The 70,726-nt window shown below is 45.5% G+C and overlaps 8 protein-coding genes across 10 annotated transcripts in view; 4 read left to right on the top strand and 4 right to left on the bottom strand.

Moving 5' to 3' along the window:
* The window catches only part of LOC128299116 (extended synaptotagmin-2), a 22,353-nt gene extending 9,388 nt beyond the window's left edge, over positions 1-12,965 (bottom strand). Inside the window, exons 1-5 of one of the 2 annotated variants that reach the window (XM_053034987.1) lie at positions 12,320-12,965; positions 4,348-4,765; positions 444-485; positions 184-324; positions 1-72 (exon numbers count right to left, since the gene is read on the bottom strand). The exon at positions 1-72 is cut by the window's left edge and continues 339 nt beyond it. In XM_053034987.1, the coding sequence (XP_052890947.1) occupies positions 1-72; positions 184-324; positions 444-485; positions 4,348-4,668 (576 nt within the window). In that variant the 5' untranslated portion in view covers positions 4,669-4,765; positions 12,320-12,965. Of the gene's footprint in view, positions 73-183; positions 325-443; positions 486-4,347; positions 4,766-5,234; positions 5,736-12,319 lie in introns of those variants that run through there. The other variant, XM_053034986.1, reaches the window with a different exon arrangement.
* A 1,734-nt stretch (positions 12,966-14,699) lies between these two features.
* On the top strand, positions 14,700-25,180 carry LOC128310473 (uncharacterized). Its single transcript, XM_053047120.1, has 7 exons — positions 14,700-15,237; positions 15,314-16,222; positions 16,287-17,558; positions 17,625-18,594; positions 18,685-23,277; positions 23,359-23,857; positions 23,939-25,180. The coding sequence occupies exons 1-7, from the start codon at positions 14,747-14,749 to the stop codon at positions 24,607-24,609; spliced, it is 9,405 nt and encodes a 3,134-aa protein (XP_052903080.1). The 5' UTR covers positions 14,700-14,746; the 3' UTR covers positions 24,610-25,180.
* Positions 25,181-26,447: 1,267 nt separating this feature from the next.
* Positions 26,448-35,223, top strand: LOC128299242 (mucin-2-like). The gene is made up of 5 exons (XM_053035145.1): positions 26,448-26,485; positions 26,824-27,456; positions 29,455-30,269; positions 32,102-32,233; positions 34,649-35,223. Exons 1-5 carry the CDS (start codon positions 26,448-26,450, stop codon positions 35,221-35,223), a joined length of 2,193 nt encoding a protein of 730 aa, XP_052891105.1.
* Positions 35,224-37,579: 2,356 nt separating this feature from the next.
* Positions 37,580-41,714, bottom strand: LOC128299236 (uncharacterized). The gene is made up of 5 exons (XM_053035135.1): positions 41,643-41,714; positions 41,396-41,544; positions 38,623-41,173; positions 38,386-38,489; positions 37,580-38,306 (listed from the first exon to the last, which is right to left on the bottom strand). The coding sequence occupies exons 1-5, from the start codon at positions 41,712-41,714 to the stop codon at positions 37,667-37,669; spliced, it is 3,516 nt and encodes a 1,171-aa protein (XP_052891095.1). The 3' UTR covers positions 37,580-37,666.
* A 2,503-nt stretch (positions 41,715-44,217) lies between these two features.
* LOC128298013 (L-dopachrome tautomerase yellow-f2-like) lies at positions 44,218-45,795 on the top strand. Its single transcript, XM_053033741.1, has 4 exons — positions 44,218-44,359; positions 44,445-44,680; positions 44,751-45,527; positions 45,655-45,795. The coding sequence occupies exons 1-4, from the start codon at positions 44,224-44,226 to the stop codon at positions 45,793-45,795; spliced, it is 1,290 nt and encodes a 429-aa protein (XP_052889701.1). The 5' UTR covers positions 44,218-44,223.
* A 219-nt stretch (positions 45,796-46,014) lies between these two features.
* On the bottom strand, positions 46,015-64,236 carry LOC128309607 (mucin-5AC). Its single transcript, XM_053046040.1, has 7 exons — positions 64,027-64,236; positions 55,327-56,581; positions 52,776-52,950; positions 48,076-49,843; positions 47,844-48,002; positions 47,632-47,766; positions 46,015-47,562 (listed from the first exon to the last, which is right to left on the bottom strand). Exons 1-7 carry the CDS (start codon positions 64,234-64,236, stop codon positions 47,482-47,484), a joined length of 3,783 nt encoding a protein of 1,260 aa, XP_052902000.1. The 3' UTR covers positions 46,015-47,481.
* A 1,267-nt stretch (positions 64,237-65,503) lies between these two features.
* LOC128299874 (protein penguin) lies at positions 65,504-67,837 on the top strand. Its single transcript, XM_053035999.1, has 3 exons — positions 65,504-67,085; positions 67,154-67,365; positions 67,487-67,837. Exons 1-3 carry the CDS (start codon positions 65,609-65,611, stop codon positions 67,835-67,837), a joined length of 2,040 nt encoding a protein of 679 aa, XP_052891959.1. The 5' UTR covers positions 65,504-65,608.
* A 65-nt stretch (positions 67,838-67,902) lies between these two features.
* LOC128299875 (putative peptidyl-prolyl cis-trans isomerase dodo) lies at positions 67,903-68,861 on the bottom strand. Of its 2 annotated transcripts, none has more exons than XM_053036001.1 (3): positions 68,583-68,861; positions 68,417-68,520; positions 67,903-68,365 (listed from the first exon to the last, which is right to left on the bottom strand). In XM_053036001.1, the coding sequence occupies exons 1-3, from the start codon at positions 68,641-68,643 to the stop codon at positions 68,024-68,026; spliced, it is 507 nt and encodes a 168-aa protein (XP_052891961.1). In that variant the 5' UTR covers positions 68,644-68,861; the 3' UTR covers positions 67,903-68,023. The 2 variants fall into 2 exon arrangements, with proteins under 2 accessions (XP_052891961.1, XP_052891962.1); XM_053036002.1 differs by having other exon boundaries at positions 68,438-68,520; positions 68,583-68,858.
* Between the last annotated feature and the right edge of the window lie 1,865 nt (positions 68,862-70,726).

Genomic DNA, 70,726 nt, shown 5'->3' with positions numbered 1-70,726 from the left:
ATCCAGATCCATGATGATTTCGTTGCGCGACACATTCTTATCGTACACCTTAACGCCTCCGATCCGAGGAGGCTTTTGCAAGAGAGAACAGCAGCACGGAAGAACGATATCATTAAAACAGGGTTACTTATGTGCGTTGAAAACTCAGTGTTCCTCAGGAGAGCAAAGGTGAAAGACACTCACAATCGTTCCCAGGATCATTCGGTCGAATTTGAATCCGTTCAGCTTGTAAGCTGCCATGGCTTGTTGGATGTTCGGTTCAATCGATTCCTTGATGAGATTTTTCGCATAATAGTTTGCATTTGGCCACACTTGCTTCAGGATCTGTGCCGCAAGAGAGAAGATATCACAAGCAGAAGTAATTAAAGTACATTAGTCATCGATCGGCTGTGGTGAAAATAGCCACCACAGGAAACCAATAGGAAACTTTGGTCAGTATTTACCCTGTTGAGCCACTCGCAACGCTCCACGTCCGGAAAGAAGACCTAATGGGGGAGAGGAAAAAATGATGCCAATAGAAAGTTTTCTTTTTGTCATTACACACACATTTATTCTTATCGATATGAATTTTATGAAATAAAATATTATACTCAAGTTCTATTTGCAATTAAATTAATCAATAATACGAAGTTCGCTCTTATTGGAACAAAGTTATAACATAAATCCATTACTATTATTCTTATCTCAAGAAGAAGTATTCGGACATCTTGACTCGTTTATTCTGGGCCAGAACTCATTTCCAATTCAAAGAACATTATCACAAGTACTGCAACAATAGGCTTTTTTCTATCTCTCTTTTTCAAAACAAGCTTCAAAATTCCCTCACCTTAATCAACTAACATACACCGCTAATGAATTCCAATTTCCCCAAAGCGTCAGTTCATTTAGGTTCAAATAAAGATGAACAGTGTTCGATGAATCTTAATCAGAAAGATAAATTCTACTGCATTTACATATCTCTTGCTGCACAGTAGAAAAAAACGAAAATGGTAACCTTGCCGGAAAAGCTTCACGAAATTGCAGTTTTTTTTCTTGTTACCGCCCGGTCCTCCAACATCCTTTGATCATCGTTTGAAGTGCAGCGTGAATCGTGCGCTAGAATCATGAAACGCGCGAGCTAACTGTGCCGTCCGCTCGTTTCTCCAGCCCCAAACGAAGGCGAGTCGTACGAAGACAGGATAACACCACTTACCGGCACCAGTCGAGTGGAAAACGTTTACCACCAGCGTTCGGTGGCCCTGGTCCCGGTGGTACCTCTTTTTGCCACCCGCAAAACAAACAGTCACCTTCGACAAAAGTACATGCGTGGCATCCATTAGCTACCAACGCCAGTCATGGTTTTAAAACCATCGAAATAACACTCCACCTTGTACCAGCGAATTTGTACCAGTGGCGCTTCTTTACACCCCAAAACAACCCAGGCAGATCGTTTAGTATCGCACGTGGGAATCATTTCATGGAAAATCGTCGCAATACGCCTTCCTGGCCCATGCTGGTGATCGATAACGGCTCATGGCCGTACCGGGTACGTGTGCTCAAGTACACTCTGCAGCTTATTTGATGGAAAAAGGCGGAGGAAAGCAATATCGGGCCCAAATTTAAGCATATTTTGCATACCTATGTACCACCCACAGCCAGACGTGTCCGGTGGCCAGAGTACACGTGCAAGAAACCCGCAACATACGCTAATGATGTGGACCTAGTTTCGAGCGCCAAAGGGTATCTTGCAATGTTTTATTCTTTCGCAAAAATTCGTTAGTGTAGTGTTAAGTACTTTAGCAAGCCAAACATGATGCTGTTAGCAGCAAGCACAATTTTCCTATATCAAGACTTTCCTGTGCTTTCGGTAGTGTAACCAGTCGGTACGTTATAATTGGAGCAGCATCCTTCACGGCACCATAGCGAATCGGGGAAAAAAATAGCCGTGAAAGCGAAATTCATCCGAGATCGTTGATGTTTTTGCACAGCACACGGCTTTTGATAATGTTGTGTGATATGATGTTCCTCGTATCGCTGGCCCGCAGTAAAATTTGCTGCAAATTACTGTCGGAGCAAAATTCCACGATATCGTTTACTTATATCGCCCTCATCTTGCGCGCTTACAGTAAGCTTAACTTAATGGTTAATTTGAGGTGCTCCGGGTGTTTTCTAACTCATGAACCAACATCGTGATTACATTGAAGATGCACAAATAGTATCAATAAGTTGTGATAAAGAGATAAAGACCTCAAATTGTAGAGGTTATTAAATATTGTACGTCATTTTGTTTGGAGATCGATATATCGAAAATTAGTCCAAAAAGCTTCAAGAAAACCATCACATGCCAGAGTATCCAACGAAGAATCACAGGGGTTTCGAGTGATAAATTTAAACCCATTATTGATTTAAACTTGAAAGTCCAGCTAAATAAAAATGGAATGTTTTCTGCCTAAAGCTCTCTAAACCAACACTTCTTTCAAGTCGGAAAACTTTTCTAATGTGTGTGTTAAATAAACAACTTATCGTAGAATTTAATTTAATTTACAAAAGCTAAATAAAAATGGAAATGTTCTACAAAAACATTCAGAAACGGTTCTAACTCTACCAATTCTGTACAAAACCACTGTAAATCATTGATGAATCAGCAACATTGTAGCCTGTCAAATTAGCCACCGCAAATATTAAACAGTGCGTTATAAAAACTGAACACAGTTCCAACAAATGAATTATGAAGGTTTGCATTATTCGAGAGACAATATTACACACAGCGGAGTAGTTGTGCCGCAAGCACAATCTTTGCTTCGAGGTTTTCCAGCTCGCAGCTAACCAACCCGATCGCTCGTTCACAGACCTGTTTGTTTACCTTGTTTAGGTTTAAGATAATTAAGACATCACCTGGTATAACCTTTTCGCCCGGCAAGCACGCTAGCGAGAAGTTTACGGGCATTAAAGATTCAAAGATAAACCGCCCCGTTACGTTAGCCGCACGCACATACCAGCCTACATTCGACTGATGATGGCACACCTCAACCTGATCGTATTTTCCCACCTTCCGTTAGAAGGAAGCATCCAGTGTGCGATTCAGTACATCCGTGCAAGCACCGTGTGCGATGGGTATTGTTGTCAAACAAAACGTTTACACTCGCGGGGACACTTACCCTGGTAATGATCTTGCTTTTTTAAAAATAAACTCTGGCACAAGTACAAGAGGATCGGGGTTCATTAAAAATTTGTCTAAGGAAGCAGTAACCATTGCCCTCAACAAGATTCTTTTGCTAGCCAGCCTGATTTATCGCACGACACTACTCACTGTACGCAACTTTGTTGAAGCGTATTTGATGCAGTCCCTTTTTAGTTGTATCATAGGTAAATCTGGACGCTATAAATGCACTTATCGCTCATCAAGCATATACAAAGCGATGTACAATGAATATTTCTTCACCTACCCGAGAGAACCAGAAGCGTTAATTTTTGCTCTTACAACACTCATGAATGTTTTAGGTACGATTCTGCACCAGCTCTATTTGCCCGCTGGTTGGTTGATGATGCCATCACTGAACTGCGTCAGTTTATTATTAATGAGCTTGCTGGCGCTAAAATAAATGATGACCCATTTGCCAACCCGTGTTTGTACAGTGATTTGATCTGGAGCTGCATATGGAATTCAGTTTTCTCAGTTAAGGATAATCTTTTCATATTATTTTCTCATGCGATAACGAATAAACGAGAAGAACTAGTAGAAAATTCGAAATCAGGTGACATTTGAATGACACATTGCATACATTTAGGCGTATACATTGCATACATTTAGGCGTATCTATCAAATTCATTATTCACTCGATTGATAAGCGTGCTTCCAAAAACCACCCTCCGTTTGTAATTATATAAAACGTGACGCGTAAAATAATATGTCTCTTGCATCGTTTCCTATTATCATTTCCTCTCGAACATTCCTATTTAATGATGGATTAAGCATCACTGATTCATAATATCACAACAGCGGGTGTGATTCATGTCCACTTGCATATGGATACAAGCAGAAAGCTCATGCAAACACACCTGCCACTACTGCTTATTCGAGCAAACTCATCAACCGCGCGCTTTCTCGCGTGTCAAGCTTTCTTTTTTTGCGTCCAACGCGGTTAGGATTTATCACGATCGTGCTGTCACGATTGTGCCGGCAAAATATAGTCCCACCCGGGCGGATACCACAAGCCGGCATTTGTGATTGTGTAATACTATCTGGCGGTGACGGAAAATTATCCTTACCAGTTCCCCGTTGCTCTACTCCAAACTAATCACGTACACATCACAGAACGAACTTTACGAGCACGTCCCTCTGGTGGGACGCACGGAGATCACACTTACCCATGCCGGCAGATCATGCAGACGGGCCAGGATGACGTCCTTATCGTTCGCGAGTGCCGATGCCTTCGCCACGCTGCGCCGTGTGTCGTTCGTTTTGCGCCAGGATTCGCGCGCCACCGAGAGGATGACGGGTGTGATGAGCCACGCCACCGACCATCCCATGTAGCCGACGAAGTAGATGATACCGACCGTAACCACCTTCTTCGCGAACGAGTACAGCAGCGACATGATGCTATCGTCCTTGGTTTTTGCCACCTCGGACGCATCCGGCGGTGCGGCGGATTGCTTTTCCGGGCTTAATTCCTTGCTAGCGCCGGTCATGGTGGTCTCGGTTTCGTCCGATTGCTGTAGCAGGCTGTCAACCTCACTGCTGGAAGGTGGATCCGGTGATTGATGTTGGTCGGCGAGTGATGAGTCACTAGATGGATGCCAAAATGGGAGAGACACCAAACGGGGAGCGATGAGTGAACATTAGTATAAGCTGAGGACGTTGTACAGGCTGACATCATATAATGCGAATGTGGCACTTGAAAGAACGTGTTGATAATTAAATTTACAACTGTTTTTTTTTTTCTCCTCTAGCAAACACCGATGCTGTCATCGTGAGCGATGAACTAAGCTTTTCGTTTATCATTGAAAAAGAGTTTCCGAAGGTATTGAGTAACATCTACCAATGAAAAAGAGCAATTTTGAATTCTGTATTTGATCTTTCAAAAGGAATCGATCGAAGTTTAGAGAAGATGTTCGAGACAGCCTTAAGCTTAAATTGTTATGCCTGAATTCTGAATCTCCAGTTTACTGGATTGAATATCGATGCACAAAATCCTGAGGTCACTGTTAGAATTCTGGCAGTGTCTCAAATAATACATAATAGCAATCAAACAAACCTCATTTTGTTGCTGCTCTTTGAACTCGGCACAGTTTAATACCTCCAGCCTTTCCACCTCTTAAACTCCACACGAAATTTCACTCCAAATTCTTGATTGTGTTGCTATAACTTAGTGTATAGTATTTGCTTGCACTTCACTCGTCCAACATGAACATAATTTATTTTTATCACACACACACAAAAATGAACGTGACCTTATGGTAGAACGAAAACCGCCATTAATACTCTGCTACACGCCATATATTTCCAAATTTTGTATGCTTTTTTCGCTCCAAAGCAACGTTCCACCCACCAATCCGGTTTCGATTAAAGAAATGCGCGACAAAGTGCCAATGCGTGGTACCAAAATTAACTCCCTGGTTCCCGGATTTTGGTAACGCTTTGGCGATAACCTCGACCGTGCGCTGCACCGTTCTGAAATGTGACCACCTTCTACGGGAACGTTCCCTACACACACTGGCCACACGCACCCAACTGATGATGTTGAACCGACAACCGGCACCAACGATCGACGAATGAGATCGCCACTGTTCGCAACGCAACCGACAAACACCACTGACCCGCTGGACATGGTGTTGGTGAGCGGTACGACAAAACGACTCGCGCTGGCATAATGTATGCGGGCGCGAATGATATCGCGAATGATTATTGCGCTTGTTCGCGCAGCGGAATGAAAACACAACATCACGGATGCGGATGACTTCACCCGTGGCCGCATGCTATACGCACACTCACAAACGAGCAACACGGAGAGGATCCGGCTGCGTGGCCGAGGTGATCTGCGAACTCCGAACACATTTTAAGCTGACCGTGCACGCAGAAGTCGGAGGGCAGAAACATGTGTTTACGGTGCACAGCGATCTTAATCCTTCTGGGAACCAAGATGAAGGTAGAATTTCGAAACATAAAATTTTCTGGATGTTTTCCCTCTATGTTATTGAAATTCCTTAAAAACTTCATGAAAAATTTGTTAACCAACGAACGGAAAAATAATATTTTATGATTGTGCAATAAAACGTTCCACAAAACCCATGTCCATCACGAGGTTTACTGTTTAACAATTTAACGAAACGGACGTGTGGTGTCGTCGTTCCGGATGAAAGCGTACGGTGGATGGATGTAATGCTAAATAATTTATTTCTTATACTCCATTCGGACACATTACGATCAATTGTTTCGATCGCGAACAGAAGAATAACAGGAGAATCGAATAACGATGTAGCATCCATTCTACCAAAGCACTCAACGGATAGCCATCCGCAGTACGAATATTGTACAAGGTCTGTACGAACACCATGTGCGCGCTGCAGTTGCGCTGATCGTGCTCGCTAAAAATAAACCATGACCAGAATTCCTCTACGCCATGGTCCGAAACCCCATTTCCACGAGTTATGGCAGATTTGGATGCAAACGGTTAAAACAAAAATTAGACACCGAACGTAATTAGCGCTATTAGAAGGTGACGGAAGTGTCGTGTGATTACTCGAGACGCATCGTACTAAAGGTTTCAATCATCGCCAACAGAGGATCGTACATGATTAATTGAGCTACAATTTTTGGGACAACGGGTGACACATTGGTTTTCACAGCCATGCTAACGGCCGGTTGACAATCGGATTATGTTTCCAATTATAAATTACCGAAGGTTAATTGCTAAAAACAACAAAAACTAAAAAGCGCCTAAATGTATGCAATCCGCATTACAAGTTCTGATTTTTTGTACTTTGTCAGCTCCCATCGTCTGTTCTTTGCATTTCCTTCGTTCCTAGCTGTTGCATTCGTATCATTCGATCGATTGTTTATTGATTGTCCACAATTGAACAACAATTATACTCTTTTCCGACCCATCAAAATCGTGACAAATTGGCTGAGTGTAATCATTATCTCTTCCTCTAAACAATTACTCAAATCTTGAGCACATAAATCATTCATAAAGCTCTTCATCAACCACACAGCCCACAAAACCGCGTATCGCTCAATTATTAGGCTTAGCAAACACTTCCAACGGGGCACTTGTTCTACCGGCACTTGTCACTAATCTGTTGGTTTAGCAGCACACAGTCACCGTTCCGTCCACGCGGCAAACGGTAGTTAATCTTGTCTTGTGGAAAAACAAGAAAAAGTTACAATACTCTCTTCTCGAGCAGACAGTTTGCCGTGTTTTTTCCGCCCCTATACTTGTCCCGGTTTTTTCCTCTGTCTGGATGGCGCCGAGCGGCTTGTCTGGCTGGAATCTAATCGATTTTCCACCAAACAGAGTGGTAGAGTGAGAGAAAGAACACATACACACTGGTGCTGTATGGCATCTTGTTGATGACATTTTTTTTTTGTTGTGTTCTGTATTGATCGTAGTACTTTGTCGACCGATGGAAATATAAACTTTTCGAGCGATAACCGGAGTCGAACGACCGAAAGTAATTGGAAAACGCTAATGAAAGCTACAGAAGGAACGATTCCGCGCATGAGGATGGTTGACGTGTTTATTGATAAACTTTACCGTGGCCAACACTTTATTAAATGAGTGAGTTTTTGGTACAGCAAATGGTAAAGGTGCTCTGTAGGAATTCCTTCATGCTGAGTACGCTAATGCGGCTGAATGGCTCAACGCAATGCACAATCGAACGCGTAAAACCAGACAAATCAATAAATAATTTAATTCATTTTGACACGCTACGGCTTCACACTTTTGTTTTGGTTTGTGTTCCATAAGGTTAGCAACCATTCTACTCTATCGTTGGATGAAACCTATACGATCCGGTCACTAAACAACGGCGTCATTGTCGCTGATAATACTTTTCCCAATCCACGTAAGAACATCCAGCACGAGGTGTTTTGCAGATGTTATAAAATCGAGAAACTGATAAATGAATGTATTGTTGCCATAAAATGAGTCACCTGCTATATACAATCAACGGATAATCATTGTTTAAAACCTCTAAATTCACACTTTTTTCTCGATCGACTTCTCGACGAGAAAGGTTGTGAGTCATACAAGTGTAATCGCATGGCATTCTTTATCAACCAACTTGCTCCATATCGGACCGAAGTTCGATGAGATCACAACGTACATTACTTCCTCAACCGATCCCATTCCAATCTCAGAATTTTATGGCTTCTTTATTTGACCTTCGTTAGCAGCCGGAGTTCGGGTCTACCGTCTACTGCGTGGTTTCACAATACAGCCAAATTTGGACCTAACTTAACCATAGCATTACACATTCTACACGTCGTCGTCGTCGTCATCGTCGGTGTCGAACTTTTCCACTTCAAAAACCTTCACTTTGCGACCGATTTGTTGACGGGTTCTCGCATTCTTCACGTTTTACACCACGATCGTTTGCGAAGGCAAATTCTCCGCAGCGTGTCGTACACGACGCCAAACAAGACACAAGCTCGGATCGGCAACAGAACATCACAACGACCGGTTCCACTTGTGTACCATCAACAACATTAAACTTTCACGAAATGAAACAAAACGAATTAGATGACCACCCCTGGGGTGGTTCCACCCTTTTTTTTCTAAAACCCTACCATCAACGACGGTAAACAGTTTAAACGTTACTTCGGTTCCAAAGACAAATCTCGCGAGATGGCGACGCAACCACCGCAGTTGACTACGTTTTTGTGACTGCGAATAAGGTCCCCATCAAACTCATATTTCGTACCAATGTCAGCACGTTTTATGCTTTACCTCTTCCAAAGCATCCCCCAATCTTCGTGGAGTCGAATGGACACGCATACAACCGTGTTTTCGTACCGTGGTGTCTTCCAATACGGGCGGAAACCCGTGTTCTCTCTCCGGGTTTAATCGATTGTTTTGCGACTTTTGCGGTACTGTGTTGCATTATGTCATCTTACTAAACAGACGAAATACAAAAAAAAACCACCCTTCCTTCAGTTCCGGAAGGCCACAAGGCTTCTTCGCAGCCACAGTAATAATACGCAACAACCTTCGCCTGTTTACGTCTTCGGCTGGGCACACTCTATCGAACCGTCAGTCCACGTTCGCCCAACGATTCCAGCTGCTGCTGACCTTCCCGGGTGGGGTGGATTTTGTCTGTGTTGGTGTGATCGCCATGCTGTAATAATTCGCGTTCCTGTGCACTTGTCTCACCCGGCAGTGTGGCAGCAAAAATGCATCGACAGCATCAGATCGGAGAGGGCGATGTATGATGTCATCGTGGAACACGACAGTGAACTTGACTTACATTTAAAGCCCGGCCTCAAACCCGGGGGGGTGGAATATTTGCTACTTCCCCCCGTCGAGTAATTATTCAGTTGCTTAGAGTTTTGTTTGGGGCATTGTAATGTGCTCAAAAATCCCTACTCAATTCAGTGAAATGCCACGGTAAGCACTCAAATGCCACGAATACCTTGCCACCGTAACTTTTGATTGAAATTGGTATGGCAAAAACTTAGAACCTTTGGGCATTTTATAACGAATCGGACCGGAACCTGATTCTCGAACCAATTTAATGAACTCTCGCCCAGATTTCCTTTCGTCCTTGGCGCCGTATTCAACGTGTCGTTCAAAGCAGGTTTCCACGCTGCTAGCGCTCTTCCAATGTGTTTCAAGCCTCCATTATTCATACACCGGTAAAAAAGTCACTCAAACGGACAATACAATTTCCGGACACAAAAAGAACAATCGCAAATTATGAGCCTTCGTACGCCGTTATTCGCTATGGCACGACCGAAACGTTATGTCAACCTGTCTTACTGGATGCAGCGTTGATGTTTCGTTAAAATCCTGTGCGTTTGAAAACCGAACCATGGTACAGTTTAATGTCACCATTAAGGCAACTTTCTTACAGTTTTTTTCTGCCTTTTCTTGTGAATGAATATTGCCAGGCACAATGCTGAACATTTCTTTCGGCGAAAGCAGCTTTACCTGTCGGAAGGCAGCATGTCTTTGGATGGGATTATAATGGTACATGTTCCGTGGAAACTTTTTATCTTTCAACCACAATTTTCCTGTAAGGTGAAGGTAAACTGTGCTATTTTTCAGCCCAATATTACATTTAAATTAAAGCCTAAGCTGTAATAAATTTGGAAAGTGTTCGCCAAAATGTTGAAGTACGAAACGATTATCTTACTTAGGGCTATAGTTTATCAATTTAGATAAGGTAAGAATAACTATAGATGCTTCAACATATTACAAACATGATTGAAATTATGTGTCAGTCCAAATGTTAGAAGATGTAGATAAACCAATTATGATGGCCCATTCTATTCCCGGTGGATAACAAATGCGAAAACATTTATCACCTACCACAACACCTTGTCCCGTGAGATTTCACTCACCGTAAGCCGATCATCAACAATGGCAGATGATGTTAGATTAACTATCTCCCACGCTTTCACGCACGCACGACCATTTGCTAAGGTCTGGCTGCAACGGTTTCCTGCGAGCAAAGCAACAAACGTCAGCAGTACCGAAACACGAAACTCAATTACTTCTATTTTCAATGGCCACAAAAGGTTTATAACAGATATACATAAAGGATTCATTTGACAAAAGTTGTTGAACAAATCATAATCCTATTTGCAGTGAAATTTTAAACAGATGTCCTGATGATGGCTTCCACAAGTATCGGAATCTACTTTTATGTGGATCCTTACAGCATTTGTACAAATACCAGAACTAGTAAAAAAAATCCAATGAATTTCGCATTTTCTCTAGCGTAAACCCCTGGAGAGTTAATTTTCTTGGTTTTCTCAGAGATGCAGATGAATTAGCTAACAGTACAAAGCTAAAGGAGAATTAGCTCATTCAAATTGGGGTTCAATGCCACAGCAGTAGGGAAATATTGAATACGCCTAAATGTATGCAATCCAGATGACAATTGCTCTTCGATAGTGAGGCAGTTGAGGTGGGCACTTTCACAGAATGATTCCCCATTTAACATTTACTTTCCAATCTGAATCAACACGTACATCGATCGAAAAAAAAATCCTAACTACGCTGATCCATTTCCTAAAGGAAAACAAATATCTAAAATTAACTACCCGCGAGGTTGCCTTGAGATGGATCAATGATTCTACCCGGCGGTCACAAACCAACCAAAACGAGTTCTCGGACGGATTGTCCCAAAACAAAAAATAAATAATGACACATTCTCACGGAACATACAAATATATATGGTCTTTGTTCGTCAAGTAAATGAACTCGAAGAATGAACGAATTAACTAATTGACTAATATTCCAGCCGATAAAAATACGCTCTGTTAGTTGAAGGTAAAGGTCAAACCAAACGTCACTGATGGACATCCTTCCAATAGAAATTGTCGTTTATTTAAGCCATTGGAAAGATGGCTGTTTTGTTACTGAAGCAACTCATTTCAACGCTACTGCCTATTCACTTGATTCCATTTGCTTTAAACATTAGCACTATTTCACATTAGCTGGATTCGAAACAAGTGCCAACTTACTCTCCAATATTGCCAGTCTGTGGTGTGCAGAGGTTTTTCACATATCTTTTACCCCATTTATCAGCAGGCAACGTGCAACACAGAAACTTTATCGGAATTTATCAGTAAGGGAAAGCGAAACGTTTATTTTAACCACGAAATCGGTAATGTTACAGATAACACATTATCATACATTGTTTTTTCTTTTTGATTAACTGCTCATACTTTAAAGGAATGGGTTCCAGACCGTATACATACATCAGAATCGGTTTTTAACCATGAATCAATAATAAATCAATACCATTAATATTCAATCAACACAGAACACGTGAGAAGAGTTCCGGAAAAGGATCTTTGCGTTACGTTACACCGATACCGTTCTTTACAGACTTGATGCGCAAAGCAGTACAATATTTCCAAGAAGAAAGTAATATCATTAGCAGTGTTCGTAACACAATATACGTTATTAACTTGGAGAAAATCAATTACATCAACCGTTCCAGCAGTGTGCCTTATCGATACCCGATCCAAGATTTGCCCTTGACACTTGCTTCACCACACCACTTGAGCACAAAATACAAACAGCCGAAGTTGGCATGATAAGCGTCGGTCGATCGTGGCAGCAGCTATTGGCAAAACTGTTATTACTTGATAAATGATGAATAATCTTACCTCGCTAGCAAAGGCTTCGTTTGTGGTAGCTTTTTCCTGTCGCACTTCTGATGGATCACACGTGCTGGTGTGCGTTCCCAGGGAATCTGTTCCGGGTTGCAACTTGTCAAACCGACCAAGGCACGCTTCACACTCTCACGCTTTAGCCCAGTGGCCTAACTTCACACTCTGGGCGACATACTTTTGCACTGTGACCTCTTCACTTTTGCTACGCCACCGGAAGCCGTTGCATCTTGATTCGAGCGTGATCCGGTGAACAATATTCTCACGTAGAAACTCGGCTTCACCACGCTACGCAATGCTAACACACTTGGCAAATAAACATTCCACCACACATTTACGCATACCCGCTCGGTACAGCCGAGTGTAATCGGGATGATTCGTAGAGTGGCGTAATCTAGGCGTAAATCTCAGCCCCACGGTAGCACTCTCGAATGGCACCACGAGCTAAACACCTGCACAATCGAAATGGACAGAACGAAAGGACACTTTTTGCCACTGCTAACCGTACCTGTATGTTGGTATCGAGCCCAGCTGGATAACACAGGCTCACACTGGATGGGGGTCCCCACCTGGGGATGATGTTATTATAGGCCGCTAGTACGACCTTCACTGCGAACGCACTGCTCACGCACGTCCAGCCGAAAACGCGTTTCGCTCGCGAATGCGGTTGTTGCCGAAGTCACGAGGGTACTCGTGCCTTTGCTTCACGATGGCACAATGGGCAAAACGGGTACAAATGGATTTAGATAGAAATCTGCATTTTCCATTTTCTTCCTTTAAGGAAAAGTTGAATGTTTTTTTGCCAATTTTTCTAAAGCATCATTATACCTAAGTTTGTAATGTCATATGAGTCAAGTCGCAAGATGAGTTAAGTTTTTCGTTTATTACATTTTGCATATTTTCGCGGATGTATATCTAGTTCTGGAATATTTTTTCAAATTTCGCACCCAACAAACTACAGTGGTGTGATGGCATGTAAAACGATTTAAATTGGAATAGATACAACATAGATGTATTACGTCATTCGTTACATAATGTAACTTCGCCGTGCTGTGTATTGAATGAACTTCGCCTAAATGTATGCAAACGTTCAAATTGGAAATCCATTCCACGGTTCACAGGGTGTACGCCACTACGTATTGGCAATGATAACGGATAGAACTTGGCAACACGTGAACTTAGAACGTTGCAACATATGTTCAATATTCTCCAAACTGATGAAGTTTAAATTCCTTCAATTTGAATATAGCTGTAACTTGATTTGTGTTACATAGAGTCTCTAAAATTCAAATCAAATACAGGAAATGGTTCATTCTGCTATTACATCAACAGATTATAAAATATGTTTTATAAGCTAGTTTAGCGAAACTCAAGAAATTAGCGTGTAAAGGTTTTTAAATTAAGTTTGAACTCCACCTCGGATCGGTTCTGGCATTTTCTGTGTGTACGTGTAACCGAAACTGCAGCAATGTCATGCAACTTGTCGGAACAATTGTACATCAAAGGCAACTTGCATGCAAGACTTACAAATTACATGATGAAAATAGATCTTTTTCTATTTACAACACAATACAACCCATTATTTAATGGTCTGTACTCTAGATTAATACGTGACCAGAATGCGTACATTTATTTCGATCGCATGGATGGTAAAAAAAAACATCAACATTTTCCGTATACATTTGGCATCAAGCAACCAGGTATTGTCAAAGCCCAACTTTTGCCGACATCAGTAATGTCTTTACGCCCATTGTACGTTTATCGACAAAAACACTCAAAAAACATGCAAAATGTTGCCACCAAACAAAACAAACGGTACGATTGCATTGTTCACCAATGTTTTGACAAATATTAAGCCAAATTTAATTCAAAATGCCTCCATTCCCAGCGTATCGTGCACGTAAACAATGCCACCTTATGCCAAATGATGAAATGTCAAACCGAGGTGCATTTCGCGACCTGGTCCCGCATAACAACCTTGCTTCTGAATACACGTTGTTTGCTGGTGATTTCGGATCAACTAACTTTACGCTACAATTGTCAGATTCAACCAAGCGGTGTTATTTTAAAGGCACTTGTTCCACATCTTTGCCTCGCCGGTTTCGGCAGGATTGAATAACCATCGCTCTGCCGGAATAGGGACGGAAAGTGGAGACCGTTTTCATTGACCGTTTGCGTTGGGACTGTACGCGACTTGAAGTGTAGGTGCGCACCTTCTTTTCCGATGTGAAAACTGTGTGTTTGTGCGTGCTTGTGCGTGTATGTGTGTATGTGTGCTATACACGGTAGCAGTTGGTGGGTATCGAAACAACACAACCTAGCTGTTCTGCACCGGGCAGCAACATTGAGGTGTGCAGTGCAACCGGAAGATTATAATAGGACGTGTTAATACGGGGAAAACGAACGGAGTGTGTGCGTCGCGAAATGTCCATCTTGCTGCAGGAAACGGGTGGTGGTAACAGTGGCAGTACGGTGACCGCCGCAGCGACAACTCCTAGCGAGGACGGAAACATCGGCTCGTCCCTTACCGTCGACAGTGTTCCGATGACGAAGGAAACCTGTACGGGAGATTGTCGTTATGGCCGCAGCTGGAAGGAGTATGTGGAGTTGCTGGCACAGATGAGAGTGGTCGATGTGGACGAGGGTGAAATGGAAAAACAGCAGGACGAGACGTGTCCGGAAAGTGACTGTGTCTGTACGGCGCAACCCATTTCGTCCGAATGCCATAAAGACGGTGCGGGCAATCAGCAAAAGCCACAGCACAGTGAGAATGTATTTCCGCTCGACTGCTGCTGTCGAATGTGCAACACGTCGCGGGAAGTGGTGATGAAACTGTACGCGGAGGATTGCCAGTACAACTCGCTGTGGGATCGCTTGCAGTTGCTGATGAAGCAGTACTACGATCTGATACCGGAGTAAGTGACGCTAATCCCGCGGTGGGTGAATCCGCATCTATTCGCTCTAACGCATATCATGTGTTTCTCTCCATAGGTCCGAGGATAACGCGCTGTTCAATCAGTACATGGAGCTGATGAGCAAATCGTCCCTGAAATGGTTAACGGATGTGCGCTTTAGCAGGAATAACATTATCCAGATTTCACTCGCATCCAATCTGCCGCTGTCGAACGAGATGGCCTTCGTGATGCTAACGAACGTCCTGAGCACCCGTGATCCGCACCAGCTCTTCGAGCTGCTCTGCTTTCAGCTCCGGTCGATCGTGCAGGTGTATTGCGTCGGTCTCGAGGACTTGGTCACCGAGAACCCGGAGGACGGTAGTCGCCAGTTTAACGCGACCGAGGTGTTGAATTATATCGTTAACGGATACAAGAAGCTGCGCCAGTCCGCGCGAACCGTCACCCCTTTGCTGAACGTCCTGGAGCAGTGTCATATGGTCAAGTTCGGGCTCACCTGGTGGTTGATCAATCAACGCATTTTCCAACGCTACTTTTACTACGAGGTGCAGAGCATAGTACCGGATTGTATGAAACAGATGCGAGGTACCCTACCGGAACGCGAGTATCAAGAGCTGGTTGCGCGGTTCTTAAAGTTTGACAAGGAAATGGCAGATATTGCGCTCATGTGGGTTGATGTGTGGCCACTGCTATATGAGTACCACCGTTCGACCGATGATTGTGAGCGGCGTCACCGCATCAAGACGGTGCACGCGCTGCTGCAGTCCATACGCGGTGCACGCTACATGCCGAAGTCGCCGGAACTGTTTGAAAAGCCCGAACGACCGATAGCGGAGTGGATGGAGCTGAAAAACAGGAAGCTGGCATGGGAGTACGTGGTGCACTGTCTGAAAACGAAATGGATACCCGGCATTAGTACGCGCCTGACGAACGCAGCCGATGTCGTTAAGTGTCCCGGGTGTGATCGTCCATTGAACACGCACAACATGTGAGCATATTACCTGCAGTGCGAAACAATTGTAGCGCAAATCGTTAAATTCGTTTCTTTTTAGGGTGTGTGCATGTCTATCTTGCATTATCGGTGGTGGGATTTTTCCATACCGGCCGAAGAAGGAAGTCAACGAACGGTACGGCATGTGTACGTGTGCGAACATGATCGAAATATTGCTCGAAAGTCAAGGCAAGACTGTACCCGGCTGCGATGACGATAATGCGGTGGTAAACGCACATCAACTTTTGTCCTCATCGATGTTGCTAACCGACGGTGATGCTGGAAAGCGAAATGGATGCGCAAACACAGCCTCCCGGCTACAAAACGATGACCCGAAACTGGACGATCAAAAGGACAACCAGGAGCAGGATGCTGCCGCCTACCTTCCGCAAATGCAATCGTCGAGTGAAAATGAAGAGCTTTACCATATTGCGTGGGCCATATTCAAGCATCTCCCCGATCGAGTACCGTACAGATGGAACACCTTGGAACCGACGCGCTTTTGCACCTTCCAAGCATCGCCCTGCTCCTCGATTGCTTGCCGCGTAGCGGTCAACATTATCGCGATAAACTATCCCATCCACCTGTCCCGGCTGCTGATACATTCGTACAAACCGGTCAGCGAGGAACCGCGGCGCATCATGAAGGGTAACTGGAACACGAAGGCTCGTAATTCGCTGCGCAAGCTGTGCAGCAAACGTTGGCAAGAGGAGATGGACGATCAGATGCACCCGTTGCGGTTCGTCGATATGTTTTGGCCGCTGCAGAACCCTACGCTTAATCTGCCACGCGCGTCCGATTTGGCGGAATGGTTCATGCTCGACACGCAGGAACCACCGCGCAATGTGTTCTATCAGTATTTTACAAAGTTTTTCCTTGTGAAGGACGACGACATCGTCTTCGATGTGGAATGTTACGAGCGGGACCGGGAACGGTCGGTTTCGCCCAGCCGGATGCGCGAAAGTTTAATGCAGAAGCTGGAAACGCACAGCGCTGCGACGCTTACGACGTCTGCATCGTCCGGATCGTCCTCTTCGTCCTCCTCCTCCTCATCGTGCTTGTCTAGCTCAACCTCATCATCGTCCTCGTCGTCCTGTTCGTTTTCCACAGCTTCAGCAGCGTCGGTAGCGGCCGCTGCAGCTGCTGCAGCGGCAGCCGCCTCATCGTTTATCGAACCTATGGTTACCTCGACGGTCGCGAACGGGAGTGCAAATGAGGGCAGAGGTTGCACCTGTATTTGTAATAGTTGCGTGACGGAGTTTCTATCCCAGTCAGAAATGATGTCGAAACAGTTCGACCCGCTGGCCAGAGACTCGCTAACCCAGCGCACGAAGTACGTTTGATGCGCGTCATTTATGTAATCGGTTTTAATTCATTACTTTTTTGGTTTTATTTGCAGCATGCTGGAAATGGAGCTGAAAGCACTGTTGAAGGAACGGAATATGTTGCTGGAGAAGGGTGGAGGAATGAATGCATGCAAACTATTAAAGCGTGATGATTCATGCACTCCGAAAGCTGCCCACGAACCATCGAAAGTCGATTTGAATGTGGAAAGCGAGGTAACGAAATCATCTATTCCCACATCCGATGTGGGAACGAGGCTGGCAGAGGCTACCGATGCAGCGAACAGCACGGAACAGCAGCAGATTGGTAATTCGAAGGAAGTAAATGTGATATCTTCGAGCTGTGAGAAGGAAAGCGTAGCTGCTACGAATGCGCTAGTAGCGCCACAATCCAAAGCATCCGCTACCGCAACTGCCATTTCTCCATCGAAAGCATTGTTAAATGAAAACAACCCTAAAGATATACCTACAGCATCAACCTGTTCGATACCGCGATGCGATACTGCACAGACAACGGCTACGAATTCAGAGCTTCAAACACCCGCAAAACTATCTGCATTTGCAAAACTGGCCGCAAGTAAATTACCGACATCGGTCAGCAGTACCCCAGCCGGAAAATCAATACTAAAGCAGGAAGGTACCACGGCTAGTGCAAACGGTGCATCCGTGAAACCGAAATCACTTTCCGCCTCACAACCAACAACTGCTAACGGAAACCGTACGCTAACCATTCCTATCCCAGCAGCAGCAGCAGCGACACAAACGCACAGCACCAGCAAACCATGTCCCTGCGGGATGCCTTCGCACGCTCCAGGTGCAAAGGCAGGAACGGGTTCGAAAACGAGACCGGCTGCTGGTACAACAGCGCAAGGATCTACAGCTAGCGCAAGTACTGCCCACTCGAAAGAGGATCACAAAAAGTCGTGCCATCGTGGAACAGCGCCAGTCAGTGCAACCGGTGGAGATAAAACCGAAGGATCCTGCGTGTGCTATTATTGTACGCTGTTCGGGCAGAGTGTATGTTTAGTTAGTTTCAAACTTTTCCTATTTCGCAAGCTGGCTATTACTCTAACGCATTTTCTTTTTTTTGTGTAATTTTGCGCACTTTGTTTTTAGGAATGCAACCACAATCAACGGACAAACGAAACACGTGAAAAGTTGCGGAAGAAATTGCAGAACAAACAAGAGCAAAAAACTACATCTAACAACGGCACGGCTGCGGCGAAGGGCCTTAACGCGGTTGCTGTGAAGAAGGTTACAAGCAACAACGCCACTACACCGGTAGGATCAGCCGGTAAGGCAAGCGTGCCGCACAACACAGCATTATCTGCTCACAGCAACAGTAACACTGTTGCTGACAAATCAAACAAAAAGGGTGATAAATCTGCAACCGCTCCTTCAACGTCCGACAAGGGAAATCGATTTCAATCTATTGATGATCTGTTACGATTTATCGAAGGAGACGATACGTTTAAAGGTGCCAGCAACGCCCCAGCGAAGGGCAGCGGCAAATCAAATCGCCTGCAGTCGGCCGAAAAAGGTGAACACAAGCAGTCAACAAATACAGCAAGCATCCAGCCAGCCAAAAAATCCACCACGACAGCGTCGACGGCGACCGGTAAAGATTCGGATACGATAAAGAAGGCAAAGCTGAACGAGAGTCTCAAACTGATAGCAGAGCTGGAAGTTTTGCGGCAACGGTTTTACGACTGTCAGAAACATGAGCAGAAAGCCCTACAGCATCTCCAAGACCAGTCGGGACTGAGCAAAAAGGAACGGAAAGAGCTGCCGCTCAAGATACAGACGTATCGGCAGCAGAAGAATGAGCTGCACGCCACAATTAACAGGCTCGTCACCAGCATACGAAGTGAAATTCCGGAATATCCATTCAAGCTGGAAGCATTCACCGCTCCGCCATCGTGCTGCACTGCGCCACAGCAAAAACCGAGTCAGCAAAGCATTAATGCACCACGAGACGTGCAGGTCGGCGGGCGAAAGGTGGCACCGGGTGCCATGCTTCCGCCACCACCATCGACCCTCAATGCTGCGGGAAAAGCACACAACAATGTACATGCGGCAAGGCTTGCAAAGTTACACGAATCGATCAACAATTACAAACAGAAAAGACAGCATCAGTTTGGCGAGTTCCAACAGCAGCAGAATCAAATGATACATGACCATTTACAGCAGTTTAAACAGCAACCCCAGCAGCCGGCCGGACACAATGAGGCCACTTCCCAACAGTTAGTCACGATCAAGCGAACCTTCTTGCCCCATCCGCAGCCACAAATAACGGTTACGGCGAAGGGTGATTCACCAGATCAAGATCAAATATTGTACACGTTCGTCAATGGTAAGATGGTGCTAAGCAAGGAACCGCTTAATGCCGATGATCTAAGCAATCTTTATGATAAACCGGGCACACTGTGGGAACAAACCAAAAATGGTCCTGTTGCGATCGATCAAGCAAAGTTACAAAACACGAATCGCTTCGACCCAGATCGCGATGATCCACTTGCGCATATCGAGCCATTTAAAGATAGTGTTATTACACGAATCGACGATCTGACACGCGAGCAGGAGCTGATAAAAACTCTCCAGACTAACTGCAAGGGTGATCCAGAGATGCTCTGGTTAATTCAGAATTTAAAGAAAGATTTGCTCGAAATGCAAAAGAATTCACCACAACTATCCAGTAAAATAGGCGGTGTCGCGAACAAAAGCAACATTAAGGCGCCGTTGAATAAGCAACCCATCAAAAAAGAACCCGCCACCAAACCGATCCCCACCAGCGGTGATCAACAGGGAAGCAAAGGTAAAGCATCATCGTCCGCAAACGTACCGACGGTGGAGTTAAGCAAGGGCAAGAATACAAAGGATCGCAAAAAGGATAAACTGATTGAGGAGATAGATGAAATAGTTGCGCGACTAAATCTGCTAGATAGTGACGAAGAAGACGCGAAATCAACGTCAAAAAGGAAGCAAAAGTCATCGTCCTCATCGTCATCCCAGACAAAGGTTCTAAATCGAAAGCAAAGCAAAGACTCCATTGTATCCAGCGGAAGCGGGAATGCATCAGGAGGCTCTAAGCAACAAACAAAATCTCAATCGAAACAGCAGCAGACTGCTGGAGGGGTGCAAAATAAGAGCAGTCAATCGCAGGAGTCACAAAAAAAGAAAAAGGACTCAACAGCGGTAGCACAAAAACCAATCAAGGACGATAAACCCGTGGTAGGGGAAAATGTAATCAGCAAAAACAAGAGTAAGGCACAATCTCAGCAAGCAGCGGTTACAGTGGAGTCTACTGCAGCCTCAGTGGAAGCATCCACCAAAACGATCGTACGCAAAAAGGCACCCAAGACTTTCATCGATCCCGAGTTCGATAACAACGCGTTCCGACTGCTGAACATGGATGATTCCGAGTCAGATATTGAAGAGGAAGAAGAGATACCGGCAATAGAATCAGTGACCCCATTGCAGGAAGAAGAAATACCTCAAAGCTCTGCCCACCAACAGCCAAACTCGAACGTATCGGTAAAGGATTCGAAGAAGAAATCGAAAGAATCCATGCTGGAAGTGTCGTCTACCGGAGCAACTGAACAGCAAGGACAACTGGACAACTCGAACAGATCCGTCCCAGCTGCTGCGGCGAAAGGAGGTACGGAGAAAGAGAAAAAATCGTCGCAGAAGAAAGCAGCCAAACCAGAAAAGGAACCAAACCCGTCAGCCTCCGGTGGAGCTGGTTCTGGGAAGCAAACCCGGGATGACGTCGAAGGTTCGGCGAAGAGTGCAGGAACACCCATTGGGAATGGTGATGGTCCGGAATCGCGACCAAAGAAGCAAACACCAGCACAAGCAATGGTCGAGAAAATCAGTGCCCTGCTCGACAGTCCCGGTTTATCGAACCGGCAGCGAAAGCAAATGATACGCCAGCTTGAGCAAGCGCAAGCAACCATCCAATCGCAGCTGTTACAAAATGCGGCCAAAGCAACAAAGGCGAAAGTGCAAGCCCAGGCTCAGCAGGAGAAAATGGCTAATCAGATGGCTACGAGTATAGGCAACAGCGCGTCTAAATCATGCGCCAGCAAAGAAGCTAGCAACAGCAAACCACGACAAGCGAATGTACCTATAGGCTCAGTTGGCAATGGTAATGAATATAGCAGCAGTACTTCCGGCGCTCGCAACAGCCTTATGGAGCAACTGAAACGTGGTATTCGTGCAGAAGGGCTGGATCTTCCACCCGGAATTACGCTGACGCGCCTCGATGCGATACAGGCGGAAGCTCTGCGGCTAAAGCGCGAATCAATCCGAAAGCTTAGCGTACCGTTGAAGCCGGTCACACCGCCGCTCGACACTTCGGCCGCCATGCTTCCCGGTGCGTATGGTGCCGCCGGTTCGCCAAATGCTGGCATGTTTGTCGTAAATCCCATGTCACCGATAACGTTGCCCGGACAGCAGGACTCGGTTATCATGGTTAATACGGGCAAATTGAGGAGCCAGGAGCAGCAACAACAATCTTCCCTGGAAAATGGGACCGATCGTAAAAAGCGCAACAAGCGGCGCAAAAACAGGGGCAAAGATCTGGAGCAAAGCGAACATGTTCCTTCCTCAATCGGTACATCCATTAGCTCCGGCACCGAGGGATTGGCTGCCAATCACCTAGTGGACGGAAGCAACATTGTTACGCTACGCAATCCCATGTTCCACAGCGGGCCGATGGGTATGGGCGGTGTCGGGATGCATCCGCCCGGGGCACCCATGATGTCGGACGTACAGGGCGCACGGATGACGCTTGGGTACGATCAGCCTGCAAAGATTTTCAAAAATGACAACGGAATGTTTACGATACGCAATCCGGCACTGCATCATGCGGTATCTGGCGGTGCCCCACCGGAGGTGACCGGGTTCCGTCCATTTAACGCAGCCTACCTGGTGGAGAATGGAATTATGCCACCTTCTGGGAATATGCATCAACCGATGGGCACGGTACCGCATGTTACTGCTGCCGTATCGTCCTGTCCCAGTACAATGATGCCCGGTAGCGGCAACGTACCGGCCTACCTTCAGCAATATCCTCCACCAGCGCTGGATGACAGTATGGGACCACGTAAATGTAAATCCGTCATCGGGAGTGAGATGAAGAATGCTCAAAAGCAAAAGCAAAACTCGCTACAGCAGCAGGGTGTTATCGGTGGTGGATTACCACCAGCGCCCGGGCGTAGTTGGCAGCACATGAATGGAGGTACCGGTCAGGATATCTTCATCGCGCCTTCATCTTCTCCGAGCACCACTAATGTGGGCGGATTAGGAGAGTCTCACTATTCGTCGTTCAATCATTACAACCTATCTGGGCAGGATATGATCCACGGAGCACCCTCTGGAACTCCCGGCGCGTACGGCGCAAGCGGTATGATGGGACCGCCTGGATACTATCACGGCACTGGCAACGGTGCACCGGGATTGTCGAAAGCAGGAACATCCAATGTCAGTGCCATTGGTTCGGAACGATCACACGGTCTTTCGTATTTGGGTGGTGCAGATCCATCCGGAAGTTTGGCGACGCACTGTTGCGACGATGAAGCACCTAGCGCATTCTTTAACGGTAACAGTCTCGGAAGCCTGCCATCGGGGAGTATGAGCAACCGAACACGCTACGATGATCTTGCCTTCCTACAAAACTTACAACCGGGCCAACGGCTCAACAGTGAGGTGAGTGTGGTGTTTACATATTCGTTTTTCTTCTGTTAGTACAGTGATATTAATATTGTACAATATTCTCCCCTTGCCAAGGTTACCATACACAGCATCAATGAGTCGAAGATGCGTCGACAACAGGCACAAAACTATACGCACGACATTCAAATAACGGCCATACCGGCACCGTCATCTCCCACCGGTGGCAGAGCTGGAGGGTTGGGTGTGCCGGTGGCGTCAAGCACCGTGTCATTGCAACACTTGATGCAACAGTCACACCAAGCGCAGCTTCAGCAGCAGCAGCAACAGCAGCACCCAGACACTCAGCTGCACCTTTCTGATCTCAGTCCCGGTTCCGGTTCGGTGGGATCGGGCAGCGGTTCCGGCACCAGTACCGGCGTCACGCTGACCGATTTCATGGACAGCCGAGTGTCCGGCGGAAGCAGCACATCCACCACTGCCGATCTGTTGACGCCTTCGCTTGAGCTGGACGCGAAAAACTTTTTGCGCGATTATCAGCTAGGACAACTTCAGCAGCAGATGCAAGATTTGCAGCTACGGTCACAACAGCAGCCATTGACGGGAGAATTCGGAGGTATCTAACGTTTTGCAAGAACATTTTGCTAAAGATGGGCCGATAGGTCATTTACGCCTGTTTTCACCCATTTCTTTTTAGATAACTTGTTTGCCACGAAGCAACCGAAAGCGAATATCGGCGAACAGGAATCCGATGAGCAGGATCTGGAATCGCTCGAACGTTTAAATTATTTCCTAGCTGCATCGGGTGGAACTAGTAGCAATAGCATGAAAGTGAATCATAAACCATCTGCGGCTAATAGTTCAACAGCGGAAACAGCATCCACCACAACTGTGGACGATGTGGAGGAAGGCAATCCTGGTGGTGTTAGCATCGGTGGCGAAGAACTGCAACGACCGCAGCAGCCACCGATAGGCACACCTTCCAGCAAGAATCTTCAACAGCACCGTTTACAACAAAACGGGACACCTGTCTCAACGGCCGGTGGTATACTGTATCCGGCCACGGCCGACAGTCCCGCTTCCTCGGTGTCCGTATTCGATGGCATCTCTTCTTCACTCAGCAGTCAGGCTCACTCGTTCGATGATCTGTACACGGGCCTGCTAGCAACAGCTTCGCCACCGACGTCGATCTCCGGTAGTAACGAAAGCACCGGTTGTAACACGAACTTAAACTCTCAACTGACCATTCATCAATTGCCTCATCAGGTGAGTAACGACACGGGATATGTCACTTCGAGCGTTAACGGTCTGCCTGAGGCTAGCGTTGCAGCGAAATCCGCCGACAATGCCGACAGTCCTACTTCTTAAGCAATAAGTGAATTTATCACCTAAGCGCGAATGTTGCATACCAACCGAAAAATACCCAACAGCCAATTGATAATTTAAAAAAAAACGGAATGGCTTTAGAGCAACTTTGATTTTACAACTGCTTTTTCTTTGCCCTCGATCGGACAACTAAGACGCTTGAATGAGGGTGATCAACGAGGCACAGCCACCCAGGTTTACTCACCCAATTTTAACAGCATAACTCACCCTGATCGACAGAGAGTCAACGAAAACTTGCAACCTTTTTGCTGTTATGATTTGTCGCATTAATCTGTTCCCACTTTTGTTAAACGGGGTAGACACCACACCATTTTTGCCGATCGTCGCACACCTCTCAATCGAACGATTTGTTGATAGATTGCTTCGCTGCCGAACGAGAAAACGACTATGTACATACAATATTCGTCAAACTATGCAAGGTAGTATGTAAAACTTCCGAACGATATATACTACAGTCGAGTGCTGGGCAAGCATTGGAATTGGTAAACGATGGTATTAGATGTACTGCAGCAATCGGCAAAAAGAAATACGAGAAAAGAAATATAGCAAGATACCGGATGAAACATGATATAGTCGACTGCGGTATTTCTTTGAAGTTTCAGGCAAAATTAGAGAAATTTTAATCTCTTGAGCTTTGTTCAAGGTAAGTTTATTTACTAGTTTGCTTTCCTTTAAATTTACATGTTTTTTAAATGCTGTTCTTAACCATATACTCGGGCATGCCCGCAATGTATGGGTTTGACATCTCTGACACTCCATACATCTTTCGTTTGTGTAATGCATATAGTATATCTTTGGGCGTTAATATACTTCAAAGCACATGCACAGATGTTTATGCATCAAACTGTGATGCAATTGTGCAAACCCTTAAAATGTCCTGTTCATTTAAGTAGGACAATTACTTACGAATCACCCTGCTTACATTTTCAAATTATGTATTCTACCACAGGATGTTTTATTTATAATGATGTAAATAACTTGAACCGAAGGTCACCAATGCACCTGGGAACTTGTATCGAAACATCACATAGCTTATATGTACTCATGTCTGATTTTTTTCCGTTATATTCATATTTAAAATAAATTTTACATGCAAACATGGTCACGAGCCTCATTTCGCATAGGCAAGGGAACCGTATTAATCTCACGCTTACCTCGGCGTCAGCAAAAACTGTTTATTAAGTCTGGTCGCACTTATCTACCTAGTGCAAACCAAAACAACGTCTACAGTCGCAACGCATGACCAGTAAAAAAAGCGCACTGTATTACTCACTTTGATACAAAAACATACACGCGACTTCGTTGAAATTATTTCAGTCACATTTCATTGTTTAGCATTGTTCTTCCTTATTTTATTAACACGTCTCGATTGATACAGCGATAATATGCTGCAACTGGAAAATAATATAAAACCAAGTGCAGCAAGGTTGGTGCAAGTTTTCTCTTTTGTCAACTGTCTCGCGCATGGTGCGTGTTCTCCCTACTGAACATGGATTCATCGGTGTATTTAAAATTGTGCAAAAATAGAAAACGTATCATTTTCTTTATCGGTGTGTTACTCTGGCTGGTATTGTTCTTCCTGGCTAAAGGATCATTTGAAAGAAACCACGGCAAATGTGAAGCTAATCGTGAGCTTTTGTTGAATCAGGTGACTTTCCATGAAAATGTGCCATCCGCTGAGCGAGAAGATGAACAACCACAGTTTCGAGTGCAAAATACTTTTCGAAGGAAAAGACAAATCATTCCTGCAATTCAATCGACAAATGTGGCACTAATGCAAGAACATTCAGCTGCTCGTGTTTATCATCCACCAAACAGTGATGCAGTCGCAGGGTATCCAATTAACCGACCAGCAATTGTGAGAGTTAATCAATACAGTAATCCAACTGAAACACGACAAACTAATGTGGATCTGTTGAATGATCGATCACATCCTAGAGTATATCAAGCAGACAACAATGAAAGGCAGTATGGTTCGTTTGCTAGAATTTATCAGCCGCAAAACTACAACCCAAACGGCAGGCAACAGATAGATGCAGCACAGTTCAAAGAAAGGCCATATGCTGCAATTTACCAATCGTTGAACAACAATCCAACGGTAATCAATGATCGACAAGACATACGAAGCTTTTCTCCAACTGGTGTACAAATCAATGGACAATCTTTCAACTGGCCTTTAGTCTCTCAACTAAGCAGTGGCATTACGAAGTACAGCATAAATCATGCCTTCAATCGAGCTGATTTTAAGGACGCTTATCCACAACATCGGACACATCAGCCTATAGCATATTGTTACTGTCCTTATCCACTGAGGGCAAAGAATAAACTCTGTTATCATTGTAGCACATGCTTTCCAAAAACAACTACTAGTATCTCGACAACAACAGAGCCTCCAATTTCTTCTTCAACGGCTCCAACTACTACTATGACATCTACTACGACAACTACCACCACCACACCCACTACCACAACACCTACTACTACTACACCCACTACTACCACACCCACTACTACCACACCTACCACAACCACGCCCACTACCACGACACCTACTACTACGACACCAACTACTACGACCACTACTACCATGACACCTACGACCACGACTACTACGACACCTACTACTACTACACCCACTACTACAACACCTACCACAACCACGACAACTACCACGACTCCTACTACTACAACGTCTGCTACCACTACTACTACTACTACTACTACTACTACTACTTCTACTACTACACCAACTACCACGACACCTCGAACGCCTACAACTAGCGAAAGCGATGAAACTACTGAAAATGACGATGCAACGACACCTCGAACGCCTACAACTCGCGAAAGAGATGGAACTACTGAAAATGATGATGCAACGACACCTCGAACACCTACAACTAGCGAAAGCGATGAAACTACTGAAAATGACGATGCAACGACACCTCGAACGCCTACAACTCGCGAAAGAGATGGAACTACTGAAAGAGATGATGCAACGACACCTCGAACGCCAACAACACGCGAAAGGGATGGAACTACTGAAAGAGACGATGCAACGACACCTCGAACGCCTACAACACGCGAAAGGGATGGAACTACTGAAAGAGATGATGCAACGACACCTCGAACGCCTACAACACGCGAAAGAGATGGAACTACTGAAAGAGATGATGCAACGACACCTCGAACGCCTACAACTCGCGAAAGAGATGGAACTACTGAAAGAGATGATGCAACGACACCTCGAACGCCAACAACACGCGAAAGAGATGGAACTACTGAAAGAGACGATGCAACGACACCTCGAACGCCAACAACACGCGAAAGAGATGGAACTACTGAAAGAGATGATGCAACGACACCTCGAACGCCAACAACTCGCGAAAGGGATGGAACTACTGAAAGAGACGATGCAACGACACCTCGAACGCCTACAACACGCGAAAGAGATGGAACTACTGAAAGAGACGATGCAACGACACCTCGAACGCCTACAACTCGCGAAAGAGATGGAACTACTGAAAATGACGATGCAACGACACCTCGAACGCCTACAACTCGCGAAAGAGATGGAACTACTGAAAATGATGATGCAACGACACCTCGAACGCCTACAACTCGCGAAAGAGATGGAACTACTGAAAATGACGATGCAACGACACCTCGAACGCCTACAACTCGCGAAAGAGATGGAACTACTGAAAATGATGATGCAACGACACCTCGAACGCCTACAACTCGCGAAAGAGATGGAACTACTGAAAATGACGATGCAACGACACCTCGAACGCCCACAACTCGCGAAAGAGATGGAACTACTCTAAATGACGATGCAACGACACCTCGAACACCTACAACTCGCGAAAGAGATGGAACTACTGAAAGAGATGATGCAACGACACCTCGAACGCCTACAACTCGCGAAAGAGATGGAACTACTGAAAGAGACGATGCAACGACACCTCGAACGCCTACAACTCGCGAAAGAGATGGAACTACTGAAAGAGACGATGCAACGACACCTCGAACGCCTACAACTCGCGAAAGAGATGGAACTACTGAAAATGACGATGCAACGACACCTCGAACGCCTACAACTCGCGAAAGAGATGGAACTACTGAAAATGATGATGCAACGACACCTCGAACGCCTACAACTCGCGAAAGAGATGGAACTACTGAAAGAGATGATGCAACGACACCTCGAACGCCCACAACTCGCGAAAGAGATGGAACTACTCTAAATGACGATGCAACGACACCTCGAACACCTACAACTCGCGAAAGAGATGGAACTACTGAAAGAGATGATGCAACGACACCTCGAACGCCTACAACTCGCGAAAGAGATGGAACTACTGAAAATGATGATGCAACGACACCTCGAACGCCTACAACACGCGAAAGAGATGGAACTACTGAAAGAGATGATGCAACGACACCTCGAACGCCAACAACACGCGAAAGAGATGGAACTACTGAAAGAGACGATGCAACGACACCTCGAACGCCTACAACTCGCGAAAGAGATGGAACTACTGAAAATGATGATGCAACGACACCTCGAACGCCAACAACACGCGAAAGAGATGGAACTACTGAAAGAGACGATGCAACGACACCTCGAACGCCAACAACACGCGAAAGAGATGGAACTACTGAAAGAGATGATGCAACGACACCTCGAACGCCAACAACACGCGAAAGAGATGGAACTACTGAAAGAGACGATGCAACGACACCTCGAACGCCTACAACTCGCGAAAGAGATGGAACTACTGAAAATGATGATGCAACGACACCTCGAACGCCTACAACTCGCGAAAGAGATGGAACTACTGAAAGAGATGATGATCACACAACTGCTACTACGCCTACAACACCTACCACGACCACGACAACTACCACCACACCAACTACTACAACACCTACCACAACCACGCCCACTACCACGACACCAACTACTACGACCACTACTACCACGACACCAACTACTACGACCACTACTACCACGACACCTACGACCACGACTACTACGACACCCACTACTACGACACCCACAACTACAACACCTACCACAACCACGCCCACTACCACGACACCTACTACTACGACACCAACTACTACGACCACTACTACCACGACACCAACTACTACGACCACTACTACCACGACACCTACGACCACGACTACTACGACACCTACTACTACTACACCCACTACTACAACACCTACCACGACCACGCCAACTACCACGACACCTACTACTACGACCACTACTACCACGACACCAACTACTACGACCACTACTACCACGACACCTACGACCACGACTACTACGACACCCACTACTACGACACCCACAACTACAACACCTACCACAACCACGCCCACTACCACGACACCTACTACTACGACACCAACTACTACGACCACTACTACCACGACACCAACTACTACGACCACTACTACCACGACACCTACGACCACGACTACTACGACACCTACTACTACTACACCCACTACTACAACACCTACCACGACCACGCCAACTACCACGACACCTACTACTACGACCCCAACTACTACGACTCCTACTACTACGATCACTACAACTACAACACCTCATACGACTACTACACGTAGAAATGATGGAACTACGGAAAAAGATGATGTTACGACATCTCGAACGACTACAACTCGAAGAAATAATGGTACTACTAAAAATGCAGATGACATAAGGACGACTGCATCTACCGCAAAAATGACTAAAACCCCCCCTACGAAACCACACATCTAATCTAAAAGACCAAAAGAAAATCATCAGATACTTAAAATATAAAAAAATACGGAACATGAATTCCAACAATAAATCCCTTTGTAAATTTCATTACAAACAGTCGCATTACTGCTATACTTTAATTTTAGTGTAATATTGGCAATAAGCCATACGCCATGTCACTCCTTTATCCACGCAACATTTCACACATTCATTTTACAATATTTTTGTTATTTCTTCAAATAATTTTCGATAACTGTTGGCCTATTGTTGGCCTAAATCTCGTCACACACCTGTGACCCACATACCACACATTGTCACAGGACCTTGACCATAACTAACAATCTCCGAAACCGCGTATCGTGGGTACTGCCTGTATTTAACAGTTCCATTTACTTAGTGCTCGGTAATGTTAAAAACCGTTTCGACATATTTGAAAATTAACTTTTCACTGCATTCACGCACAGATCGCTTTAGATTTTAACTCTGATTGCATATGTAAAAATGTCTTAGTAGCTTGGTAACTGTCAAAATACCTAGAGAATAGTAGTGGAATACAAATACTTAATTTGGGAGTAGAAATCAGCCAGATTTTAAGCTTATGCTTTTATGGAATGTGAAAAGTACATAGGCAATCAATAACAAATTGTCGTGACTTGTAGATTAAAGATTATATAACGATTTAATATTATATTATATATTCAAGATATACTTACGAATAGCACTTAACATTAAAGATCAATACTGAACCGTTTTGCGTATGTCCTTCCTGGTTGCAACGAAATAATATAGTATAAAAAATATGATATTTGTTGCAACGCCAACAAATAGAATGCAAGAACGGCAAAAAATGCTATCGTTTCAATAGCATCAGACACACTCCATTGTTTAGCATTGTGCTTCCTTATTTTGTTAACACGTCTCATTTGATACAGCAACATTGTGAGGTGAGGTGGAAATTAATATAAATCATGTATTGAAAACAAAGTTGGTTCTTTCGTTTGTCAACTGTCTCGCGCATGGTGCGTTGTCTAGCTGTGAACATGGATTCATCGGTGTATTTAAAATTGTGCAAAAATAGAAAACGTATCATTTTCTTTGTCGGTGTGTTACTCTGGCTGGTGTTGTTCTTCCTGGCTAAAGGATCATTTGAAAGAAACCACGGCAAATGTGAAGCTAATCGTGAGCTTTTGTTGAATCAGGTGACTTTCCATGAAAATGTGCAATCCGCTGAGCGAGAAGATGAACAACCACAGATTCGAGTGCAAAATACTTTTCGAAAGAAAAGACAAATCATTCCTGCAATTCAGTCGACAAATGTGGCACTAATGCAAGAACATTCAGCTGCTCGTGTTTATCATCCACCAAACAGTGATGCAGTCGCAGGGTATCCAATTAACCGACCAGCAATTGTGAGAGTTAATCAATACAGTATTCCAACCGAAACACGACAAACTAATGTGGATCTGTTGAATGATCGATCACATCCTAGAGTATATCAACCAGACAACAACGAAAGGCAGTATGGTTCGTTTGCCAGAATTTATCAGCCGCAAAACTACAACCCAAACGGCAGGCAACAGATAGATGCAGCACAGTTCAAAGAAAGGCCATATGCTGCAATTTACCAATCGTTGAACAACAATCCAACGGTAATCAATGATCGACAAGACATACGAAGCTTTTCTCCAACAGGTGTACAAACCAATGGACAGTCAGACCAATGGACGTATTGTGAACATCCGACACATAAGCCAATATCAAATCGTTACTGCCCTTACCCACTGAGGGTAAACAGGAGGCACTTTTTACATTGTACATGTTTCCGAAAAACTACTTTTACTGTCATGAGAACAACACCGGTAACTGCTGCTGCTACTACTACTACTACTACTGTTACTACTACCGACACGACAACTACCCCAACTACCACGACAACGCCTATTACCACGACAACTACTACTACCAACACGACTCCTACCGCTACCGACACGACATCTACTATTACAACAACGTCATTGACTTCTACTACTACAACCACCCTGACGACTGCTACTACTTCTGGAACGACATCTGCTTCAACTACAACGACGACTCCTACTACTTCCGAAACGACATCTACTGATACAACAACCACGACCACTTTTACTTCTGATGAAACGACACCTAGTTCAACTACTACGACGACTCCTACTACCACAACGACTTCTACTACCACAACGACTCCTACTACTTCCGAAACGACATCTACTGATACAACAACCACGACCACTTTTACTTCTGATGAAACGACACCTAGTTCAACTACTACGACGACTCCGACTACCACAACGACTTCTACTACCACAACGACTCCTACTACTTCCGAAACGACATCTACTGATACAACAACCACAACCACTTTTACTTCTGATGAAACGACACCTAGTTCAATTACTACGACGAATCCTACTACCACAACGACTTCCACTACCATATCGACTCCTACTACTTCCGAAACAACATCTACTGATACAACAACCACGACGACTTTTACTTCTGATGAAACGACACCTAGTTCAACTACTACGACGACTCCTACTACCACAACGACTTCTACTACCACAACGACTCCTACTACTTCCGAAACGACATCTACTGATACAACAACCACGACGACTTTTACTTCGGATGAAACGACACCTAGTTCAACTACTACGACGACTCCTACAACCACAACGACTTCTACCAGCACAACGACTCCTACTACTTCCGAAACGACATCTACTGATACAACAACCACGACGACTTTTACTTCTGATGAAACGACACCTAGTTCAACTACTACGACAACTCCTTCAACCACGACGACTTCCACTACCACAACGACTCCTACTACTTCCGAAACGACATCTACTGATACAACAACCACGACGACTTTTACTTCTGATGAAACGACACCTAGTTCAACTACTACGACGCCTCCTACTACCACAACGACTTCCACTACCATATCGACTCCTACTACTTCCGAAACAACATCTACTGATACAACAACCACGACCACTTTTACTTCTGATGAAACGACACCTAGTTCAACTACTACGACGACTCCTACTACCACAACGACTTCTACTACCACAACGACTCCTACTACTTCCGAAACGACATCTACTGATACAACAACCACGACGACTTTTACTTCGGATGAAACGACACCTAGTTCAACTACTACGACGACTCCTACTACCACAACGACTTCTACTACCACAACGACTCCTACTACTTCCGAAACGACATCTACTGATACAACAACCACGACGACTTTTACTTCTGATGAAACGACACCTAGTTCAACTACTACGACGACTCCTACTACCACAACGACTTCTACTACCACAACGACTCCTACTACTTCCGAAACGACATCTACTGATACAACAACCACGACGACTTTTACTTTTGATGAAACGACACCTAGTTCACCTACTACGACGACTCCTACTACCACAACGACTTCTACCAGCACAACGACTCCTACTACTTCCGAAACGACATCTACTGATACAACAACCACGACGACTTTTACTTCTGATGAAACGACACCTAGTTCAACTACTACGACAACTCCTTCAACCACGACGACTTCCACTACCACAACGACTCCTACTACTTCCGAAACGACATCTACTGATACAACAACCACGACGACTTTTACTTCTGATGAAACGACACCTAGTTCAACTACTACGACAACTCCTTCAACCACGACGACTTCCACTACCACAACGACTCCTACTACTTCCGAAACGACATCTACTGATACAACAACCACGACGACTTTTACTTCTGATGAAACGACACCTAGTTCAACTACTACGACGACTCCTACTACCACAACGACTTCTACTACCACAACGACTCCTACTACTTCCGAAACAACATCTACTGATACAACAACCACGACGGCATCTACTTCTTCTGAAACGACACCTAGTTCAACTACTACGACGACTCCTACTACCACAACGACTTCTACTACCACAACGACTCCTACTACTTCCGAAACGACATCTACTGATACAACAACCACGACGACTTTTACTTCGGATGAAACGACACCTAGTTCAACTACTACGACGACTCCTACTACCACAACGACTTCTACTACCACAACGACTCCTACTACTTCCGAAACGACATCTACTGATACAACAACCACGACGACTTTTACTTCGGATGAAACGACACCTAGTTCAACTACTACGACGACTCCTACTACCACAACGACTTCTACTACCACCACGACGCCTACTACAACCACCACGACGACTCCGACTACTACTACTACGACTGTCACTACAACCACCCTATCGATTCCTACTACAACCATTACTACGACTCCTACTACAACCACCACGACTACTCCTACTACAACCACCACGACGACTCCTACTACTACCAGCGTGACGACTCCTACTACAACCACCAGAACGACTTCTCCTACCACCACCACGACGACTCCTACTACAACCACCACGACGACTCCTACTACAACCACCACGACGACTCCTACTACAACCACCACGACTACTACTACTACAACTCCCAGAACGACACCAACTACTACCACCACCACGACTCCTACTACAACCACCACTACTACTACTACAACTCCCAGAACGACACCAACTACTACCACCACCACGACTCCTACTACAACCACCACGACTACTACTACTACAACTCCCAGAACGACACCAACTACTACCACCACGACACCAACTACTACCACCACGACACCAACTACTACCACCACGAAAAAAAATAAACCTTAGGCTGAAAAAAAGGAAATGTAAATAAAAAAGAAAGACTGTAAATAAATTAAAAGCATTAAAAATGGCGACACATGATTCATCTTGCATTTATCTCGCAAAATGAACATAGATTTGCTGAAGTGTGTAAATTCAAATTCAATCGTACCACTTCGTGCAAGTCTCCATTCGACGTTTGGTCCTTGATGGCATTCAAATATGGTTTTGAGGGTTTTTCTTCTGTAGGATAGGTATGCTGGTATGAATAATACCCCGCTATAGTTGTTCATTAACTCTTCGCAATACGATCAATGTACCAGGATGTACCTACTGGACGCCTATTTCCGCAACAACGATGTTTGTAAACAGTGTACGTGCTGAAAGACTCAGTTCTACGACTGTCTCGTCTGCATGCTCCACGCGTCGTCAATGCAGTTGCTTTACGACCATTGAGTGAAACAGAATGCACGCACCGAAGCTGCTGTTATTAGTGTTCATAGCACAGCAAGCCACAGACGCCTATCAATACAACGTACCCGAGTGTGTGAAGTCACGATCGAAATACCGTCTACAGAGGGTGTGGAGAACCGGAACGTTCCATTTCGATAGTGCTCAGTTTGAGCCAACACATTGGGAATGGCAACGGAATGCAAAGACACAAACTGGCACGAAACGGCAGAGACCTGTGCCTAGAAGTAAGCCTGAAGTGAAACCTAAATTTTTGTGGAATGTGAAAAACCAGCACGAAGATTACGACTCGATCATGTCGGCCGAGGACGATGTATCCGTATGGCCAGAACAGACCACATCTGTTCTGGTGGCGGGAAGCCACGACAATGTTGGAAATCGGATGGCAAAAATGGTGACCCCGGTTTTGAGCATCATGCCACCAGCCAAACAACTTCCTGAGAATGCTTTATTTTCAGAGGAAAGGAACACTTTTGATAGTACAAAGGACGTAGACGGGGAGGATCAATTGAGGTTCGATTCTGTACAACATTTGTGTGATTATTGTGGTGGGATTATAACGACCTCGGAGATACCGTCACTGGCGCATCTGGCTGAATCCAGCAATCAAATTCTGTCCATTCAACCACCGCCAAGGGATGTCGGAAATGGTGTGAGCATGAATCCACAACCGTTAGTGGGGTCTGTTCCAGATGTGCCTTATATACGGAGACCTTCCAAAACGATCGTTGAGACAAAAAACATAAAGAAAAAGACATCATCTATGATTGATATGATTGATGAAACCTTCAGTACAAGCGATGTACTAGATACCACAGAAGAATCATCAACTATTACTGTTACCACCAATAGCAATGTCAGTTCCTTCCAACCGACGCATACTGCTCAACCTATTCCAACTGCAGAGTATTCTACGTTTTCGCCGTCAGATTCTATAACAAGTAGCTTAGTTTCTGGAAAAGGTATTACGAGAATTCTGTCTACAACTCCATCAGAACTGTCCACCATTGCCAGTACGGATAACCTACCTAGTACCTACTCAACACCCTCCACAGCCATACTTCTCTCACATGAAGTTACTTACTCTGCCGATTCACCCCAAACTTTGGTGAAAACTACCACAAAATCACTAACGGTCATGGTGGAATCATCATTCGCTGAAGATTCATCCGAAACGAACAATTCAACAGCATCTGATGCCAATATGTCGCCGCACACGGATGAGGAGAATATCATTGACGACGAAATCTTTACCGAGCCTGCTACGACACTAGATTCACTAGCACCGAAATCAATCAGACTAATGGAAGTCGAAAACATTACAAGTACAACGGTATCGGAGCCTGCAGTTGATACGTCCCATACTCTTCCGGAAATTCTTCCACAACTTCCAAGCAGAGATCTTTCCACGTACATGAACGATAGTGGGGAAGAGATCGAACACTCCGATGGTATCTTCACACGTTTCTACCACACCATTTGTGGCCTACTGCGATCGATTCGCGACGCATTCTTGTACCTGTTTACTGGGGAATCTCCCGACTCCTCGACGAACTCGGCAAATCTGACATAACGTAACAGTGTCAGAATGTAAAATATATCTTACCCATCCTCCATGAGCAAAGTCTTGTTTTTTTTTTTAGTTCAATAGTTTATTAAATCCAGAAATGTTGTAAACTGTTGGTGTTGCTTCTAAACCGACAATTTTTGCACTACAAATACACGACGCTTATGTTATTGCTCACATCTATCATTGGATAATGTACAATTGCCTAGACTAACATCACAAACGTGGCAACACAACACGCGGAAATGTGGATGGCGAGATGGACAACGCAAGGATGAGGGATGAATGGGTGGGAATTCGGAAATAGTGTTACTGCTAGCAAGATCACTGTGATCACGTGCAAACAGCCCCAGCATCTTTTGAGGGGCTAGTAATAGCAAATAGGCGAAGAAAACGATCGGTGGAATCTAAACGTCTTCCTTGCAACGCTCGTTAGATTGTCAGCACGTCCGAGATGGTGGACACGTTGTCACCGGTCATGTTGTGTTCGTCTTGAAACCGAGCGTACCGTACGTGCGGGGACGGTTGTGTGCGAGCTCTGGACGGTACGGTGTGTAGCTCGTCGGCCAACCGCAACACTGCCTTACGCCGCCGATAGATCACAGTCAGCACCGCCGCAACCAGTGACGCGATTGCCAGCGCGGCTGCGATCGTGTACCCGATCGAGGAAACTTCTAACGATTGGTGGTTGCGTAACGCGGGTTTTCCGGTTTCGTTGCCACCCTGCAGAAGTGCGCTGGGTCCACTATCGCCGATGGACGTGTTCGATGGTGGTGCAACGGGAAAGCTTTCCGTTGGTTCTGTCGCATTGTCCAGTACCGAACCCAGCGTCAGCATATCACTTTCGGTAGCAGTTACAACATCGGACGTGTTTGCGGTAACGCTTACGCTTGATGACCAAGAAGTCGTTGTCGGATCAGACGTTACAGTTGTTGTTTCGGAAAAGTTGCCGTGTTCCGGGGCTGCTGTAGAGTCCAGCGATGGTTCTGTCCCACCAGCCATCGCAGTTGACTCTGTCGTCGTATTTCGGCTCGATGACTCACTCGAAACGGTCTCTGTGTCATTGGATATTCTTCAGGAATAGAAAAGCGATTGTATTAGCTTTAAGTTACCAATCACATGGCACATGGAATCTGCTCAGATGTACAAACCTCAAGTATGCCATCTGAGTACAGTTACATCGCACCTCATCCGTGACAGTTTCCACCGTGATGCAATGCTTGCTGCTCCAAGCATTGTCGGTCCAAAGTTGACACTGGAATGGACAGAAACATCAGTTCTTCAGTTTACTGTAACTCATTCTCACAATTCTTCAATACATGCGAGTTCCTTTTTCTAAGTAAGAGCACACTATTACTTAAAGCAATGTAATCTATAATCAACCTTACCGTCACGTTCGGTAGCCGTCTTCCATCCAGTGACCACTGGAAGTAATCACTTTTCCAGTCTGCCAGTGTCCACATACCGCCCTTCTCGACGGACAGTACAAAAGCCTCGTAGAAGCCCAAATCCAGCTCGTGCACTTCCTTCCGGATGAACAGATCGCGTGCGTAGTACACGCGACCGAAGCAGTAGTATTCCGTTTGCGGAAACCCATCCAGCAATTGTACGCGCCCCGTAGGCACACTAAGCTGGACACCGTTCGGAACTGGCACATGCCGAAAGTTTACCTCCGAAAGGCTGCGGTATCGGTTCATTTCCAACGTGATCAGTTGTCCCACGTACACGTGGTGGGACTCGATCGTGCAATAGTTCTTGGTGGCCTGATGCACGAAACTGAGAAGGCTGGTACGTGCCTGGGCAGCGACGGACACATTTTTCGACACGGTCAAACTTTCCATTAGGGACAGTTTGGTGTCGATTTTGGAGGTGCTTTCCGGCACGCGCTGGGGGGCCGTCTGCGAGGAACGTTTGCTTCGTGGTGCGTTCGCGTGCATCAGTGGTGGGTCCATTAATTCCAGCAGCTGCTGGAAGAGTTCGTGATTGTTCGATGCCTCCAGATCGAGGATGGGTTTCGCTTGCGTGATAAACTCCTGTATGGACGCATCGGACAGATACGTTGTTTCGCCGTACACCTTCCGGATGTGCACGATGGATTGTTGCAGCAGCTCGGCAAACCGTCGGTACGCACCTTCGTACTGCGGCGCGTTACGGTTGCGCAGTGTTATCAGCAGCTCAAAGGCACCCTTAAGCGCATCGCGGTAGTTGAGTCGATCGAAAAATCCCGCCATCGATTCAAACGCACTGGAAATATCTGCCGCCGTCGGCGGCACGCCCGGTGCGATGAAAACATTCGGACCAATAGCCTTCGTGCAAGCGTTCCTTGAATCACAAACCATTATGTGCGTTTCAACGTGTCCAGTTTTTGTGTACGGTAGAACGGTTTCGGCCGATGTTATCTCGTACGCGGTGGCAACATGTATGTCCACCCCGTCGGCAGTGTACCAGATACTGTACCGCAATGGGTAATCTCGTTCCGTATCCTTCGCTATCCCGGTGGATATCTTGAACAAAGTTTTCAGCGCCGTTCCGTTGCTCGCCGGGGAAACTTCGATCGGTAGCACTTCCGGAGCACCATTGGTCTGCAGCACGAACGTCCAGTGACTCTTAACCTGTTCACGGTGCATCTGCTTGCCCGCCATTTTGCTATCGTCGATCGGTTCAGGACAGACCGTCTGCAGGCGAAGCTTGTAGCGCACATCCGGTTCGAGTCCTTTCCAAGGCCCTGTTGCCGTACCAGCCGGAATGGACAGTGCGACATCCTTCACGACCGTATCGTTGCCGTAGTCGACCAGCTCAGAGAGAAAGTTTTCCTCCAGGTCGCGAATGAGCAAACCACCCAAAGTGCCAGCGCTAGGCAGTTGGGCTGGATCGAAGGATGCAAACCCATCTTCTCCCTGCACAATCGTCCAGTTCGAGTAGCAGTTCGGCACTAGCCCAGCAACGCTGACGAGAAGTTCGAACGGTTCGCGGGCAACGGCCGGATATTGAGACCATTGGAGTATCTTTACGGTCGGTGTCACTTTCGGGTGAACGGTCAACAACGATTGAGACTCAGCCTTCTTCCCAGAGTCACCAGCAACGGAGACCTTTACGTGGTACTGGCCTTCTCTGTAGAAGCTCACCGCTGCATCACCATCATCATCAATTTCGAACGTATCGTCACAGTTAGTGTTGTGTTCGCCTTCCTTTTGGCATGACCACACCACTTCCCCACCCGATGCGTACGATCGTTGCTGAACGGGTTGATCAATGCCCACGACTGCATCGGCCGGAAACAAAACCACCTCCGGATCGCGCCGCAAAACGTTGATCACCATGTGTGCCTTGGCGATACACGCCCCATCATCCACTGTGGACGTCGAAAACACGGACACTTGAATGTCGTGCTTCTGCCCGGGCAGAAAACTCCCTGCAGGTACTCGCAGCGTTTTGGATCGCTCCATACCGACAGCGCTTAGCTCACTTTCGTTCATCGATCCAATGTTCCAGCGAAAGTAGTAATCCGATCGTCGCCGACAGAAGATAAGCTGGGCCGTTACGCTGTACTCTACGTCCGCGTACGTTTTCTCAGCGCCAAGCATCAGCAGCGACACATCGTCATCGCTTCTGGACGATCCGCCGTGTTCGAACGAGGCGCCCTGGTCCACGTTCCGGTAGGTCATGGTAAAGTTTTGCTCCTCACTTTCCACCCCATCGCCATCCACGGCGACGACACCGAACGAGTATACGACGCCCGGCAGCAGATCGTCCGTACCGATCGTCATCTGCCCGTTCTGGGCGATCATGTCCCCGTCGCGCCGGACACGCTGCTCCAGCTGTCGTACGGCACGCCACAGTCCAACCGTGTGCCGTTGGCTGATGAATCCGGTGTCACCGAGCAGCGTGAAGTATGTTTTCACCCGGTAATGCAAACGTTGGCCACCGTTCGTCTGAAAGCTGAAAGGATCGGGATAAGATCGGGAAAGATCGATAAGTGTTTTTGGTGGGTGGCAGTTTCCCCGCAAAAAAATGCACGTTTTAAATCACACCAAGGTTGACGATGAATAATTGATAGGACAGCATGCCGCCACATGCACAGTGTGGAAGGAAATAAATCAATAAATTATGCGCTTCTGCGCGCCATTAGCTAGGGCGACATCAATCGCTTCGGTGTCGTACCCGATCGTTAGTTGGCGTGAGGATTGTGTGGAATTCTCACGCGTGATGTCCACGGTTGCATTGCTAGCAACCTGGTTCCTTCCATGGTCTTCAGCAGCAGCAGGATGACATATGAACTCCGGTGCAATAATGCGAAACGTTGGTCGTTCCTGATAGAATCAGTAAAACGAAACGCGTGTAATTAGTATAATGTTTAATCGATGTACTAAACACGTGTACTAAAGATCTTAATGCTCGAATAACTTACCGCTACGAATTCTCTTATCACCATCAACGGCATCACCCACCATAACACCGTACCAGCGTAGTTAGCCTTCATTTCGTACTGTGTATTTACTCGCCTTATTAGGACCTTAGACGGGGCCAAACATTCCTGGGACAGGCAGCACACTTGTGGTACACGAATAGCCACCAAAACGACCAAGGCACCAGAACACTCCGTCCGTCACCGTCCGGTCGGAAGTGTTTCGTGCAACTGGACGTTTTAAATCCCACTAGAAAGGCGCCAACCTTCCGATGCGTTTGCGTTGGAGCCCTTTGCTTTCCACTTCAAAACAAAACAAAAAAGGATCCACTCGACACGCAAATGGTGACGCCGTCCCCGTCCCGAATCCTGAACCTGTTGGTGTGTTTTGCTGTATACCGAATACCGGTTGAAGGACCCACGGGGCACCGTAACGTTGCTTCGTCGACGGAATCGATAGTTTACGTCCAGCTTTGGGTACGTTTCGTGACTGACCGACTGACCGACAACGGAACGTTATCGGTAGGAGGATACATTTGAAACCACACACACGCACACAAGCACGCGCGCGTGTACACCGGACCAGCAATAGTCCGGTGGAATTATTACCCGGTCATGCAAATTAAGGTCTGTGCTTCCTCGCGCCGATGGTTTGTTCAAGCGCCCCGCCAAAGCTTTATATACACGCTCGCACTATAATTAGCCTAATGCTGTTGCTATTAATGCTTTATTGGTTTGTATTTCGAAGCGCTATTAGCAAGCGTTTCACCAAATAAAGGGGCACAACACTCCTTCAACTGTCCTGGTTCTGTTGCAACTGGCGCAGTGCATCCTCAACCGGTAAAGGACATGGCTTTGATTTCGCTACAAGTTTTTTTTTCTATTTTTTGGTTCTCCGTTTCGGCCCTGCGGTCCTCCATACAAAACGCCCGCTAACGAAAGGGTCCTAACCTTGCGCTTGCATCTCGTCGTGCCTAAAGGATCCTTTTTCATTTTGTTGTTTCTCTGGCCGTTCGCTAGCGATAGCTGGGTGCGGGTGAACCATTCTTGCATCCTTTCTGGGTGACCCGATCGAGTGTATGTGTGTGTGTTATCCTTTCTTTCTTTCTGCCAAGAAGCTTACCCGCACACACACATATCGCCAGGGTTCAGATGTAATCAGAGTGGCCTGAAGTGGCCCTCCTTGTCCTTTTTTGCCCCGTTGTGGCTGCCACACACATCTCGTCGAATCGTAAACAAAGGCGTACCTCTAAACCCCGTGTGCTTGGACCTTTTTTTTCTACCAACGCTTGCTTCCTACATCGATACATATCTTGCCAGCAGCAACGCACCATAAGCGACGAACCTGATGGCAAAGAGTGATGGACGGTAGAGCTGCAAGAGTAAACAAATGCTGCAGGGAAATCTGTGCAGAGGCTAGCCGTGGCATTAGCTCGATGGACCTACACAAACACAGAGAGAGAGAGACAGTTCCTGCTTTAAGAAAATGCAGCTGCGGGTGTACGTGTCTGCACCCCAATGTCCTGGTACTGTTTTCCAGCACGTGCAAAACGCTCACTCGTTGATGCGTCTGGCATACAGATGATGTACGGGAATGCCTCGGAAATGGGAAGGGATAGAAACTTGTAACTAATGTGTTGTTAACTCTTACTTTATTTGCAAGAGAGTTTACCCGTTCATTTAATTCGATTCTTGGTAACATGGCCATCAAAATGGGGATAGTATGAGGTCCCATAATTTAATAATTGATCATTATTCCCTTTAACATCCTGGGGGTTATTAGAATGTGTATCTCCATAAGTGCATTTCGATCTTACGACTAGTAAGTAGCGTACTGTAAAAGGGGCTCCGTCATTTTAGAAGATCATACCCGATCTTTACCTCAATGAAGTAAGAACACTGACCGTTTTTAAGTTCATTAAACAAAAGCAGCTGATACCTAATAAATACATCCTGGATTGCTTATATACCTATATTAAAGGATATAATTAATACTCCGTTGGAATAGCTCGAACTTATTTGAGATTCCTGGATATTGCTTGTTGTTTAGTCGTACGCTATTATGTCTACTCATTTATGCTTCTGCGGTCGGTGTATGAAACTCTGTGTCTTCATTATGTAATTATCTGTTTTACAGCTCTGAAATGATCAACTCAGCTTACATTCAGATTTACCCCAACGGAAACTTAATTATTATTAAACATTTAATATAGCGACCTTCCTAAATAGCAGCCCGAATGTTTATAAAACAGCTTAAAAACACCAACAAAACGGAACGTACTCTCCCTGCCAAACACTGCTAGCGATTGCACATTGTGTAATAATGCATCAAAACCCAAGAAAGACCCACATGCACACACGCTTCCACCAATCTTCCAGCGCGTGGATTTTCCATCGTCTACAGGTCGCCCGTAATCTCCCCCAAGGTCATTTACCGAACCGAAGTGATCCCGAGGCGCATAACGAAATATTCTTCCGGCGCGGAGAAGATAAGGCATTCACAAAACCGGCAACTGCTTCTTTAGTCACTGTCAACACCGCTCGAGCGAAAGTCACTGTCTTAGGGCAGAAGTTTGAGGCAACGATGAGTAAACTAACAGTGTTTTACCTTGTTGCAGTGGTAGCTTTACTAAGTGCACAGTTACTGCAGGTAACATCGGCGGAAAAGCTTCAACTCGTTTACCAATGGGCACAGCTAAGCTCCGGCAGCAAGAGTGATCGTAGGCATAAACGTTCCTTTGTGTGAAAATGTGTTGCTCAACGCAAGTGTACAATTGAAACGGCTTACGGTCTCTCTATTTGTAGCATCACAAAATGTACTGTTTTCGGCCGATCCTGTCGCGTCCGGTGAGGATAAGTACAATACGTACGGAAACCTGCCGATGGGAGTGACCCATCACAAAGGATTCCTGTACGTGACGATACCCCGACGACGGCCCGGCATACCGGCCACCTTGAACGTTATCGACATGGCACGCAATCCCTCCGTGAAAGATCCTACGCTCGATCCCTATCCGAATCTGTTGGTGAACACACTGCGGGTAACTGTAACCAGCTCCGTTTTCAGTGATTCCCTTCGTTAAGTAGCGTGTTTTTATCTCAATTTTATAGAACGATTTTGCTGCCGATCCAAAGCGGATCATCTCGGTCTACCGGACCCAGGTCGATCGTTGCGATCGGCTGTGGTTCGTCGACACCGGTTACCTAGAATATCCGGGTGGTGCTGGTCGTCAGGTGCAGCGGCCCGCTCTGTGGATTATCGATTTGACCATTAACCGCAGTGTGCGACGGTTTGAAATACCGCCGGAAATGGTTGAATTTGGATACGGCATACCGAACATCGAGGTGGACGTTGATGCGGTAGACTGTGGCCGCGCATACGCGTACATTCCCGATTACGAGTGGCGTCGGCTGTACGTGTACGGGTTGAATGAAAGCCGGATGTGGCGCTTCGAGCATAATTACTTTTCCTTCGAACCGCGGTATGGTGATTTTAATATCGCCGGGCAACAGTTCACCTGGTACGACGGTATCTTCTCCGTGGCTGTCGGTGGACGGTGGGAAAACAGTACTACCGAACGTACCGTGTACTTGCATGCGATGGCTTCGGTGAGCGAAATCGCTGTATCGAATCGCGTTCTGCAGAATGAAACGCTAGCGCGCCTTGGAAACGGTGCATACGGTAGAGCTTTTCACCATCTCGGTGCCCGTGGTCCGAACACGCAAAGTTCCAGCCATGCGTACGACCGCCAAACGGGGACACTTTTCTATGCGGAAATAAACCGCAATTCGATCGGTTGCTGGAACACACATCGGCAATTTACACCGGAAAACCATGGCATCGTGCATCTGGACAACGAGGAGATGATTTATCCGGCAGATCTGAGGGTGAGTTAATTGCGAAAAGATTTGTGTTAATCAGAATTTGCATACAGTTTAGAGTGAGTGGTAGATGTGAACTACTTACTTTTCTCCTTCGCGTTTCTCCTTTTTCTAATGGATTCAACGGCCGCAGATTGATAGCAACGGTGATCTCTGGGTCATTTCCAATCGGCTGCCTATCTGGATCTACTCCGAGTTGAACCGGACCGATGTGAACTACCGAATATGGCGCCAGTCAGCGTCTCGTGCGGTCGCTGGAACAATCTGTGCATAAGCAACTTGAACGGTGATGAGATAAAGAATCGTTTCTTTCCAGTTTTAAGTATGAAACGAACGGCAATAGCACGAAGAGATTAGAAGTGGATTTCTTTCCTACTTTAAAAAACAAAAAAACAAAACTCCTCCATGCCGTTGGATTATTTAGTCTGGTTTTGTATTTATACGCTTTCCTATACGAACCGAACACGCTAATTTCAACACTACAACACGACTATTTGAGCACACACTCATCACTAAAATCTTATATCAAGAATCACTTGTTTTGTTTTTTTTTAGTTCTGTTTTGTAAAAATGTTCTAAAGAATGATCCCCTACCGAATGAAAGAAATTCCTAGTGTTCTGCGGTTAGGGTTAGAAACAGTGCCTTCCAATCCCTTAACTAGTACCGATGGCCTTTCTTCCCTAAACGATGAGGTTTAATGTTTTTTTTTGTTGTCTGTTTCAGTTTATCTGTTTGTCTAATATTTAATATCAAAACTACCACGTCGCAAAATGCGCATAAGCATATGTATACGTTTACCCTTTTGTTTCTCAGCCTTTTGAAGAAAAGTTACGTGTTACGTTACAATGTGTGATACAACTGTACACAACTCCCCCCCTTCGTCGCAGATCTTGCTATATATGTTTTATCTCGACTATTATAATATACCGACGAGAAGAAAGTAGCAAGATTACACACACGCACACACATACACACACAAAGTTGTGCTAGTTTTACAGCCTTTTTGTTTACCTTTCCTTTGTTGCAGTTGAGTGATCATTATTATACTATCCTGTTCTACCTTGCGGAGTGGTTCCCGGAGCGAATGAGCACCAAGCAATAAATTTGGTTAGGAACAGTAAAATTTTGCTTTCTCTAACGTACCAAAATTTACTAATACATTCGATCGAATATTAAAAACACGGTAAACAAAATTCTTCCTCTAAATTGGCCTACATTGCACGTAGAAGGAAAACTCATTGCAAAATAACAGCTTCGTTTGGCATTCATTCGATACGAAAACCACTCCGCCATCGTAGTCAGCAGTTTTTTTTTTACGTAAATGTCGTTTAAGTTCTAGCTCACAAAATTTGCACTAATCGTTTACTGGAGAGGAAAATTTTGCACATTCTTTTCCCGCTTGCGATTCGCGTACTTATGCGCATCAACCTACCACCGTACGGAGAAACATCATCACACATTGTTTAGGTTATTTCAACATGACTTACGATGCGTTACGATTCGCACCGTTCAATAGTGGATTACTTTTACGATAATATACGAGATACGTTTTTGATTAATCGGGACAATAGTAAGTAGTTAATGGTGGTGATGCCGGACGTAGAGTAACAAAAACACCCCACAGCATTACGTGTGATGCCTGGATGGTGGTGTAAAAAATTCAGTAGTATTATGGTAGTAGAAACAGTAGTAACATGTGTTAAGCACACACCGCACAGTCATTACGCATTAGTGTTTTAATTACGAATGGAAAAAGTGTCACTGTATGGGATGCTAAAGTTCGAGTCTCTTCAGATACATGCTTTACGCCTTGCTATTTGTATAGAAAACCACCCTTTTCTACAATTCTGCTCAATAAGTTTCTTACTCTTCTCGTGCGAACAGTAGACGGACGATATAAATTGCCTGCTTAATACTATTGTTTTGATCCTCGGTGATGTACTGGTCGCTAGCAATTGCCTATTGCACAATAAAATCCTTGTGGCCACGCAGAGATTTGAGTTGCTTCTTCAGCTTCGTAACCAGATCTGCTGGTTGTACCTGGAAATGCGCAACATAATCGTTAGTAAATAATATTCAACGAATATAAACCCCAATGTTCGTACGTACCAATATCGATATATCTCGTCCGACTGCATTTAAACGATCGCGTATTTCGTTCTCCTTAAAGAATAAATTTAACGGCCTGCCGTTGATTTCCGTCAACACCCAAAATGTCAACGATAATCCATCACAAGATTTTGCCTGTAGGGCAATTAGACATATGAATAAGAAAAAATAGATCAGTACACAGAGCCACATGTTTTCACTCGATCGATTACCTTCGGGGGCAACCCATGCCGTGCAGCTAAACTGTTCGGTACAACGTCCACGATCGTAGATGTGTTGCCGTCTCGTATAAGTCCCAAGCACTGTCCATCGAGTTCGCGTCGAATGGCATAAACCCGCCCAAACGGAACGCGACGAATGATCAGTTCAACCTAACAATAAAACAACTTGTTATTCGACTTTTCTTAAAGCAAACATTGGGCATTTGGGGTTTCTCATACTTACAAACAATCCCGGCGCTGCCCGGATAGCTTTGTGTGCATCGGCTGCAGACATGATCGCAACACCGGCCACACTGATCATCTGATCACCGATGTGGAGCGCATTGTACAGAACCGGATGTTCCTTCTGTTTCCATCCTGCCACCCAGACGGCACCGAATGCATCCACCAGCCCGATGGAGTTGATGCAGTCCTTCCGACGCAACTGTAATCGTACACCGCCCGGATGCATCATTTCACGGCGCAGCTGAAAAACTTGCTGTTCGCGTAGCGTCAACTTGCGGTTACCGCCAACACCACCGGTAGGTGTACCATGTCCAACACCGTTAGTACCTCCGTTTAGCTGCTGATTTCCCTCCGGTACATTCATCAGCTGATGATGAGGGCGAAATGGTTGTGGTGGAGACTGTAATCGTCCCGGGCCGGGTCCAACACCATTGGCACCGGTTCCATTGATGCGCGCCGAATGTTCCTGCCGTGCGTCGGAAGTCGATGAGCTGCGACGCCGTTGTTCCGGCGGTAAATGCTCAGACCGGATTTTGTGCTCCACCGGTGCTCTTCGGCCACGTCCACCCATTGCGGAGTGATCCGTCCCCGAGGTAGCGGCGGGTCTTGTACTTAAGACTAGCTCCGTTAGACCTCGCTGTAGCAGTGGAGCAGCAGCACGTTGTGGATGGGGTGTATAGATGTTTCGATCTACAGCCGGTCGTTTCGAAGGGCTACCCCCGGTCAGATGGATCGGAGCAGTTGCATTGCCCGCAGTCGGAACCGATCCTTGCTTGGATGTGGAAGCCGTACCACTGCTGGCAACATTACCTCCAATGATGCTATCGTGTTGTACACGATTTTCCTTATCATTGCCACCACCAATTTCGTGTGTGCGGGTTCCCTTTATTGCCAACCTCGCGGGAAGTGGAATATCCGAATGACTAGACGAGCGTGACTGCCTGCTGAGCAGTAGCACTTTACTGCTTTTATTCCCGGTTGGTTTGGACAGAATCGGCGCGACGGATACTATTGCCTGCTCCTCAAAGTTCGCCTCTATTGGTACGCTTCCGGACGTAACCTGCACGGAACTGGTTAGAAAAACCTGCTCGTAATGTTGACTATTGGATGACGACTGTTGGGTGGCTGGTGGTTGACAATGGATCGGTTTACTGACACCCGGCCCATCGCCAGTGGCCGATGACGAATTTACGGCAATCTGTGTCACGGTGCCGAAATTACTTTCCGGTCCCTTGATCGGTGTGGAGGACGTTGCTACAGCGACCTGCACGGTGGCCGGTGCGCTTGGTTGTGTTCGTGGCGTAGACATCACCGTTGAGCTCGGGATCGGGACCGATTGCGAGACGTTCGGCACTGTAACCGTTGTGATCTGCTGTTCGTTTATCGACGCGATGATAGACGGCTGCACGAGTTGATCTCCATTCGACGGATACTCAACGTTGGACGGAATGATTTGAACGTTACTCTTATAGTTATGGTCGTTACCGGGTCCAGGGTCATCCGTTATGATGGTCGACACACCGGTCGCTACTGTGGTCGGGGTAATAATCGACGGTTTTGCTTTCGGGAAGTTAAATCTAGACACTGGCGGCTTCGGCGAAGAAGCAGTGGTGATTGTAGGCGATGGAGTCGTTCCATTGGCGCTGTTCGACACTTGTATGATGGTAACGTTCGCTACCTGATCTTCTCCGTTCGCTACCGTGGGTGATCGTGGCGATGAACTAGCGACGGGAGATATTTTTCGTCGGGTACGTTTCGGTTCCGCTCTGTGAAGGAAAACGGAAAATGTCATGTATATTTAATTGTTAAGTAGCTTACGAACATCCATACGTCTAGAAACCAATCTAGTTGCCATTTGCCAACGTTTGCAGTAAGCAGCAACCTTTATCAACCGAACTTGACAGCGCGAAATACGTACAATTGTTTTATTTTGATAGCAATTGAGTTTATTTTTGCAGCCTTTAGCGTGGAACTATGGACGTGGACGGAGAAACGGATCTTTATGGTCAATCGCTCGATCAAGAATACGCGCGGTGTTTGCAAGTGTTGCGCAATCTTATTCCCAACCTGGAAGAACCCTTCGACATCAGGAAAACTGCACAGTGGATTGAACGGTTCAACAAAACGCCACCAGATGAGAAACCTCTGCGAAATCGTTGCGCTAAACTACTCCTGCAGCAACTCCTTGAAGACAATCTAACGCATCCCTTCATCTTCCCACACCTGCTCCACGAACCGCTCGAGGTGCTGTTGCAGAACGATCCCGAGATTGTGGGCGATGGTCCATTCGAACCTTTGCAGCATCTGGTCAAGCAGTTCGAAACACTGAACGAACATACGGACGAAGATATCTGCTCACTTCAGGTTAATGCACCAGCAAAGCGAACCTGTGTGCCTGCCCAGACCGATTTACACTATCTCATTCAGCTTCAGGATGCCCTTCGGTCTGCCTTGCTGCTCAGAGTTCCGGAAATTATCGAAAATCCAGACATGGTTCTACCGACTCCTTCGGAAAATTTACACCCCGACGATCGCCAATGGTTAACGATCGTGCTGGAAGGCATCCGCGCGAAAGTGTCCCAGAAACAAGATTCTCGCTCTACGTGCACGGTCGAATGTCAAACGATTAGCGAGCAAACATCGGAACGTGTCGTCCAGCCGAGCGGATTCATCGACCGAACGGAAATCGAACGCTACCTGGAGCGCAAATTTGCCAAACTGTACGCTAACTTTCGCGTGCGTGAAAAGGCACTCGAAATACGCACACAAACTGCCGGTGGAATTCATCTGATCGACGTCTCACAACGATTGGTGAAGCAATGTCGACGATCGTTTCCAGCGACGTTAACTACCGGTCAAAACGCTGCGACGGAACGGAACCTTCGTCGCTCGAATAATTAATACACCACTCAACGATGAAACCATCGTTCGGAACACGGGGAAGCGGACAGCAGGAACTCAAGGGACCGGTGATGTAGATATACCTTTGGTTTCAGCAACCGAGTGAAGGCAGTGAACAGCAATAAATTGACCTTGATAGTGAATTAACGGCCACAGCACCATTAACGCCCACGAAGTGATGACTGATGGCTTCAAGAAGGAATACTGACGGTGGAACAAACGGAAGAATGAAATGGACAACGCGCGGGAGCTTCTAAAGCGTTATTTGTTCACCATCTTAATTATGGCTCACAGGAGATGCTTATGTTTGTAAATTCAAGTGTAATTTTAGTGTTAACGCCGATCGCGTTGCGTAGATATTGTGTATTAATAATAAAATTAAATTGTAACCAGTTTCTTGAGAGATTAATTGTTTGTGCACGATGCATCGATGCGTCACACTTACCAAGACTCGTTGCCCGTTTTTTTTGTACTTCATTCACACTAGACAGTGCGATGGATGCGAGATGGAAAGAAATGCAAATATAGTAACACCCCGAACCACTCTAGAGCACATTAACAGTCAACATTTCTTCTCAACCGGTTCAATATCCATCAGCTCGGCACATGGCGAGCGCTGCACGGAATTCGCCTATTCGCCAGCCCTTTTATCGATACCGATGCACCCACCCGGACAGTTGCGTTTGAACTGATCAGGTTCCTCCACAACGCTTGCCTTCTTCACCATTTCAATACATGTGCAAATAAATGGAGCTAGAGTTGCAGATTTGCAACCTATCGTCACCGGGGGAGTTTAGTAGCGAAGTGACAGAAGGCAAGTGCACACCATCGCTTCCCATCACTGGACACACCCTACTGCACTTCCGCGCTATTCTGTTCAAACACCAGACACACCTTTGACTGTCTTTCTTCGCTTTACAATTGTTGAAATTCTTCTCTCATTGGTCAATATGGTAATGCAAACTCAACGAAGCCTAATTTTATTTAGTTTTTCTACGATTGCATTGAATTCATCGGTTGCGGATTTTCCTCCTCTGTGTTCGGTTCTGTTGGGTAGAGGCGCGTGTCTGCCCAGTTGGATAAAACTGTCTAATGTCGCACGACCAAAGTCATGATGATATCCAGTGTTTCTTAACATCGATCATTGTTAAAATCGAAAATAAAATTACCATAAAACACTTAACACATAAAATTTATACAGAATTTACTGGGCGTATGGTTGCCCTTAAAATGGCTAACTAGAAATTCATTTTCTTGTTAATGCTGAGCGTGTCAAGAAGAAATTTAATCATAAGAAATCTACTATTTCAAAGTTATGAAGTCGGAAAAATGGTTAACCGATAAGTCATGAACAACAACGGTCATTATTCAAACTTTACTATCATCTGGACACATCAGTTCCGTTATTAACGTTTGAAGTACGTAAGTATCGTAATGAAGTTCTACAGATCATCTCCATACCATTTCAAGAATTATATTTCTGACCTAGCGGATGATAAGCCAAATAGCACTGAAGCTATTCACATCGATCTATCCTTTTCTATCTGTTGAAGGCTACCAGAAACCAGCACTAGGGCGTTGACTCGTCCAAACAACAACCATACTACCCCACGAGGTTGAGTAACGCTGAACGTTTAATTACTTCTATTGAACTTATCTTCCATCACGACGAGGCCTTGCCGTCCCTTCGGTTCGATTGATTTCGTAGTAACACGAAAAAGGTTTAACAACGCCCAGGGCGTGTGCCCTCACGCAAACACGAGGTGCTATTGCACCAAAACGCTCCGCAAAACTTACCTTGCTCCGCTGGATGCCGGTGACCCGATACAGATGGCGGCAGATTTTGTTAGCATCGATGGTGACGATACTGTCGATTCGCCACCATTGACCACAGTTGCAGTTCCATTGCGACCGTTGCTGCTGGATCCGTTCTGTTGCGGCTGCCTGGACCACGACTCATCGTTCGGGAGCGCTGAAAGTGATGTAGTATAGTAGTTGGCATAATTAAAAACACGCTACATTAGACACACGGTCGTGCGGAAGGCCTTAGAATCTCCGGACGGGTCGCCGGTTAGGAAAAAGGTCAAAAATTGGAAAGGAAATGAGAAATGCTAGATTTAATTAACTTTTATCATTCTCTCTTTCCCTCTCTTTCTCTCGCTCTCTATCGGATTGTGATATTTTCCATCCGCCGGTCTCATCGAAACACCTTCATCATAAACATTTCGCCAAACGTAAGCACCTGCTGACCCACGTCCGCCCATAGTACGCTTCCGTTCCGGAAGGGAAATGAAACGCTCGAAATGGGTTCATTTTCAGCAAAGCAGCACAGCGAAAGCACGGCTAGGCCCGGCAAACTACAACCAGATGCCTCAGGTCGAAGTGTTACTTGGTCAGCGTTTGGGCGTCTCCCACTCTGAGTTAGAGATGCGAACAAGCAAAACGCTCTCGCCACATACCGAGGGATATTCAATCTGCTGTGTCCAGCCAAAAATTGCACTCCCCAAAGAACGGGACCGGCGGGAATGAATTGGACGCCCTAACCCATGCTGGCCGGTACAGCAAGAAACGAAAAAAAAACCAACCGACGTGAGTCTGCTCTACCACTTGTCTGTACGCTCTGTGTCCAGACTGGCTGTGAGTGTCGCTTGGTTTTGGCATTCGGCCATAAAAAATGGACTATTTTGCTAATGAAAAATTTAATTTGTTTTCATTCTGCGGAGGTTCATTCGAGTCCTTTTCCGTCTACTGTGACGCGGAAAACGCTCACGGCCACCGTCAAGTCATTGCCGCAATTGCATTATTCATTGGAACGTATTATTACGTTTAAGATTATTTTAGTTTAAGTGACACTAAACATAACATTCTACTCTCTATTAATAATACAAGAAAATATTATTTTCATACCAACAGCAAAATGGAGTAGATTGAAGAAAAAAAAAAACGACTGCATCAAACATTGTTGAGACAATAAAACTTTTCCTGAATGAAACGTCCATTCAACATCTTTGCGGAAGTTTCGCCGACTTTAAATTTTTTTTTTCTTTGTGTGTGCTGTTTTGCCCGTTTTTCCATGTCTCCTTCTGCACGGCAAAAAAGAGACGGGAAACATTTATGCAAATATTTGCCACCGATGCCTCCGTTTTCCCTTCTGTGTTGGTCCCGGAACGGTCTCAGAACCGAAGCGCTGCCGATGACGGGGGCATTGCCATTTCCGGTGCAAAAGTTGATTCTTTCCAGTGGACACATTGCAGGGGACGCGTGACGCAGTGAAGTGGTTTAAAGCGTGAGCGTCGAACAAACTATCCCCAAAATGACCGTTTCACCACCACACACAGAGACACTCTTTTGCATGCATATTTCGGAAGCGAGAGATAGCGAGCGACAGGCTTTAGAAGTATCTTCAGCACCTTCAACACTTTAGCATCGACAGCAAATCGTAGCTAAAGGTGGGCAAATAATGTGACATCGGCAAACACTCATCCTCTACCACTTGTGAGTGTTTTGTTTTCATCTGATATCGTTCAATCAGCAGGCAACAGTTCTATCCCATTGTTGACCGGTTCCTAATGATGCACCGATTATGATGCAAACCCCGGCAAGCAATCGCTGACACGATACAGCGAGACAAAGACCGTTAATGATTCAAATTTGGGAAATTACGGACCGCGTAGTACGGTATGCTAATATGTGTGGCTATGTCTACAACAATTAGTACATTATTCTTTAGATGTGAAGCGAAAAAAAAATGTTGGTTTGAACAATTAAAATTGTTTACGCAACAATTCATCATAAATCAAATTAATTGTACAAACTTCTCCGTCCGTTGGGACGAATTCTCCTTCTCGAATTTATCGTTCCGCAGAATATGCATTAGCAACCGGTTCGTCAATCAGCGCTTAATCCCCACCGAAGAAGGCGACGATTGCTCAACAAGCACGCACGTTGGGGAAATTTGTGTACACCGTACATGAGTGGAGGCTCGCGAGAACTCCCCCAGTCCGCGATGGATGCTTTCGTAGAAGCATTGATGCCGTGTATTGACCGAAGGTAAATGTGTCACCAAATTAAGACGCGGTGCGGCTTCTGATTCACCGTCTATGGAGTGTCCAATAGGTCTTTCACCGTTTGTGATGACTAACGCACCCACTAGCAAACACACGGGGGTGGTAGTGCTTTAAACTTTCGAACGATACCTTAACCATCGGTCCTCTTATTTGTCCTCTACTCCCAAAGGGAGTGGCGACCCGCCTCTTTAAGCGATATTTGCGTGTGTGTGTGACCGGACGCATCGTCGTTAATTGAGGACAATTAGTGGACAATGAAGTAGTGGGATGGACATTCTTACCATCATTGGTGTGACCATTGATGGCGTCGGAGGCACTACTGCCAACATCACACTCAGTAGCCCCGGACCGTTCGGGACTCTGCCTTACGTCGAGCAGCAGCTTCTTATCGATCATGGTGCGCTTCAACGATGGTCCGGCCGTTCCGGATGGATCGGCCAGCACGTTGGTAACGAACGTGGTCGCCAGCGAGGAAGTTGTGGTCGATGTGCCAGATGCGTGCGTCACCACCGGATGATGATTATGATGCGCGGCCCCACCATTATGGCCCGCGCTCTCCCTGTGGATTATTTTTTGCGGTTTCGGCAAACTGGAACTCGGGGGTGAATCGCGCGGAGGCGATGCGGATATGTTGCATTTAAGCTGCTCCTCTGGCGGTTCTTCTTCCGAGACCAACGAGGAGGATGATCCGAGCGATATGCTGTCGGTTGCGGTGCCCGACAGTGGTTTGCTAGTTTGTGCGTTAATACTGCTCACTGCTTGCAGCGGGTTCGACAGCAGGTTCATGAGGTTCTGCGTGGACGTGTTGGACATGGCCGGTGGGCCAGTGGCGCTCACTCGTTCACTGTTGGGACAATTCGATATGGATGTGAGCGTTGATGAGTAGCTGGTTCCCGATGAGTTTGAGGCGTTCGAGGACGATGAAGCCGATGACGACGATGCGGATGATGCGGATGATGAGGACGATGAAATAGAGCTTGTTGTGCCGGTGTTAGAGATGATCGTACCACTTGCCATGCCGGAACCAGATGGCCCGGATGGTAGCGAGGTCGCCTGTCCGCTTACACCAACCAAGTTCGAATGGTGGCCGTGATGCTGCTGCTGTACCAAGGACGATGGTTGAACGCGCTCGATGCCTGGCACGATTGCTGCCGGTACGGGAGGCGTCGCCGGCAGTGGGGAGGTTGGATCGCGCGTCGGTGCCAACGGTGGACGCACCTCGGGTAGGCGCGAGTACAAATTCTCCTTCGGCGACAGCAGCTTCATCTCGCGCAGCTTCGAACGTAAACATTCCACCCATTCCTGCATACATTCCCAGGTGTTTGCATTGAAGCGGGCCACCTCGCTGCCGAGTGTTATCACAAATTCAAACTCCTGCTCTATAGACACGAGGGCGTGCGAGACGTGCTGGACGGTTTGGAGCGATAGTGCCCACTCCGGGGCGTGCGATGGGGCCTGCCGTGGGTCACTGTAGCCCTCTAGGAATGCCTCACAGTCATCGTGCACACAAAACACCACCCAATATCGATCCGGTTTCTGGAAAACAAGAAGGAAAAGGAAACAAGCATTAGAGACACGGTTTGTGTAATTATGTTACCAATATTTCGCTTAAGCATGATGCATAAATCATTTCTTCTTTACCAAACTTCAAGATAAAAACAAATCCTTTCAAGTGTAATTCGGAACGGTAGTTTTCTGTCAAGATCACCATAAACATGTCAACAAGAGAAGTACAAACGAATAATATTTCAGTTCAATCGAAAAGGAGATTTTTTTTATAAAAAAAACGAGAAAATGGAAACATAAATTACTCAAATTAGTGTTAGCAATTGTAAAGAAAATAAAAGAGAGAGTTAAAATTAAATATTCGTCTTGTGGTTGTGGTTACGGTAAAGAGAAAAATTATACTAATGAAAATCCAGCGTATGTATACCGGAAAAGCTGATAAATATGTATAAACTCCATAAATTATAAACTATTTGCCACGTGCCACCTAAACCGACTCTCTTCCAAAGCCAAAGTTACTAAGCGTGTTTCTAAATATTTACCCCGTGACTGCAACAAGTCAACACCCAAAGTTGCCCCCTCTACGAGGTTCTCGCCCTGCAAAGTCCGGTATGTTTTATTACACCACGCTCTAATTGCGATTCGTTTAGGACAATCCGTCGCGGTGTGTCCGTACACGTACCGTTGGTTTTGGGCTGGCGATCGCAACGCAACATCCCGCGACTAGCTCCGGGTTTTTTTGTTTTCTATTCTAAAAAAAACATACCGATCGAGCAGATGGTAAGCATTTAACAGTTGCTTTCTACGCCATCTGGAGACGGTAACCGATGGACGTTTTTTATTCTCCTCGATGCTCGTAGAAATGCCGAAAGAGTTTACTGGCACCAGGTGAAAGAGCATGCGTCACGCCGGTGTGCAACATTGCACACACCTGTTCGATATGGTCGCACGATCGACAACGATCGACAACGATCGTTGCACCCCGCACAATATCCAGCTGATCGTGGAAAGTGTGTCCCAGGTTGGCGCAACGTTTCTTGATAGCAAATTGATAATGGACCCCCGGTGGCGCATTAGAGTTTTTTTATTTTGAGTTACGCGATGCTGGATGCGGAGGTCTTTGGCTTCACACCACAGCCCAATTAAACACAATTGTTTGGATGATCTATTTCAATCGAAATGACGATTGAATTATATTTTCACTCACTTGCTCGAGTGCTATTAACGCTTCTTCGCGTTGGCCACCACCGCAGCAACAAACTGTGGACAAACACAAACACACTTCACACCTTCACACATTGCCAAACACGCCAAGCGCATGCAGCAATTGCATTTGCATTAACCCACGGTTCCTCTCCACACTCGGTGCCCGTCACGCTCGACTCGATGCAAAGAGATCAACATTTTTGATATGTTTAAATGCTTTCTTCACGCTACCGCACTCCGAATTCCATGGCGGCTGGCTGGGCTTTCGGGTGTATGTATACATAGTTTTTTTTTGTTTTACTTTTATTTTGGAAAATTGCGCTTTTGTTTCTACGCCCGACTGTTTGTTAAGTTACGCGCGATGGTAATTTGTTTCATTAGCTTCACGCAGCCCTTGCCCGGGCCCCCGCTACTGGACGGAATCTCTGGTGAAGAAACCGTGTCCAATGCCATATCCGCTTTTGTTGAATAATAACAAATTAAAGGGAACGAAACCTGCCGCAGCCTTCGCGACAGCTCAAGGCAATGGCGGAGAAAGACAAAGACGAGTTTAAATAATATTTTAAGCCACGATTTTGGGGACGATTTGCAAGCGCTCGGCTACAAACCGGTCCGACCGAGCGAAACGTAAAGCGGCGCACTGTTTCGATACAGTTTACCATTCGTATTAGCCAAACATTCGTGGTATGCAATGTTCCGCGGCACTGCACTGAAGGTTGTGTGGCCGGAGTGCCTTATAGGGGGGCTTGAGCTTGTGACAGTTGCGATGAACGTTTGTCAATCACAATACGGTTAGTTTGATGGATGTACGTAAAGCATCAGGCGAAGACAACATGGAATTGTGCTGTCTAAAGCCACATAAGCAATGCTTTGATCGCTGTGTACGTACCGTTAAGTCTTACCCAATCAATCCCGTAATGTCGTCTGTTCGGTTTGTTAATTTAACAATTACTCTTTCTTCTTCTTTATCGGCACAACAACCTCAAGGGATCTAGGCCTGCAATTTCTGGCTTTCTTTGACTTTTATTCCCCATAGTCCGATAGCCAGACCTGCCAGGATTGGTCCGGATGAGATTTTGGATTGATCCTGTTGTATGAAGATCGGCGCCGCTTCCAATACATCACCGCTACATGGCCCCAACAATCAGAATAATAACACCAAACCATTTTTTTATCAACGGAAGAACGGACCTGGCCTGGTATATCTTAAAACCATAAATAATAATCCGCTAACAATATGTCTGATTACGGAAGGTTATCTCTGCTCAATCATTTCCATCGCCGATGGTAATTTGGACTATTGATTACAGCACGATTGAGTTCCATTTCATACCCGAAATGAAAACTTTGGTCCAATCAGCGGTTTAAAAGCGGATTGTTTTTCAGACACGCACATCGTTCACGGCAGCGCGAAACGTGTGTCGTAAATTGGTATCACTAACTGCGAGTGATTAAAGCATTACTGTTTTTACCAGCCGTAACCGGCAGTAAGGATCTAAATCCATCAAACGATCATCATCATCATCATCATCCGGTGGCACGATCCACTAGAGCGCGGGCCTTATCGTCAAGCAGCGTGTCTTGTTGCGCATTGAAACGTATTCGTGTTAGATGTTTCACTTCTTCTTCGATTTGCGATCAACAGCGACAGCACTGTCGCTTTCCTTAATCCGATTCCGCGCGTAACCTTGACTGAAAATCAACACATGCAACCATTGTTCGTCTATCTAGTAAGACGAACGACTTTAATAAAACTTTATACCCACAATCTTTAGCCCACCATGGTTCCATGGAGGTAACTGCCAAAAAAAAAACTATTCCACCACCATACCTTCCATACGCATACGGCGCCACTCAGCTCACGGAACCGGCTTTATGTGTGGGAACAACTTTTCGTGGCGTACGAACGATCGTCAACTATCGTACGATTAAGGTTCCATTGGTCCGGTAAAGTAAAACGGGAGCATGAACCACGGAGCCTCACGAAGCCGCGCGTCGAACCCATCAGAAAGTCATTCGATCGAGTTGGGGGAATTAAAAACAAAAACAAAAAATAAGCATACCGAAAATAGCCGGTTTGGGCATGTTTACTTGAAGGCTTAGACAGAGGCATGATGTTAATCTATTATTAAAATAGTTAATTATACGCAGGATTTGGTAATGGCGGTTTTGCGTTGAGAGTGGCTTGTGGTCATTAGAAAGATCACTTGAAAAAGAAATAAATTAATGTATTTTTATCAAGAATTTTCTAGACCATAAGTCTCTAATATTTAAAGTAATGAATCAATTAAAAATTACTGCTTTAACAATACAGGCAGTCCCCGAGATACGCGGTTCCTCTAATACGCGGATTCGGAGATACGCGGGTTTTGGAAATTTGACACATGAGCTAGTTTATAGCACAAAATCTAAGCAAAAAGCTTAAAATTAGGTTTGAATAACCTGTTTTGTTTTATAAAACATTTCTTTCTAACTTATTTTAATGAAATCTTTCTAAAAATCTCCTGATTCGGCGAATAAATTAAGTACAGAGAAGAAAGTCGACTCTGTGACTTTGAAGTATAAACGAAATTGCACCAGGATTCGACTTATGCGGAAATTCGAGTTACGCGGATTTTTCCCGGTTTATAGCGGTCCGCTATAATAGCGTATCTCGGGGACTGCTTGTACTGGCTTTTAAGAAACGTTTGAAATACCGTTAGTACTTCAAGGTAACAGTTACACACCAATCTCACTAAAACTTCATACAAATTAATTTTCAAGATTAATTTCTTTAATATTTCTTATACCACTAAATAATCTCCATGGAAGCTTTGTTAATAAAAATGACTAATACAATCCTTCTGATCATTGCCTAAGGACCTAATACTACTACAAGTGTGCCACATAGCCAAATGATCTGGCAGAGGTGACTAAGTCTCCGAGTACGGAGTATATTAAATCAAAGGCTATCAGAAATAGTAGAGAAAACATTTTCTGAGGTTTAAAATGTTAAAAAGAAATCAAAAAAACGAGTAATCAAAGTCGTTGTTCCTGTATGAATCGAAATCAGATCCACATTCTGCGCTGTATTAGACTCGAATGTCAACGAACGACACCTTCAGGAGCTTCAGGCACCAAACCTAACCATCACGAGCTATTCTGTCCAATAAATTTTTATTCTACCACCAAGCAATGTTATATCCAATTGTGATTCAATGTACATTTCCAAACCATTTCCCGATCCACCACCACCAGCAATACATCGGGTTTCGTTTTGCTCCATTGATGACTTGCTGACATTTTGAAGCTCACACGAAACCATTCAATTCCAGTCCGCACCAACCAATTGCCGTAATAAATTTGTGTCGGGACAAACTTTTAAACACGAGGCGCACACGGTACGTTCGCTTCGCCACAAGGGGAATGGCAAAAGGGGTCAAACGTGGCGAGCCACGTGCATAACACATCAATCGAAAGCGGTATAACTGCACATTTACCTTGCGCACTCAATCCACCCAAAATCATCCCAGTAAACGATCGATTGATGGTGTGTGAGTGCTGTATGACGGTGTTCCCTGTTAGACACACTTGACACAATTGATCCGACGCCCACCATGTCAGACTGGCAAAACGGGGGCGAAGTGAGGGGTCTATATTAAATATAGTAAGGGCACCCCGGAACCGGAAAGGTAATAAATTATTGCTCAAAAAATGGTGCCCCTTTGTCTGGCGCTGGCGAAACAAAACCGAATTCCCATCAATGACCTATGGATGGGGATGGGGAAATCGGTTCAACTCCCTCACGGGGTTCGGTTTGAAAACCGTCGGAAGGGCCACCGCTGTCCTTCTGCAGCACACTCCAGCGCTACAGATGCAAAACAGCAGTTGGAAAACAACTGAAGGCCACATGCATGGTGTGCCTGTATGTTTCGAAAACAAAAGACAAATATCTGTCCACTGTAAAGGGTGCTGCTGTGGGGAGATTGTATGGGGAGAACCAAAAATTGTTTTTGTGCGTAACAAGGGCTAAGCCACGACAACGTGGCGTTGTGCCACAAATCGACAAATCTCACCAAACGCACACACAATCGGCGTGTGGGAAAATGTAAATAATACTCTAATGTGTCTCACGATCACGATCGGGAGATCTAGGCGTCTACAAGGGGCTGAATTCCTTACATGTCTAAGTAGCAGATCACGATCGGTTCCATTTATTTTTTGGGAAAAGTAAGCACTACTTTATGCACTAAATTCTTTGCCAAAAAAGATACATATACTTCCAACGCAGATCACAATCATAATGATGATGAGCTCAAGGTGACAGCCTACAAACTAGTCCGCAAACTCCAACAGGGATCTCAACCGAGCTCTGGGTGGAAAACGAAAAGGTGATCGCATTTCGCTCCCACCAACCAGCTGCCAACCGTACTTTGACAACAATTCCACTGCTGCACAATGCCACCACTTTCTCACATAGTAGTCACTACCCCCCGGAAAAGGGTGTAGGGTGTGCAGAAGACAATAGGGAGACAGAAGAGAAAAAAAAGCGCAAGCATCCTCCGGACGGTAACACACAATCGGCAACAATCGGCCACCACTACCAGGTGAAGCGACCTACAAACGTGATATGCGCGGAATTATGCGTGACTCCGGTGGACAAATGGCGCAAATGTTTTCAAGATGGGAGATAGGAAGGTAAGGAGAGGAAACCCTCCGCGTGTGTGTGTGTGTTGGAATGCTGAATGACAAATCCCTGTGTGGATCGGACGTTTTTTTTCCTCCGCGCAGTTTAAAATCTCTCCCTTTCGTTTGGTTGGAGGACCCCAGAGGGTCTTTTTTTGTTGTTGTGCCTCATGCACAACAATGACTGACGGTGGCGGACAAACTGCCCGAGCAATGACGAATAGTCTTGTGAGCGTGTTCTTTTTTTCTATATTTTATTTCTTCTTTTTTTACAAAAATAACTTCAAATTCCAGAACGTTGTTTTTATATTTACACTGTTATCTCCTTGGTGTTTTATATAAAATACAGAAGTAACAGCACCAGTGTTACAATTAAACATTTGATAAGCGTTCTAATGAAGTGGGAAAGAATGGAATCAGAGACGGAGTACTTAAATGCAAAAAAAAATATCAAAAAATCCTCAAAAATGTCACAATTGCCCTAACAGCTACAAAATGTCGATTTTCAAACCCATTGTTTGATAACAAATTATTACGTTCTCACATATCAGCTTTCTTGAGTTATGATGCATGATTTACATTCAACGCATATTACTGATGAATCAGTTACTAAAGGCCTAAGTATTACTTTATCTTGATGTAAACCAAATGTTATATTATTAGCATTAACCTTATCTTCTAAACATACAGAATGTCTCGATGGGTTTTTTCAACATCAGTGTTATTAAAAATTTCTAATCAGATTGTATTTTATGACAAATTTATTATTATTTTAAACGATTTTCATCACAAATAGAATTACACATAAATTGACTAATCGTGTAATCTTAAAAAAATTGTCCAAGTATGAGGAATCTCTTCGGGTTATACTTTAGTGCGAAGATGTTTACAAGGATTTTTGGTCCCAACTATACGATGACCTCACTTCGGCCATCCATCGATCAGGAATGTGAAGGAGCAGCGAACCTTGACTGAATTGACTCGAAGGTGTTTGTTGTATGCCCCGTCCAACAAGGACTGAGGAAAGCGATTGCGTTCAGAGGAGGACTTTTTCGGTAGGTCATGATCGCATCGATCGAATGATGATCGCATGATCGATTGTAATGCTTGTTGAGTAACATAATGAATAAGTTTACTAGTCACATCATTAATGCATTAATTGCGGCGGATGTTCATGAAAGTCATTATTCTTCACAGAAAATATCAATTCAATTCGAATTCTAAACAATGAGAATATTTCCACTGAAAATAATTCCTCCAAAAATGTGAAACATTTTGTAAATATTTACACACCAATTGGCATCAAAGTAGCCGCAGCGCACAGTGACGTACAAACTAATGTTTATTTTATAACAAGCTCTGGCTGGTATTATCCAAGCATGCCATCATTTGTGATGGCGTTGTGTTATGAAAACTTATTCAATTAGCACCAGGCGAATAGATAACAACTCATTCAACAACCGCTGACGACAACGCGGTGCATGGTATGGATTTACTATCTTCAACTAAAACAAAAACCTCCTCCACCCAGCCCTACCCTCCAAGGAACTGGTAATTTCTCCCCTCCCTTCCTGATGTTGCTGGCCTGCTCCTCGATTACATACCTTGGTCAGTACGGACGGTCGCCTGCTGTCGTTGTTCAACCGTCGGAGCCAGCTGTTTTTGTGAATTTCGCGAAACAGTGCTGTAATGGGGGGTCGCGTTACCACACTACCCCCAACAGCACCGCTACCGCCAGCACTACTGCCCACCACTGCCCCCGTTCCACCACCTCCGGGCACGGTAGAACTACTGCTGCCAGGGCTCGGTTCCATCACGGGACTGCCCGGTCTACTACACACTGCACGCTTATCACACACGTACGATCACCGTTTATCACAGCAGAAGAAGCAAAGATGATGCACGACACGATTCATCCACTCGTGCTGCACGATATCACATTTCATTGCACCACTGCTGCTGATGCTGCTGCGGCAGTTTCCACAGACGGGACAGGCTGGGGAATGGCAAAAAGGAACACCAAAGGATAGCCGATTCGTAGATTCTGCCCTTCAATGCCCAGCAGAAATGGAGATCTCTTGTCTCCCGCTTCGATTCCACACCCACGGAACACAATAAAAACAAAATACACTATGTTTCACCCTTTGCATGCACCATTTTCACCAGCTGACCCGAATTATTTTTCGCTTGCCATCATACGATTATTTCACTAGCTCACCATCCACCTAAAAGTGGACCAAAATTCTCCAAAACAAGATGCACTAATTGCTTCACTTGGCTAAATTGTTTGATTTGAGGAAATAGTGGTAAACGAGTTGGAAGGGGTGCAAATGCTTCACCGTTTTTTTAACCCTCTCTGCGTAGGTCGAACCACCCGCCGTTGTTTACTGTGCTAAATGTCAACGCAACTCCACTGCATCGCCTACTCCACTTTGTCGAACGTTTTCAAAACCTTCCATTCACTCCAGCATCAGGCGAACAAGCTCGCGTTCGGATGCTGTTCTGCTATTACTGTACTAGAAGACCCGATCGCAATTTGCTTTGTTTCAAATAGCGCGATGGTTTCTCTTTTGCTTCTGAATGCTCCACCAGTTGTTTAGCTTCTATTCTTGGTAATTTCACACTTTACCGTAACGATTTGTGGATTTCGGCCAACGCTGCGTGCTAGTTTGCGCGAGAGAACACTGGTGTGACACGCACGACAAGTTCGGAGGTAAAATGCTTGGCAGGAATTTTGCGTTGCCCGTTCAATTTTCCTTCACCCTTCCTTTTTTATTGTTTGTGGACATCGCTAACGAGCGTTTGAGTGGAAGACAGGAAGGGTGACGGTGACGTTTGTTTTGACGGGAGGTTGCTCCATTTTGAAGACTGACAGTGGAGCTCTGGAAAATAAAATGATCATATTAGAGCATTGTAGTCTCTTTCATCATGTAACTCTGAAGTTTTGTAGTTGCAATTTAAATTTATTAATGCATTGTGCCACAAAACAATGCATTTTAATCATTTCTCTGTGTTCCGCAACTGATCTAAAACGTTCATCTAAAACTGACCGTTCTACATGGCATCTGTCAACGAACTGTCATCGTACCGTGGCACACAAGAAACGTGTTTTTGTTGATCGTAGCCGCTAGAAACCGCATTTTTTGGGGAAAATTATAAAACTACACTCCAACGCAAAGTACTACAATGATTCAAACAAAGAAACGCACAGTGTCCATGTCCGACTCGGATAAACCAGTAAAGAAACTGAAGAAATCGGTCACCACCAAACCGGTCGACAAACCGAAAGTGAAAACACTGAAAAAGGACGGTGTGGTAAAATCGAGCTTTAGCAAACCTGCAGCGAAATTCCAGAAGAAAACTACCACCGCTGGAAAGCCGGGCGAGAAGATTGAAAAGAAACCGTTCGTTGCAAATACGGCAGAATCGAAAAAACAGTACTGGAATGGGTTGAAAGCGAAGCAGAAGGAGCTGCGGCAGCAGCGTCGTCAGAGCAAATCGAAGGATCTGTACGAGCTCAGTATGAGTGCGAAGAAAATTTACGAAAAATTGAAACGGAAGAACGCCGAAGGCAAGGAAGAACTGGTGCAAAAACTGCACGAACTGCTTGGCAAGCAGAATGCGTACGCGAAGATAGCCACCTCGCACGATACTGCTCGCGTTATCCAGTGCATGATCAAGAACGCATCGGAAGAGATCCGGGATCAGATCGCCGCCAGCCTTATGCCTACCCTGGTTGATCTGGCCACGTCAAAGTATGGTCATCATTGTGTTACCAGCTTGTTTAAGAACGGTTCGAAGCAACTGTGGGCCCGTGTCGTGAACGCCATCATAAAGGACGTTCTCAAACTGGTTAATCACACCTTTTCCAGCGCGATCGTAGACACCGCGTACAATGAGTACGCAACGAACGAACAGCGCAGGTTCATGCGTCAACCGTTCTACTCCGAGCTGTTCAAGCTGGACAAGGATCACACCGTGCATTCGATGAAGGACTGCTGGAAAACGAACGCGTACATGAAGACAAGTGTGCTGAGCACCGTGAAAGCCCATTTACTGCAAGCAGCAAACAAGAAGCTTACGGACAACAGTTTGCTTCACGCGTTGCTGGCAGAATTCTTGGAAGAAGCAGGCACCACGGAACGATCGGAAGTAATTGAACTGTACCTACCATTGTTGGCGTCCATTTCAAGCACACGAGACGGTACTGGGGCGGCAATGTACTGCTTCCTGCACTCGGTCGTGAAAGATCGACGAGCTGCCCTCAAGGCCATGAAACCGTACATCGAAAAATTGTCCATACACGAGCATGGTCACCGATTGGTGATGTGCATACTGAACTGTTACGACGATACCGTTACGCTAGGCAAACAGGTGATCAACCCCATAATGGAGCAGATAGAAACGATCGTTGGCAGTGGTGAATGGGGCCGGAAGGTGGTCGCATGGATTTTCACACCAGAAAACACAAATTTGCTACACCCGGCCCAGATCGAGCAGTTAAACGGATACCTGGAGCACAGCAAGAAGGATAAGGAAATACGTCGCAAAGAGGTATTGGCTGCTGCGAGGGAAAGCTTCTGCACGCAACTGGAAAGTAATCCCAGCTTTTGGTTGCGTGGTGGTCACACAGCCCTTTTGACTTCGGCCATACTAAAAAACTGTAAGTTGATCTTAACGAGCAATATACACCACGTCTTCTTCAATAAAATGCCACCTATTTTCTTGCAGTCCAAGGAGAGGAATTGGCCCGCATGCATCGTGCCTTGGCAAAGGTAGTTTGCGATCCCGATTGGAAGGTGCACGAGAATGAAATCAATCTCGATGGGTCGATTCTTTCGATAGAGGCGGATAAAAAGCCAAAAGAAAACGTGAAACCCACTGCGACGGGAACAGAGCGAAAGATCAAGAAAATCAAAAAGAGCCCATTTGAGGAGGAGAAAGTAAGTTTCGGCTTAATTTTATTGCTTTTCTGATACGATAGTGTAAAAACCCGTGTCGTACGTGACGGTATGGCATGATCTTACGTTTACCTATTGCGTTTGTTACTGTTTTGCTTTACAGGCAGCAAATCGTGAGAAACAACTGGCCGCCAATCCGTTGATAAGCGGCATCGAGCACGCCGGTCTACACATTTCACTGAAGAAAATGATCAAGCAAGATCAGGAAAAACGACAGCTTGGCGATGAAGATGTTTCACAGTTTGGGCTTGCAATCGTAGAGGAACTGACCGTAGAGCAAACGGCAGCGTGGATTACCCAGAATAGGGCTTCGTTTTTACTGTTGCTAGCGTTTGAAAATTCCACCGAAGAAGTGCAGCAAATGTTGAGGAAGAAGCTCGTACCGCTCAAGAAGGAACTAAAAGCACAGAAGCACACGGGCGCTAAACTGTTGGCGGAGAAACTAAACCTGTAGTGTGGGTGAACACACGGTGCACTGCTAGGTGTGCATAATGCAAACAGAAAAGTGAACACAAATATAAATCGATATGAAATTAAAAGAAACCCGCTAGTGTTTTGTTTTTGTTTTTGCTTTGTTCCTTTAAATCTTTCTGTGCTGGTCGTGCCCGCGAAACAAAGTCCGTACCACCAAATGCGCTGTCTATTTTAACCGAAGAATCAAATGAACGCCCGAATCCGTATCGACAATATCGGACATATCGCCCACCTTCAGTGCGAACGCAGCATCCTCGAACGGTTTCTGCATCATGCCACGCTTGAACATGCCCAAGTCGCCGCCGCGTTTGGCCGAGCTGCAGTCCGAGTATCGCTGTGCCAGCTCCTGTAGCGTCGTTTCGTTGGATTGAATTTTTTTGCGGTACGATTCGAGTACTTCCAGCGCCTCATCCTTGCTGCGCGTAATGTTTTCCTCTCGCCAAGAGCTCGGCCGGCGGGATTTGTTATGTTTCACAAGCAGATGTGCACACTGCACCTCATGTGGTTCCTGAAGTTGAAGAGGATGAAAGAGACTGAATTTAAACAAGTTTTTCATCACATCACGACCACGCACGCTTACGTTCGTGTTAGCCGGTTCCGCGGGTGCCGTAGGTGGATTCCACTGGGATTCTTTGGTGTACACATTAAGATAATAAGTCATCCCTGCAATAAAAGAATGCATCGTTAAGTTGGTTTGCAGAATGTATTTCACTCGGTTTCCAAACCTGTGGAACGGCTGGTACGCTTTTCCCAGCCTTCCGGGACCGTTTCCTGACCATCGGACATGTTTACACCGCAAACAAGCTATCGTATGTTTTTTCGTGAGTATATTCCACACTTTCCACCACCTGAAGAAGCACTACAATAAATGGGACACAGTGCAAATTGTACCACGAAAAAATACTTGAGTTTCAACTGGGATGTTTTTTTCTCAATTTTCCTACTGTCTTCCAAAGGATGCGTGCATTTGCAACAATAATTTTGACAACTACGGCACAGGCAGATTCCCTGGCGACAGATTGGAACTCAATTGCACGATTTCCCAAGGAGCTTGAGCGCCCGTGAGAGCTTCTCTGAAAATGATGAAAATATAAACCAGTCCATAAATATACAATATTTGATGTTCCAAAAATTCTTCCCACAACTTAATGGATAATAAACATGAATCAAAATTGTACTACATATTTTTCACTATGAAAACGTGAGCATGAGAAGATAGCTCAGCATCTCTCACAACGTGAGATGCTCATTTGTTCATTGGGTAGCTTCCGTGTGCTGTCAAAGGAGTTCCCAAGCCGAAGGAAATGAAAATCCAACGTCAATAGCAGTTGTCAGTTCGTAGCGAGCGGGTGTGTATCTTCGGTGTCCGTAAATTCCTCCCCCAGATCTATGCTGCGGGAGGCCCGGTTGTTTTTTTTTCTTCTGCATTTTACGGTCCACGCGTGTATAAACTAATGTGCGTGCAGTGGTGTACACAACCTGTCCTACACTATCCTACTACAGTGCGACTGTTGTGCTGTTGTTTCGTGCATTGATGTGAATAAAATTGCTCGGGGGTGTGTGTCCATGTGTGTTAGTGAGCATGTGCATGTGTATGCGAGTTGCATTCTACCGAATTATGCGCCGAATGTTTTGCATAGAATAAGCAAAGTTATTTAAGGAAAATATAAGGAAATTAAAGTGCAATAAAGTGAAAAGCGCATTTAGCTGCAGAAATGAAAATTCGCAAATGAGTGCGAGATGCGCATTCCTAAGTGTGCCGAGTGACTAGTGACAACAGAAGGTTGAGAAAGTAATATAGAAAAAAGGTATTTTACCCCTCCGGCGGGGTTATTAACCAGAATCACAATCACTACCCATAGTCAGGATGACGGTCTGGAGTCGAGTAACGTCCCCATTTCTCGCTGTCGGTAAGTACAATCACTGTTAAGTGTATCCGATATTAAATCCCGCGATAAACTAAAATAAGGGCGGAAAAGATAAGGAAAAAAAACATAACTTGATGGCTTCAGTTCGCTTCCCTGTTTATATGCTACAACAATATGAGAAATGCAAACATAAACACACCCACTTGTATGCAGTCAAGTCCCAGCAGGCAAAGAGTCGCGAAAGGGCGATGGCATTGAATAATAAACAAAATCGTTGCAACAAGCAACACAGGCAAGCACTAAATAATGACCGGAAAGAACCGACTGTAGTGGAAATATTCCTCGAAGCTAATTTGCCGTACATTTGATTTAAAGTGGAAACACAAAACATAAACACCAAAACGGAATGCCAGTGAAATGGCAAAGGGAGAGAAACGTTTCATAAAGCACTGTGTAAACGTAGAATAACAGACGTCGAATAAACCGAATATTCCTTCGAGAGATGAGACGTGTGCAATTCAACTTTTTATCCCGATCTTAAACTGTAAAGAAACGTTTATGGAAAAGGAAGACAGATCATCGAGAGCGTGTGGAGATGAATCGAATCAAACGAATAATCGATCGATAGCCCTTGAACGGATTGATCTTTGGTTCGAACGTTCTCGAGCGCACGGTTGGAAGAAACTCGTCTTACTCACAGTCGCGTGCTGATGATTTCATGTTTCTTCAGCGAACTAGCGGTAAGTGGTAGTGGTAGTAGGCCCTGGTTCGCTAATTGTTGCCATCGCAATTGCGTTTATCCCCGCAGCGATGGGATAGGTGGATGGTGTTGGTGTTCATCAGGTTGTCGCTTTTATGCTTCCACCCGTTTGGTACCTTCCGTTGGATGAACGTTTACGTAATGTACTGATTGCTGGACGGATCAGCATCCATCCATCTGACCCATCCATTGTACCTGCACAATTAATTGCCCGTATGTGAGCTTCCAACACACCGTGCGT

The sequence above is a fragment of the Anopheles moucheti genome, chromosome 2 (assembly GCF_943734755.1).
Source record: "Anopheles moucheti chromosome 2, idAnoMoucSN_F20_07, whole genome shotgun sequence".
In the NCBI taxonomy this organism is placed as follows: domain Eukaryota; kingdom Metazoa; phylum Arthropoda; class Insecta; order Diptera; family Culicidae; genus Anopheles; species Anopheles moucheti.
The sequence above is the reverse complement of the archived record's forward strand: the minus strand, read 5'-3'. Positions and strand labels throughout refer to the sequence as shown.

Coding starts and splice junctions, on each gene's coding strand:
- LOC128299874 (XM_053035999.1), top strand. CDS start 65,609: ATGATTCAAACAAAGAAACGCACAGTGTCCATGTCCGACTCGGATAAA. Junction 67,086..67,153: donor TTCGGCCATACTAAAAAACT/GTAAGTTGATCT, acceptor ATTTTCTTGCAG/TCCAAGGAGAGGAATTGGCC. Junction 67,366..67,486: donor GCCCATTTGAGGAGGAGAAA/GTAAGTTTCGGC, acceptor TTTGCTTTACAG/GCAGCAAATCGTGAGAAACA.
- LOC128309607 (XM_053046040.1), bottom strand. CDS start 64,236: ATGGAACCGAGCCCTGGCAGCAGTAGTTCTACCGTGCCCGGAGGTGGT. Junction 52,951..55,326: donor CAATGGTCACACCAATGATG/GTAAGAATGTCC, acceptor CATCACTTTCAG/CGCTCCCGAACGATGAGTCG. Junction 49,844..52,775: donor CCGGCATCCAGCGGAGCAAG/GTAAGTTTTGCG, acceptor TTTCCTTCACAG/AGCGGAACCGAAACGTACCC.
- LOC128299875 (XM_053036001.1), bottom strand. CDS start 68,643: ATGTCCGATGGTCAGGAAACGGTCCCGGAAGGCTGGGAAAAGCGTACC. Junction 68,521..68,582: donor GCGTACCAGCCGTTCCACAG/GTTTGGAAACCG, acceptor CTTTTATTGCAG/GGATGACTTATTATCTTAAT. Junction 68,366..68,416: donor TAAGCGTGCGTGGTCGTGAT/GTGATGAAAAAC, acceptor CTTCAACTTCAG/GAACCACATGAGGTGCAGTG.
- LOC128299236 (XM_053035135.1), bottom strand. CDS start 41,714: ATGAAGGCTAACTACGCTGGTACGGTGTTATGGTGGGTGATGCCGTTG. Junction 41,174..41,395: donor TCACGCCAACTAACGATCGG/GTACGACACCGA, acceptor CGATCCTTTCAG/CTTTCAGACGAACGGTGGCC. Junction 38,490..38,622: donor GACGGCTACCGAACGTGACG/GTAAGGTTGATT, acceptor TGTCCATTCCAG/TGTCAACTTTGGACCGACAA.
- LOC128298013 (XM_053033741.1), top strand. CDS start 44,224: ATGAGTAAACTAACAGTGTTTTACCTTGTTGCAGTGGTAGCTTTACTA. Junction 44,681..44,750: donor TGTTGGTGAACACACTGCGG/GTAACTGTAACC, acceptor TCAATTTTATAG/AACGATTTTGCTGCCGATCC. Junction 45,528..45,654: donor TTTATCCGGCAGATCTGAGG/GTGAGTTAATTG, acceptor CAACGGCCGCAG/ATTGATAGCAACGGTGATCT.
- LOC128299242 (XM_053035145.1), top strand. CDS start 26,448: ATGCAGTCGCAGGGTATCCAATTAACCGACCAGCAATT. Junction 26,486..26,823: donor CAATTAACCGACCAGCAATT/GTGAGAGTTAAT, acceptor TCAACTAAGCAG/TGGCATTACGAAGTACAGCA. Junction 32,234..34,648: donor TTTACATTGTACATGTTTCC/GAAAAACTACTT, acceptor CTAGTTCAACTA/CTACGACGACTCCTACTACC.
- LOC128310473 (XM_053047120.1), top strand. CDS start 14,747: ATGTCCATCTTGCTGCAGGAAACGGGTGGTGGTAACAGTGGCAGTACG. Junction 17,559..17,624: donor TCGCTAACCCAGCGCACGAA/GTACGTTTGATG, acceptor TTTTATTTGCAG/CATGCTGGAAATGGAGCTGA. Junction 18,595..18,684: donor TCGGGCAGAGTGTATGTTTA/GTTAGTTTCAAA, acceptor CTTTGTTTTTAG/GAATGCAACCACAATCAACG.